General features: G+C 32.3%; 1 protein-coding gene across 1 annotated transcript; it reads right to left on the minus strand.

The window, feature by feature from the left end:
* Positions 1-20,982: 20,982 nt before the first annotated feature.
* Positions 20,983-28,644, minus strand: LOC111406328 (homeobox protein knotted-1-like 6). The gene is made up of 5 exons (XM_023035713.1): positions 28,088-28,644; positions 27,787-27,906; positions 27,550-27,661; positions 22,195-22,433; positions 20,983-21,434 (listed from the first exon to the last, which is right to left on the minus strand). The coding sequence occupies exons 1-5, from the start codon at positions 28,430-28,432 to the stop codon at positions 21,276-21,278; spliced, it is 975 nt and encodes a 324-aa protein (XP_022891481.1). The 5' UTR covers positions 28,433-28,644; the 3' UTR covers positions 20,983-21,275.
* Positions 28,645-72,089: the final 43,445 nt, after the last annotated feature.

Below are 72,089 nucleotides of genomic sequence, written 5' to 3' on the forward strand. Positions count from 1 at the left end.
GTGTATAAGTCCTGGCTTCAGTTCGAAATTGTTTGCAGCAATTGCTGGACGTGCGATGCCAGAATAGTTGTCTTTGACAACCGGCCTTATCTAGTCTCGAATAGCCCTTTGTTGGTTATCCTCATTGACTGCTCTAGCATCCTGTTCTTCCATTGCCTCTCGTTCGTTTCTTTTTATGCCTCTGAGAATGCGAAATGTGCGTTTTGGTTCAGGATCAACAGTTAGTAGGTCTAGATTTCTCACCCTTCACATAAACAACTGAAAAATAACCACAAGGGAGCTCTTAAAGATCGACACAAAAAGAATAAAATAAAAATAAAAATTACGATAGAAATAAAAATCTATAGTAAAATGAAAGCAAATTGGTAATAATATCAATTGAATTCAAATAAATCAATCCCCAGCAACGGCGCCAAAAACTTACCATGCGATTTATGCAACGTGATTTTTAAACCGCAAGTGTACGATGTCAAGTTTTGTAATATAGTAAAGAAGTTAGGATGTCGAACCCACAAGGATTGATATTCGAATCAATTAAGTACTATAATTATTTAAGCTTTCCCTTTATTTAGACAATCAAATTTTGAGTCAATATTTTTATGCTAAATTAAAATTAAATAGAATGAACGATGCAAGTAAACGAGGGCAAATTATAAAGTTTCTTATCAAATTATGAATGCCTAGGGAATGATTTCACCGTACTTTCGACAATATTTTTCAACCGTATAATTATTTCTATCAATCTTTCCAAAATTTATAGGCAAGAACGCTAAAGTGATTCTATTTCCCTCTCTTGAGCGTCAAATAAAATCTATTTTTATATATTAATTCCAATATCTCTATTCTGAATTAAAAATATCAAAATTATCAAGCACGTGGTTCTTAATTAAAACAAGCCTCAAAGATTTGCACTTTCTCTCGAAACCTACGAAATCTAGGTTATGTTGTCTTAGATCACACCTAAATTTGCCTCTCTCGAGCGCCAAAATTTAGAACATCAAATCAGTCAATTAGTGGCCAGTTAATTGAAAGCATTGCGCACAAACAACATAAATAAATAAGAAGAAAATATCAATTGAAATAATTATAACGGAATCCAAATATGTCTCAAGTAGGCTACATCATCCCTAGAATAATTGTTTAGTTCATAATTGAGAAAATTGACAGGAATAAATTAAAGAAAAAACATAGAGAAGAAAAAGAATAGAAAAACTCGTTTTTGTCGCTCGATTTCTTCTTCCATTGTTGCCAAATTCTCTCAATCAACTTCCTCTTCTTTAATTGTATTGACCAGCCATGGATCTGTCTCCAGATTTTGCAATTGGCCGGCTAAACTCCTCTTTCCAATCACGTGTTCTTGTCGGCTACTTCAATTTTTCTTGCTCGTTTCTCCCCTTTAATTAGGTCTTTTAGGTAGCATTTATAGTTTCCTCAAGTGTTGGACGATTTTGGGTTGGAATGGGTCGAGAAAGAAATCCAAAAATATCAAAATACATTTACCCGCATAGGCGGTGCCACGACGCTGCCCTTACTATAAAATTCAGATTCATTGGCGCCACGGCGCCCACTTCGTGTGGAAAAGGTAGTTTTTGCCTCTTTCAGTATTTTTGTCATAACTTTTTCATCCGATATCCGATTGAGATGATTCAAGATGCGTTGGAAAGGTAACTCAAAGCTATAACTCTTCTTCAAATATCATTTCCCAATTCAAATGTTTACTATGTCAGAAATAGGTCCCAATGTGAGAACAAAACTCCAGCGCGTAACTTTTCGGTTGGAAAATGATTCGTGATCAAATTTTGACTAAATTTGATCCCTTTGACACCTTCCTTCATCCAATTGACTCTTAGTGCTCTCGGATCTTCATCGTGAGTTTCGACAAGACTTTTGATTAATTGCATTTTAATCCTCGCCATTTTGGTCATTTCATCCAATTTCGTTAACTTTTGCCTATTTCCTTCCTTTGGCCTCTTTTAGCTCTTGTTTTCTCCACTTCCATCAATCTACAAACAACACCAAAATCACTTGTTAGCACTTCTAAAATACTCTCCAAGATAGCAAAATCATGAAATTAATGGCATAATATAATGAGTGTAAATCACTCATCAGATACCCTTTGACCTTTATTGATTGAGAGTTATTGATTTAAAGCTTGTTACAGGGGTACAAAAGAAAGTTTAAATGGGTGAGCTTGATCTTGAACTATGAATATCAAAATAAGAAAGTAAATGTGCAATTGTAGATGAATTGTGGTAAAGTAAATGTGCAATTGTGGATGAATTATGGTGGCTTAGTAACTAGTGGGTTTGAATTGTTTAGTATGAGTTTGATTGTTGAAGCACTCAAAGTTTGAAAGAATGATCACATGGATAGATCATTAACGTTATCGATTGGATTCAACCAAATTTGAGCGGTGAAAGAGAATAGTAAATTGAACGTCAACCTTAGATTATAAACTGGGAAGAAAATACAAGAAAATAAGTTTGGAGTTTGTTTGAAACTCGTGAGTGAAGAAATCATATATTTGATCATAAACCAATTTGTGAATGTTCAACGTTTGACTTGATTCTTCACACACATTCATTTTGCAATTGATAAGTGAGAATTTGACTTTTACATTGTAATTTTGAAACAATTCATAGATTTGATACAATGTTTTCAATCCTGAGTCAAAAGAGCAAACAATTTAACTAAAATTTGTCGAATGTGAGTCGATGTGTTTTAGTTTTGCTCGTGTGTTTCCTTCGTTTTTGTTACTTTTGTGTTTGCTTGAGGACTAACAAAATACTTTAGGGATATTGGATGAGTGTGTTTCACTTACGATAATAATACTATTTAGCCCCCGTTTGGTCTCCATTAATTTTCATTCTATTACATTTCATTTTTCTCTCTCTCCTATTTTCAATCACACAATCTTTCATAATATAGTATTATACGTAAATTGAAAACATTTTTCTTTCCTTTTCAACCACTTATTTAAAAAAAAAAAAACACTATTCCACCCATTAATTTTTCCACATAATGGGGGCCAAACACGGTCTTAAACTTGATGTTTAGATTGATCTTAAGAGTTTTAGAACATTTTGATGTGCATTTTCATGTTTTGTTGTAGGTTAGGTGACATAGTGATAAAAGACAGTTTGTGGAGCTTTAAAGAATTAAAGTGTGATGATGATATGATTTGAAGAGTGCACAGAATTTAAAATAAGCAAAGATGGCATGAAAAAAGAATCAAAGTAGAAAATTGTAAAAAAAGTAATAGCATAGGTAGCGACCAGGTGCCATTTAAACCATAAAGAGTAGAAAAATGACAGAGATCTGGCGTCTAGGTATTACCCAAATTTTAACTTTTAGCGCTTGGCCATTTTGCAATAAGGTGTGCCAGAGAAAGTTAGGTTTAATTGAACTTTTGAAAGCCCAATTCAACCTCAACTAATCTATAATTTCAAGAAGGCGTAAATACAACCTTTGAGGAGACTTTTTCAACTACACTTTGATGATATAAAAGCAAAAGATGAAGAAAGAGAGCGAGAGAAACATCAAGAAGAAGATTGATCAAATCTCCAGTTTTTTATCAAAGCTCCAAAACAGTTTTTCTCTCTTTCCTTCTTTATGTACTTGATTATGCATTCAAGATTTTCTTATTCTACAATCACGAACTAAATTGTTTGATGTAATCTAAACTTGACATTATCTTTTGGTTCTTTATAATTAATTCTTTGAGGTTTTTCATCAAGTTTATTTGTGTTATTTGGAGTTAATGCTTTCAATTAACTAGCCATTAATTGATTGATTTGATTGTTTAAGTTTTGGCCCTCGAGAGAGGAAACCTTATATGTGATATTAGAATATCACAATGTAAAACCCCAAACATCACATTACACATTTGGCTACTATGATTTATGCATTTCATGCTATTTACAATATCATTTGCAGCAATTTTCCTAATTGCTTTCTCTTAAAAGTGTGGGTTCGATTATTGAGGTTTTAAGATCTTTATATGGTATTAGTCTTCGACTCCCCGACCTAGGCGATTGATCTTACATTGAGCTTTCGTAGAAATTTAGGTTAATCTATATGTAGGATACTAATGTGTTAAACGATTGTGATCTTGAAAGTTTCAGTATCATTATCGGTAAAGTTTCTCGCTTTCAATTTGGTTAATCATGGTTACCCTAAACCATAAATTAGTATTTAACATATTTGGAACATGAGGCACGAAGTGAAATGGTCACTATACAATAATATAAGATTCATGTGACGTTATAAATATTGAGGTTAAAATTGTTGAAATCAGTCGAGAATCGAGCAACAATAGGTTAAGGAATCGAATGAGCAGTTAAGGACTTAACTAAATAAATTATTTTAGGATCCTAGAAAATCTAAACTAGGTTGTATACACACTAAGATAGGTCAGATATGCTTGATTTTCTACTGCAATGATGGGTGCAAATTCAGATTTCTATTACAAAACCACCTCATGCTTGATGCTACTTGTCATTTTATAGCCAAATTCTTCATTCCTAAGCCTTATGCACGACTCAAGCTCCTCAAATACTTTATATCTATCTCCTATATAAGATATTTACTCCTTCAACTCATCCTTAATTGATTCCAAGTGAAAAAGAAAGGAGAAGTGCCAAAAAGAAATAGAAAACAGAGCTGGAATTAGAAGTTTGGGCAGCTGAGTTAGTTCACTGTTTTGAGGTTAGTCTTTATTGTTTTTGAGGGTTTTATAACCTCTTGAACCTCTGTACTTAATTGAGATTTTTTTTGGGGCATTTTGATGATTTAATGAAGACAAAACAGGGGTAACTGGTTGCAAGAACTTGAGTTAACTCAATATGGACAGAATTAATAGTTGCTGGATTTTAGTAACACAACTTTGAATCTCATATTACACTTTGAAGGGAACATATATGTATCGCTTTGAATTTTCTCATATAAGGTATATAGGTATGGAAATAAGTTTTAATAGGTTAGAAATTGATTTGTGATATGATAAGTAAAGGAAACCAAAGGCAGTCACAGTAAGCTACCTAATTGAATGTGCTACAAAAAGGACATAACTTGAGGCTGAAAATCCTGTACTTATTGTGAATTCATGACATGGTTATATTCATATATATGTTATATAAGTGTGGTAGAAGATTGGGAATGAATGGATGTATTTAAGGATGTGAAAAGATAGATGAAATGGAACATGGCAGCAACTAAAACTCAAAAAACAGATTCTGTCCAATTTGGTAGTTTACATAACTTCAACCTTTACGTGTGTACTAATCATCTCTAAGTCTTGTAAAATTAATTTTGGTAAGTGTTACGTCGTTGGAGACAATTAGATGAAGGTGACATTTGTGATTAGACTAGGAAAATAATGGAATTTACGGGATTGTTGTGGGGTAAAATCGGTAACTTGAAGTAATAACATTATCAGAACTATTTTAGCATTGATGTTCATAGTAAGGATTCTTGTGTGTTAGGGTTATCGAATCGAGGATCGTGTTTAATATTAGATGGTGATACAAATTATTTTCTGACGTTAGGTGAAATGGCGACTTAACCTACATTTTGTGGAAAGATCACACATAAAGGCAAAGAGGTTAGTAAAAATTCATTTACAACTATAATGCAAAAACGTAGTATTCGCGAAATATTATCTATAAAATATTGTTGTAACATTTATATGACCTTAATAAGGAGATCGTGCATACCATGTTAGGGTTATGATGATTGAGCACGTGGCTTCAAAAATATATTGTTTGAGCATGCCATTCATGAGCATTTGCACGTGCATGCATAACATACACCTATCATTAGAAAGTTAACATGCACGACATGATTAGAAAAATTAATTTACATTATAAAATATTTTATTGATCACTACTAGAGCACCGAAGCATATGAGGTATGCTTATGTGACATGTTTTGGCATTGCAGGTGAGACTTCCCAGGTGATCGCATGGATAGATAAGGAATATGCCTTTGATGATCATATATATATATATATATAGGCTATTGGATTATGATTATTGATATTTAAATTGCGCAAAGCTTTCTCTGGTGCATAATAAGTGGGTCAAGGACCTAATGAAATGAAAAGATTTCAAATAAGATTATTTCGAGTTAACTTTGATGAATATTTGAATATTAGCATGATTTTTACTTATTGGGCGTTGGCTTATGTATTTTTTTACATTGTAGGTGAGCATGGAACTTCATAGAAGGCATGGATAACTATGAAACTCTTATAGGATTGGAAGAAGCAAAAGACCAACAAAAAATTGACATGTAAGGATCCCAAATTTGATGAATATAACAAGAGGATAAGGATCTCATTGCCCTTAATTAGCGTAAAACAAAGAAGTATAATGCATTTACAGAAATTGATAAGGATTACCATCATTGGGAGCATTGTGGAGATTATAGTGCTTCACAATACAGGATAAACAAAGAAAATCTTTTCAAGATGATACATATGTCGAAATTGATGAATACAACATGATTATGAGAGATTTCTTTGCTATAGGCAACGATAGAAGCACAAATAAGTTCTAATAATCCAAACAACATGCTTGTGGAGATCTCTTCGCTCTTCACCACTTTCAAATGAAGAGATGTAGTACAGTTTCCAAATTGATGAGAATGATAAAAATAATATGAGGGCCAAAAAAAGTTTGGATGATCCAAATAACATGCCTTTAGGAGATCTTCTCATCATCCAATCCAAGGAAATAACAACTAATGTAGAAGAGCATGAAGAAAATAAGGAATTATTCATGATGGAGCCAAATGAATCTATGGCATTCAATGATAATAAATTATTAAATCAATGAACAGATTGAAATATTCTAGTTATGTTTGAATCGGATGATTTAGGCAAGTCACATGATGTGAAAAATGGAAAAGTGTTTGGATGATGGTTGAAGTTTGGGTCAAGGTCAACTTTCACAAACTTAGAAAGACTTCCAAAGTCATATTCAAAGTACCACGAAGCACATGTACAAAGGTCATGCTAGGACTATAAGCAAGTGCTTATTAGAAGGTATCCAGGTTCTAACCTTTTATTTATTTTTTCTTTTAGTGATTTTATTGCATGTATTGAGTTAGGATTGTGTATTATTTTAAGCACATTTAATTTGTCAAATTTTTTATTTTAAATTTTTTTTTAGGGTAGTATTCCCAGCATCACAATTGTGCAATTTTTCCCTTATTCCACATATATACACTCAAATTATCTTCAACTCCGGTGTGATTGTATTTGTAATTTTTCCTCATTTTTCCTTTAAGGTATAAAGATTATATATTTCCACACGAGAAAATGAGACAAGAAGGAAGATCAAGTGATAATGTTGAGATATCATCATTTATACAAGAAGTATTGTTAATCCTTTTTAAGTATGAATCGGGCGCACTTTAAGGACAATGCGCGTTTTAAGTTTGAGGGTGTAACTTAGTTGTTTGTTTGTTTATGTGAGATGCAAAAAAAATAAAAATAAATAGAAAAAAGAAAAATATGAACAAATTAAAAAAATATGTTATTTTTTTATGTTGTTTGAGTTGGATAGCCTCGCCACTAATGAATATGATTATTAAAAATTATTTATCTCATGAATTATGAACACGTGATGCAACGTTTTGCAAATTTGATACTTATCCATATGCGATTTATATATTTTAAGCACAATAGTCTGATTGTCATATATTTTTTGGATTGGTTATGTTGATAGCATTACCTATGAACCTTTCTGAATTATCAAACAATTTAAATACTAGATAGAAGTTCAATAGAAATTATCTAATGTATTTATATTTTTGCTTGCTTGTTTCTATGTTTAGTGGATAGTCTTGCTCGATACAAACAAATATTTAATTTTAAGGTGTGATAATGTACTGATTTTGGCTTCATTCTTATTTATTTATTGCTAAATTGAGTGAATATCTACATAATTTGTGTATACATGATTAATCGTAGTTAAAACCCAATTTGGATGTAGTTGACATGAAATGATACATTTTGGAGATTAATTGAGGGTGATTTGAAACAAATTGAAGGTCATTCATTGGATTGTATGTGATCGGTTAAAAGAATTAATAGAGCATTTTGAAGAAAGTCATAAATTCCGAAAGTTAAATTCAACAATTAAAAAGTTGAGGGACTAAATCGTGAACTTTCGAAACTTACATTGAATTTATTATTTATGATTTTGGAATGAACCAGATTAAATTGTGAATATAACAAGACGAAGGTTAAAAACTGTACATTGAGAGGATTCAAGCTAACAAAAGGAGAAAATCAGAGATAAAAATGAAAAGGATTGCAAGCTTATGCCTTGTGATTCAAGACAAAAGCCCTACGATCGTATGTTTAGCAGATTGAATCAGAAAGCAAAATGAGTTTATTGTACGATGGCAAACTATCAATGTGCGATAGCATGAATAAAATGTCATATTCGATTTGTTTCCTATTTTAAATCAACCTCTTCTCTGAAAGCAATTAGTGCATGATTTTTGGCCTAATGTTGGGGCCTATAACTACATACCTTCATCCCAATTAAGAGAGGATTGGGATATTCAATATACAAAATCATTCATGCCAAAAAAAAGGCTCTCGGGATAGAAATTCTATATAACTTGTATAGAGTAGAGCGAAGAAGGAAGCTTTTGGCAATCTATTCCAAATTTCTTACAAACTTTCTAGATGTTTTTATTGTAAAACACATCAATACCTACTTTCACAAATCCATTACTTGGATTGAAAAAAAAAAAAGAAAAAAAGAAAAATCAAAGGAGATTGATCGATTAGCATATCGTTTCATCCAACATGGCATATCCCATAAGCACATCGTTTCATCCAACATGGCAAGTTCTTTAAAGTACTTTGCAAGGACCTTCTCGTTCCATAGAAGAGGACCATCTCCCACAAGCTTGATGTCCTCATCCCACTTGTCAATTACATAATCTCCAATTGTCAATTGCTTGTCTTCGACACATCAAATATTTTCGAAATCTCAAAAGTTTCAAACTTGTGTAAGTTATTGTACGAGAACAAACGTTTTCCATTACAATGCACCGCATAACAATTTTCACAACTTGGACATCCTCCAAACATATCTTGATTGTCCATATAGAGATTTGTCATTACAAGAATTTTGTTACTTTACCAAAGTTAGAATCTTGCAAATAACTGAAAGTACAAGGAGAGAATACAAATACAAGGTAGATTAACAATACAGGGGTTAGCCAAAAGATACAAAAATAAAAGCAATTAAAAATAAATAAATAAATTGTTAATACTAAAATTAACTAAAGTGGTAATCAAAGTAAAAACATTCCCGACAACGGCGTCAAAAATTTGTTCGCTAAAATACTACACCACAATTGCATGGGTTACAATTGCATGGGTTGCGTTCAAGTAATAAAATAGACCTTTTGAGTTCGGATTGTCGATCCCTCGAGAAATGTATACTTTAGATTACACAACTCTAATTAATTTAATTCTAACAATAAAAAGAAACACACACAATAAAGATTATGATTTTGAAAAATAACTAAAAATCTACAAAATATGAAAATCTTGGAAATTTTCGAAAGCAAACATAGTTGAGATTCATGGTTTCGCTTAACCGTCGTCTATTCAATTTTTCCACAAGTCAATTAACAAATTACCCATTTACGATTTTAGACCGAATTTTCCAAATTTAGTCCATTACCTCTCTCAAGTGAAACTAACCCTAATTAATTGGTTTAACCTACTATATCTCTATGTCGATTAAAACCAAATAATTGCATTAAATATTTGTGAAAATATCTAGGGTTAGGGATATATCTCTATTCTTTAAAAAAACCAAGGTTTTTTACTATTTGGTCTAAAGTGTTCAATCTTCTCTCAAATGATATACAATTCACGAAACACAATTATTTATTGGCCACATAAATGAAAATACAATAAATAACAATAATAAAAACATAAGAAAATAAGTAACTTAACATATTAAGGAGCAAATATTAAAATTAATTAAAGCTTGGTTAAACTATTACCACTAATATTAACATAATAAACTAGCCCATATTGTATAAATGATAAAAATGAGAATATTTTACACAATACATTGCAAACATGGCAAAATAATTAAGAAAATACAAAATTATAGGTACAACTCAATTTGAAGTTTAACTTTTATTTTCCCAAAAATTTCTCCACCTCTTTGAATGACTCTCCTTTGTGCTCTTCATTTCACTTTCCCAATGCTAAGAAAAATTAAAGGAAGAAAAAGGAAATAAAGAAGAAAGAAAGAAAAAGAAAACAAAAAGAAAAAAACAAACAAACAAAAAAAAAAAAAAAAAAAAAAAAAAAAAAAAAAAAAAAAAAAAAAAAAAAAAAAAAAAAAAAAAAAAAAAAAAAAAAAAAAAAAGAAGAAGCAGAAAAAGGGCTAGAAGAATGAATGAACTCCCCTACCCCTTCTTTTTTTTGAGTATTAAACCCTAGGGAAATTGTAGCCTTGGTCCTCGAAATTTTGGAAAGTGAGCAAAATAGTCCCAAACCCTTTTTTGAATTAAAGGTGGCGCACCCAAGCTTTGTTCTACAGCCAAAAGAAAATGGAATTTTTGTCATTTTGCTGCTAAGTCCTTGAGATAATTGCATGTCGGATCCCTTAACTTTGATCTTGTACAATTTGGTCATTGAATTTTGACTTTTCTTTCAATTACACCCTTCAAAAGTGGCAATCCCAAGTCCTTGAACTTTTGGCACTTATGTATTTTGGTCCCCAAGTTCACAATTTTGTACACTTTTGGTCCATTTTCACTTCCTTTTACCTTGTTCTCTTTATTTGGGTGATTTTAACCTACAAAAGTAAATATTACACAATTGTGAGTAGAATTTCATTCATTTAATCAATAAATAACATATTTATATATTAAATAAGTGTGTAAAAAGTACAGTTATCATTCCTTTTTATTGAGGTCACCAAAGAGAGCCTTTAAATTTAGTGGAAGAATCTCCATTCTTGAAAGTTCTCTATTCTATGCCTGTCCACCTCCTTTAAATTCTCAAGCCTCCAATATGTATGCTCATGAGCTAGAGAGACTTTTTCCTGCCTTCTTGTTAGGAGATTTTTCTTAAGGTAAACAAACTCATTGGGCTTCTTGGAGGAAAAATTGCTATCCTACAGATTTTGGGGGGAAGGGAGTTTTTGGGTCCAGATTTCTTGAGAATATGAGTGCTATTTTTCTGTTGAAAGTCATGGTGGATGTTTGCGTACATCAAATTCTAAACGACTCGAAGTCAATAGAATCTGGCCATCCCTTTGTCCACATGTATAATATGTGCACATTAGGGACACATGTTAAAATGAAATCAAGTCAAATAGAGTATTAGGCATGGGATGACAAATTGACAGAGTTTTGTCCATGACAGATTCAACATACTTCGATTGAGAGCTTATGAGAGGTATTTATAGAGTTCAAGGATCAAAAAGTCTCCATATCCTAGTTAGGCTCTCTCTGCACTGCCCAGAAGTTAATGCTAGACAGGCCAACTGTCACATCATTTATCCAAAGTGGGTAGTTTCATGGATGTCACTTCCGCTTGAGCCATCAATGGCCCTTTCTTTAATAGCAACTATCAAGAAACGGTAGCCCACTTCATCGTACCTTTTTCCATCCAATCATTCGTTTTTTCCTTATTGAGGTGATAGGACCCTCGGATTGATGGCTTGACATACGCCATATTTTGAAACTTTCTTGATACTTAGCTTTTTTTTAATTACATTTTGTATAACAAAGTATCTTTGGCTTAATACCCAATTCTAGTCAACATGCTTATTTGCTTTCCTTCTGGGTCAAATGCTCATGCTTGTGCACCTACCCTTGGCTTATTCTCACTACAACAAAAAATCCCTTTTGCAACAACTAAAATACAACATTCATTGATTGAATGTAGCTATAGGAGTCTATGGCAACATTCTAATAAGTGAATATTGCAATTGGTTAACTTTATTGAGCTTTAACAACAATTTTTAAATGAATGTTGCCAATTTCAATTTTTACAACGTTCATTGAATGTTGTGAATAGTTCCACTTTTCGAAACATTCTGTGAACATTGCGAAAAGTCACAAAAGTTCCCCTAACAGGAAAAATGTTGCAAAAAGTCAAATGAACGTTGCAAAAAGTGAAACTTTTAGCAATGGTCAATGAACGTCGAACGTTGTTAAAAATTACCCGACCTAAACAAAAAGAAAAACTCAGCAAAATCAAATCAGCCCTAATTTTTCCTTCTTTTCTCGTCTTCGCCTCTCACTTGTCTCACTTCGTCTCTTTAGATACTCTTTTTCCCCTTAATGGTAGACCAACGGTGGCTTGCAAGCCTCCCACCCAGGACAGCCACAGCAAGGTCGAAGGCTGAGGCATCGCATTCGCAAGCCTATAATCTGCGCCGTTGGGTTTTCCAAGTCGCCCATGAACTCCGATACTTGACTGCATAAATCTAACCCCAATTTCTCCTTTCCCAGAGAAATTTACAGTAAAAGTTCTAGTTCAAATGAAGCCATGGCTGGGAGGGATTTGCTTTTGTTTGTGACAGTAACTGTAATTTCTTTATCACTAATGGCGCCAATGGCCCGTGGAAATTCCTAAGGCGACGTGCTTTATGTACTTCGTCGAATCCTGTCCGACTCGGATAACGTGCTTCAGGGCCGGGATCAAAATCTTATTAACCCTTGCACTTGGTTTCACGTTACCTGCAACCAAGGTAGCTAAATCACTTGTGTGTACGTACATATATACATACATAAATACATATGCGTGTGTGTGTGTATCTTTATATGTATATATTGTGGGTATGTGTGAATTTTATTTGTTATTTTTTTAGTATAATAATTGGTTAAATTTTGTATGGTCAGGTGTTGAATTAATTGCTTTCTTGAAATTTAAAGCAAGGCTATAATTTTTAGATTTCTAATTGTTTCTAGTTCAATTGTCATTTCTATGCATATGAAGGGTCTTTCTGAGAAATTTGGAGTTAAATCTTTTTCCCAGTTGGAGCGCAACTTCAAATGCTGGTGAATCTTTAATCCACTATTCCAGTTAGTATTTGGCGATATCTGATCAAAAGTTTGGCTAGCTGTAGAATTTTGATTTTAAGATTCACATAAATGATGATATTAGAGGGGTTCACATATAAAGCTGTGAGCAAGAAAAAGGGGAAGAATTTGATGTTATCATGTTAATTTCAATTCTACTTGTATCAAGTAAGCATGTGTTGTTGCCACTGTGGGATTTATGTGTTAGTTTTGCAAATTTTTTCATAATTAAAGTTTAGTTTTGAGTTGTGTTCGCGACTCACTGTAGCATTGAGAACTTTGACAGGTTCATTGAGAATCCATAAGAGACATTTTTCATTTTCTTTATCTAAATATAAATTTTTTATGAAGAAATCCTACAAGTTTTTCACTTAGTTACTAGAATCTCTCAATTCTGTTATCTAGAAACTAAAATTAAAAAATATGAACAACTATTAAACAAGGAGAAATTATTTTCATTTTATGCAGTAAATTATGTTATATGCTCATATTTGTAATAAATGTTGTTGAGAAGAACTGTCTGATCTTAAATAGGCTAGCTCCGTCTCTGGATCCATTATTAACTATTCAAGACTTCGAGCGAACTCGTGAGCAAGTTGCTTCATTGGGTAATCTTGTGGGAGAAGTGACAAGACATCAGAAATTCAAATGCAAAGATAACCATATGGCTCTGTTGGGGCAAGAGCTGGCCACAGGTTATTGCTCAGGGTAATAGTGTAGAAATTGCAGAAGCTATATTTCGATATACTGCTCCAGATGAGGTATATTTTGTCTAATGCAAAAGTTAAACTTATGTTTGTTCACTAGAATTATGATATCCTTTTATGGACAGGTCATGATTTTTCCATCAACCTGTGGAGCTTGTGCTACTAACTGTGATTGTTGAATGTTTGTTATAAGCATCCTTTTTAATATCTTTTCTACCATGAGATGCAAATGAGCTTCCAGCCATTTTTATTTAATTTTTGAAATCTTCAATGCATATGACTCATTTTCATATCAGTTAATCTCTGAGGCAGGTGGTATAAATGTTCCTGCAAGTTATTTGACTCTATTCACTTGTTGAGTAAGAATGAATAGTGATTACGCCAAAAGAATAATGCTGTAGTTGTAGTATAGCCTTGGGGTGTCATATCTAGAAGAAGATGGGAAAATAATTAAAATGATCAAAAGCTAGGGTTTTCGTTGTGATTGTGAAAACGTAGTTTACCAAATTGAAATGAGGTTTAACTATCAATGTGTGAAGTAGTGAAGCGCTGGAATTCACTCTTTCAGATTAGATCAATCACATCAAGCATTCATGCATTTTACTCAACTAGAGGTTCTCATCCCAACTCTATAGTAGGAGGATTTAACAATAAGGATCAATTAATTTTCAATTGTAATTCTATACTCTAGACTTTTTATACCATATTTCCACACTTGTTTATTGGACTAAAATTAAGAATCGACCCTATACGTAAAGCATAAACCAGTAAATAATCCACCAATAATATTGTATGAAATTGAAATTCAACACTTAGTTTAATTCCACAATAAAAGAAACATGATTAAATCTATGAGAAATCTTGTAAAGGTTAAATCAACTTCATAAATAAAATCATGAAAAGAAAGTCTAAACTAGAATTATTTGACAATAAGCACTAAATTACATGAATGAAAAATATGAAATCACCGAATTCAATGAGTTTATCTCTTGCTTCACCAAAGATTTCTAGCCTTTCATGGAGTTTCGTCACCTAAGATGAGAGAGAATTGATGTGGAGAGGAAGAAGAATGGCGTTCTCCCATGAATTAGGGCTTAAAATTATGTAAAAACCGCGTTTCCATAAGTGGTTGCATCAAATTAGGAAATTGAATATTCGGGTACCAGAATGAACCATGATTAAGCATGGTTACAATGGTGCATACGCACAGTAGACCTGTTCAGGCTTCAATAGTGGATTTTTGTAGCCTCATGTACGCAAGGCCTACAAGCCTATGCGTACGCATAGTATAAATATTTCTCCACTGGATAGAGTTTAGTATTTTTCCATAACTTTTACTTTCGATGTCCGATTGAGGTTATTTATGTTGCGTTGAAAAGAAAACTCAAAGGGCTACAATTTTTCTTCAGATGTCATCTTCTACTCAAAGGGCTACAACTTTTCTTCAGATGTCATCTTCTAATTCGATCGTATGTCATGTCAGAAAGGGGTCCCAATATGAGGCTAAAAATCGATGTGTATTTTCTTCGATTGGGAATTGATGTGTGATCATACTTTGATGATATTTCATCTCTTTGACCTCTTTCCTCACCTGCTTGACATCTAACACTTTTGAATCTTCATCACAAGGTTAAACACAAGTTTGGAGAATTTGCATTTTAGTCCCTGAACTTTCATTTTCTTCTATTTTGGTCCATTTCAACTCTTTTCTCCCAAATTTCACATTTTCTACCAAAATGCAACCTGAATCATAACATAAGTATAAGGAGTGCATTTTGACATCAAATAATCATATGAATGCAACAATTAAGAGGGAAAATCATATTTTACGCTTTTATCAAATAGATTGGGAAATCTTGTGAATTCTCTTAGCTCAGGCTAGGGTGAGGATATATTAGTGATTTACTCTCTTTGCCATAGTTGAGCTGTTGTATGGATGAAAGAAGTCCTTTTGTAAGATTTGTGGCACTTTACATAGTGTATTTATTTGAATAGTAGCAAGGTACTTTTCTTCTTTACCTTTTAATTTGAGCATTCAAATAATGTGAAGGACATTTGAGGGTGAGGATAAAGGTCTTATATGTAAATCTATTATTGACTTCTTTTTGGGGATAAAGATACTATGAAAAGTGACAGATGAATGATGACAACATCTTGATATATGATTTGATCTTTTAAAGAATTACCTCAATTTGTGTTTTGTATTCAAGGAAAAGTTGATCATATTGTCTCAACTTTTCATTTGGTTTATCTCAATTTGTTTAATCTTTGACACGCTCATTTGGTTTTGAGAACTAATATATGTATATATTTTTTACTTATCAAATAAAGTAACTAGGCATAAGAGGAAAATGATATATGTAATATCTTATATATGACTATCATAACTTTTAGTATTATTTCACTAGAATTCCAATCAGTGTTTGACTTGACTTGATATGTCTTAGGTTGTCATAGCTCATTATTAACAGAACATCTTTTGAAATATTATGCCTTCCTGATGTTTTGGGACTTACTGAAACTTATAAAATCATTGTCTCTCTTCCTAACAAATTAATGTTCTAATTCAGTATTTACTTTAATGCTTTATGTTTTCTTTATTTCCCCTGTATCCGTGCCTCGTCTTTTGTTTTTTTGTTTTTTTTTTTTTGATGATTATGGATCCTAAAAATAAAAATGTTACTTTGGTGTGATATAGTAAAATGGCCCTTATCAACTGTTGAATTTATGTCTATATTTCCATTTAACACTCTTTTATCTTGAGTCTTTGAAGAAAATAAATAATTTGGAAGGCTTGGGCAGAGAAAAATTGGCAAGGATCTTACAATTAATAGAGACTAGCTTCCTGCCAAAATGGTGTGATAACTCTTCCTCTTGTCTTTATACCTAATACATGTGTGTAACTGTGCATGTTTATATGTTGATGCCTACATGTTGCATTCCTATAGATGCTTGTATGTTTTTATGCAATTTCATGTCTGCTTTATTTATATTCTCTGTCATGCTTTTGGGACTTTTTACCTACATTTGACCTTTGTAGTTTGAAGCATACTCCTACAGTAAGAAGGAGGCAGAGGAACAAGGTGAGCGTGAAAGGCTACGGATGTCACAAGATCATACAGATGTAGCTAATAATGAAAGAGTGGATAAGTGTTTAGGCTTTTAAGTTGCATGAACTACATATAAAAATCAATATTTTGTCTTTTATATTTTGTTCACTATTAGTTTGTTACCTAATTTGACAATTACAAACATGTCTATTTTAACATGGATTTGTCCAAAAATTTTCGCTATTATTCAGCAACTTCAAATTCCTGTTTTTAACATTCATAAAATGATGACAAATTTATTACTCATTTTTATTGCATAAATAGATTTAACGACTAATGTAAAATGATTTTTATATATGTGAAGTAATATATATAAATATAAAAATGCATGCAATAATTTTTTTTTTTTAAATAGATAGAAAACTACCACGTGCAATGAATGTTGCTAAAAAGTCAATGGCATCACACGTTGAAGTTGCTAAAAAGTCAATGGCAACACACTAAAAGTTGCTAAAATTATCAATGGAAATATACAGTGAATGTCGTTAAAACATCAACAACAACATTTAATGTATATTTTAAAACATCAACGACAACATGCAATGAATGTTGCTAAAACATTAACGGCAATGCACAATGAACGTTGCAGTATCAAAAAACCCTACGGCAACACCACATCCTACAACATGCACCTGAATGTTGCAAAAGGGTTTTGGCAACGTTTTTTCACTGTTACAAAAGGCAATTTTTGGTGTTGTGGCTCCTAGGTATAGTGAGGTTTGTAGTTCTATCAATTTTGAGTATTTTGATTAAGGGTTCTCCAAGCGATCATCTAAGTGGGTTTGTTAAGCACGAGCTTAAGGGCATAGGACTAGGCCTTGGTTTGTCCTTGGCCCAGGCCACTTGCCATTGACTTTTATACTTAGTTTTGCCAAGTGTTGGATATAAATTATAGTCTTCCTATACTTAGTTTTGCCAAGTGTTGGATATAAATTATAGTCTTCCATCTTTTCCGTGTTGGCGATCAACCTCTCGGAAGGAATGGGGTAGGCCTAATAGCCTAATCCAGGTAAAGGCTCTAAAGTCCCGTCATTTCATTGTATAATTCTTTTCATATTAAAGAAAGATGGGGGTATCCAAACTCGACAAAATTTTGAAGGTGATGCTTAAAAATCGATGCCCATGCTGGAGTGGCTTTAGCCAAAAAGATAAACATGAAATCATCCAATTCGTTAATTTCAATTGTTTTGTGAAGCCTAAGTGAAATACTATAGAAAATCCCTATTAGTTATAAATTAATCCTTATGTGTATCTACAACAAAAATGGCCTTTTGTAACGTTCAAAAAACGTTGTTGAAACCTTTGCAACGTTCGGCCATATGTCATAAATCTGGATGTTGTTGTAAAGTAGAAGGATACGGCAATGATTAAAATGCAAAAAACCCTTTAGCAATATTTTCCAGTCGTTGCTAATAGCTTTTTCGCAACGTTTTTAAAATGTTGCAAAATATATTTTTAGCAACACTTTAAACATGTTGCCGAAACTTGTGTTAATGTTTTCGCAACCGTCTGTAAATGTTGTTATTAACCTTTTTGTAACATTTTTTCAACGTTGCCTTTATCCTATGTGCAACGTTTTTTCCAATGTTGTCTTTACTTTTATTTTCATGTTTCCAAATGCTATCACTATTTTGCAACATTTTTCAAACGTTATTTTTAACTTATTTGCTACTTTTTTTGAATGTTGTTGTTTTTCTAATTAATTAGCAATGTCTTTTAACTTTTGTTTTAAATTACTTTACTTGCTATTTTCTACAATGTTTACTAAATGTTGTGAAAAGATTTTCTTTTTGCAACGTTTAATAAATGCTGCAAAAAGTTACATGTTTTGAAAAACTATATTTTAAGTATTCGCAATAGTTACTGAACATTGTTGTAGAATGAAATTTTAACAATGGCTAATAAACGTTGCGAAAAATAAAACTTTTCGCAACACTCAATAAACGTCGCACAAAGGCTATATTAGTAACATGCTTTTAAAAAATGTTGTCAAGTCTCAATTATATTTACAAATGGCAACATTCATTTACATTTTTGTTGCAATAGTGACCTTTAGCAACATTCAAATAACAAATGTTGCATTTTATGCGTTGCAAAATGACATCTTTGTTATAGTGTGCAAGCGATTATGTAAACTCAAAGATTGGAATGTTTTATCAAAAAAGAAATTAATTCTTTATGTAACTATAGAAATTAGCAAGTAATATTGGTCCGCAACAGTGCACAAATACTCAGAAGAAGTACAAACAAATGTTTAGACGAATGATGAAGCTTTAAAATTCATTTCTACACTTTTTATTCAAGTGCAAAATCTGTTGTGCATGCGTATACACTAACAAATCCAGATTCTCACGCTTACATAAAATAACATGTGACTCACAATTACAACTTTCATGCAACCACATTTTGAGCCGTTATAGCCAAGCAGACAGACACTTTCTTTGTAAGTTGCTTAGACAGATTTGCTAGAGGGAACGTAGCACCAAAGTTAGAAAGTTCATCATCACACTCGGTATCCAAGGCGGCGCTTAATTTAATTTGCAATGTGACAATGTCACCGGCTGCAAGAGCCACTTGTCCCTCCTCTAGCATATCAATTACTGTCTGGAAAGACTCCTTGCATGTTCCTTGAAGGGATTTTTTGGCTGCAGGTGACAGATTAGCAACTGCTGGTGCAATCAACTCATTCCTTGATTGGAGTTCCTTAGCCACAGATACTGTTGAATTAATGGCATTTCCTATGGCATCATGCCAGTTGGTAGCGCCATTGATCATAGTATTGCAAAGGGCTCTTCTTCGCCGTGCAGTTCTGCAAAAAGGGCTGACCTGGATTCGAGTTGCTACGACACTTTGGACGAAAACAGATGCCATTATAGTCAGAAGAAGAAATGAGAAAGAGTTGAACTTTTTGGACGCCATGGTTTTGAATTATTTTCTTGCCTTTTTTTAGTTTCACCCTCAAAAGGTTCCTGTCTTTTTCACTTTCCTTCCTTTGGACGTCTTGAGCTTGTGGATTAGAGAGGAATGATTCTTTCCCTTGGAACTATCATATTTGTGTCATCTTTGGACCCTATTTTCTTGCTTTAAACGTTCATTGTTGTTCTCTTGAGACCACAAAGATTGGAAGTTCTCCATACTAAAGAAAAACTTCTATTATTTTTTGACATAGAAAATTCTCTCATTGGTGACCATATATATATATATATATATATATATATATATATTATTATTATTATTATTATTATTTATTTTTATTTTTTATTTTTTGGCGCGCCAAGATGGTAACTAATGATCCAGAAAGAGGGAGAGAGCAAGTACTGGTGTAAATGAACCAATATTTATGTCATGAACAATTATCAAGCTCCAACATGAGAATTGTAAATTAGATTTCCAGAGATACAACAAATTCAAAATTAATCTAATTATATTAGTGTAAGGATGAGTTTAGTCCATTCTAAAGGGGCAGTTTTGTCTTACACTTTATTTATTTATTTAATTTTTTTTTCTCCTTTGAATTTTATATCTTAAAATTAAAAGATTCCAATTTATAAAATTTTAAGTATCTTTTCAAAATAATTACATCTTTTAACATAAATAAATATGAACCATATATTTAATGATATAAACTGTACTCGATCAAAAGATTATGACTTTTCATAATATACCTTTTCGAGTAGTTATACTCGATACGAAACAACATGACTCTTTGATATACACCCTTCACATTTGAAGAGTCCCGACTCAATGCATCAATTAAAAACTTTACCAATTCACACATAAAAATTATATTGTCAATTCCAATAAAAGGGATTAAATCATTTAACAATTTTCTACGTACAAATCAACTCTCTCAAGCACTGCACCTTAATAATTTACAGAGATGAATTAAAACAAGTGACGAGAGAGATCTTGAGTAGCAGTGAAGAGTAGAGTTCTGGTTCTGAACGGTGAACCCTAACAAATGTCAAGGGACGCATTTTATACACGCTTTTCATCTTGGTTGTAAAATTATTCAACTTTTTTCCTTTTTCTTTTTTTTTCTGGAGTGGTTGTGCGCGCTTGTTGAATTCAAAGAATTTCATGATCATGGTAAATTAAGTGAATTACTTATTTACAAATTCTCTTAACATAGGACACTGAAATATGCAAATAGGGTCGAAAAAGCTTTCGAAGCAGATCAAAGCACCACTCGTCAAAAGAGTCGAGCCTCAATTGAAATTCATCAAGAAGATACTGAAAATCCTTTTTCCCAAGTATTAATGATGCAAATGCATAACATTTCTATCAGTTATTTGGTGATAAATTTATTCAGGAATATACATGAGCCAAACATCAGAATCCACATATATTTTCAGTTAAATGAGAACATGTTTGCTCAATCTTCAGTGAAGAAATGCCCAGAAAGACTGTTCATCACGGCCAAATGCATCTTTTCTGAAGGTTTCCAGTGCCGCTTCCTTTGATTTATAAACCAGTTGTTGATTTGCTTCTGGTCTAAACCCGTTGATTCTGCCAATGAAATTTTATCTGCCTCCTGGATATGATTTTGAACGCGTAATAAAATATTAAGGGTAAAATAGTTCACATTGCAAACTTAAAAATGAAAACAATAATCAACAATTTGGGTTAGTCCTCTTAACCCCCAAGTTTCAATATAGTATTAGAACCCAAAATCTCAAACAAACAATTCAAGTTCAAGATGGGGTATAATTCTCATATCGTTTAAAATATGAAAACAATAAACAATACACTATTACTCTTCAAGATGGAACTCAAGTCTAAATACATAGAAAAAAAGAGAAATCAACAATATCACAATACAAAGGAAAAATGAATTTACCTACCCACAACCTTGTGTTCCTCGCTTGTAAGAATTAGGCCGAATAATTATTTTCTTGTTTATTTTATACCTTGCATATAATTTAATAAACTTGATAATTTGCCCCCATTTTCATGAATTAATCGAGCAGTTATACATTTTATCCATTGATAGTGACACTTTTAACATCTGCACGAACATTATTCAACAAGCATGGCGACCAATATCACATATGGTGTAGGACTCTCGCTTTACGAGTTATTTTTTGTCATTAGAAAACCGCATAACAACATGAGTAGTTCTATGTTTAATACATTAAACTAGATAGGACGAGACAACTCATTTGCAAGGTTTTGTTGAATGCCTTAATCTTGTTCAGTCCTATCCAAATATGCCCTAAAAGTATTATTTGCGTTTCGCCAAAGAGTAAGAATCGGATTGGTGGATGCAAATGCAAGATTGAAAAAATACTCACGGTTGGATAGGGCCATTTATAGTGAAAATTCCACCATTCAAGTAATGTTTGCCTTGCCCCTTTAGGTAGCTTTCCTTTCTTCTTCTTCTTTGAAAATTCTAGCCTTAGGCTACTTATTTGATTACCGTACCTTTGTAAGAGCTTATCCTTGAGCTCCCGGTCTTCACTTTTCGCCTGTGTATCTTGTATTTCTATCTTTTCCCCTTTATACTCCTCGTCCAAGAATAGACCACCATCATCTGGCCAAAGAATTGAAAAAGATAAATTCTTAACCAATATGCATGGCATATTTTATTAGACATACATGGGAGGGCCCGGCTTAACCTCCAGCAAAATATGAAAAAATAATGAAAGAGCTAAAAATATTACATTTCATTCACTTTATTCATAAAATGTATTTGATTCCAGGAGGAGCACGAACTCCTCTTCTAGTTTATTTGAACGAGGTTTGAATTATCATTCCATGCATTTTAAATTATGAAAGTTGTATTATTGTTGAACTGCCATGCACAGATCATAATCCATCAAAAATATTAACACTTAACACGAAGTTTGTAATTAAGTGAAGATAAAATTTAAGCTTAGGACACTTAACGTACCATAACTACTTGCCTACTAGCAGCCACGTTGAGTCACTGTATCAGCAATTATATTATAATATTTTTTTATTTGGCAGATTTATTTTATTATTATTATTATTATTATTATTATTATTATTATTATTATTATTATTATTATTATTATTATTTATTTTTTTTGTAATTTTAATTATCGATTTTATGGGTCAGTCATATATTGTCAGTTCTTAGAAAACTATGCCTTGCCCGGGCAGACTTTAAGATAAATCTTATCAAAGTGACAGCACAAGAAATTTAATTGTTTGGAACTCCATAACCTCTATGGACCCACTGAGTTTCTTTATCTCAAGGCCCAGTGAAGTGCTTGATGATTTTGGTCAATTCATCGTTCCTACCAAAAAAGAATAATATGGGATACGTGGGGTATCAAATAAGTTATTTACTTTCACATATTTGGCTTTTTACTGAAAAAGTTCATACTTCTCGTACTATGAAAGGAAGTGGAAAGAAGTTACTTATTTTGACATTGAAGTATGGCTTACATGCTAGTTAATACTTACATTTTGATTGAAAATAAGTCCAATTTGATCGATAAAAACAAATGGAAGATAAACAAAAAGATACAAGTATAAATCATATGGATGAGGTTACAAAATTGATTTACAATTGAATTTTTTTTTTTTTTTTTGAGAGAACAAATGATTAAATGATACTAAAAGCTTCCAATCTTCCACCCCGACTATATGAAGAGAAAAATTAAGCGTAGATCTTATTCATTATGGCCCTATTTGAGTCGCATTTATTGAAAAATAAAATACATTCTTAAACACTAATTTGACATTATTTCAACCACGCATTATTCAATAAAATGGTATTACACACAAATCCAAAAAACTTACTTATTTTTTAACCATGTTCTCCATCAATCTACTATTCCAAAATACATTTTTTCAAAATAATGCGGCTCAAACACACTATATTGTCAACAGCACACCAAATACGTCTTCGTTAACTAAATCAATGTATAGATTATTCAAACGAACAAAAGTTTGAGAAACCGACTCTAAAATATAATGAAGCTAAGAAAACAAAAATATAATAATTACAAAAAAACTTGAAAACGCATTTAGTAACATGCTTTATCCACATCATCCGGCACAAAGACCCATCACAGAGAAAAAAAAGGTTTATCAATAAACTCAGTGCGTTCGCAGGAAGAAAATGTGTGTGTTTTGATAACCAAAGTGGGTCAACCTCTAGCGTGAAGCCCGGGCGTCCATATGAACCACCCTTCCTATCCGGCCTACCCAATAATGTCGAGGGTACCCTACTTTTTCTGCCCTGCCATATGCCCCCACTAAGTACTCCTCGTCACTTCTTTGTACGCTTCTCTCAACTCTTCATTTCACTAATTCTACAAATCCCTTTCCATTCACTCGTAGAATGTTCTACATGTGTCGCGTCGCGACACGACTCAACTGTAGTGAAAATTAATTCTTTGGAGTTAAAAGTTTGTCATCGGTTAAGTTTTTCAGATTGAATGGTCCACGAATTTTGACAAGTGATGACCCTTCATCAGTGACGACTCAAACTCTAGACAAGTAAAAAAAAAAAAAAGGTAAAGTGGGTACTTCAGTAAGATCATTATTCTTGAAATTGTCGCTTTGGAGATTTTGCCTAAGGGTCCTACTCTAAGACACGTCCCATCCCATAAAAAGGGAAAAAGAAAATGAAAAGAAGCACTTCAAATTGTATGCAATACAACTAGATCAACTTAGAGTTCCCAGTTACATTTAAATAGCACAGTCAGAATAAGATGCTTGAATCGTGAACTTGTGCACAAAACTATAATCAATATCAAGAATTATGAAAACCCTCGTCAAATCGGAGATACTTGATCATATTTGTAAGTTAAAAGTACTTCAACAACATAATTAACTTTTTCTATCGAGCTATGACACATCGAAGAGTCAAGAAACTCAGGGAAAAAAATAATAATAATAATAATAAAAAATAAATAAATAAAAAATAGGATTAAGTGTCATGTTCCTGAGCTTGTAACTGCAAAAAATACCTAACCCCTGTTTGTTTCCATTCTTTTTCCATTAAAATGAAAAATATGACCATTATGCATCACATCAAGCCACCAAATTTGAATTTTTATCTCTTGTGCAGGACCCATAACGACTATATTTTTCATTCTCAATTTTACAAAAATGAGAAACAAACACAACTCTAGTTGCATTAACAAACTTCCAATAACCCATTCCGAGATGATAATCAGCCATTCTAGTCCATAGGCACAGGTATTTCATGTTTATTACAGTTTCATTAACAGCAGAAAATTCGACTACTCTAATGGGTTTCGAGCACTTGACTAATATCGTATCAAAAAATATTTCTAGTTGCAGTTCTCATTCACATGCATTGTTTGATGCTTGAAAACAATACCTGCCTGAGCGAAACTTGTGCAGAAAACAGTGATCATATCCCTGTGAAATTCGAAACTCTGTAACACAATTATCCTAGAGGTTTGTATAAACATGATTCAATAACACAAGGAAAAATTTGGCTAATGGACTTGGCATTGCTTCAAGAGCTTGCTAGTAAATCCTAGTTTCCTCAAAGATTTTAGCTTCTTCAGAGTACATACAAGGTATCATGCAATAAATAAAGCAATATTAGGGTCATTTCATGTTGAATTCAACATCTCACAACTCTCACCAAATCCTTAGAACTATAGTCTTACAATAAGAATCCCTCCGAAGATTTCTCCTCAACAGTCGATTGAAGAGCAAAAATATTGCAAATTAATGAATATTAAGACGACATTTCTGATACATGTTGTAACCACAAGATCGTAAAGCTTCTAAAATAAATCGACTGTTAGAAGACCACCAAAGTAGAACCACAGCCTAGACCCAAATTAGGCAACCTTCACGCGGACATGTACATCAACATTCAAGTGAATATCTACATTTGCACATAAAATTTAAAATGCTCAAGGTGACAAGTTAAAGCATAAAGATTGCGGGGGACAAAAACTGGGCACATGAGGCTGGCTGAGAAGTTAACTTGTACTTTAAAACAGAAGGAATTGATTATAGTTGTCAAACATTACGAGCCTTAATTATACCTTAATCGACAACCCTTTTCCTTGATAATTCAACTATAATCCTCAACAGATTAGCAGTGTACTTATAAGGCTGTTGCCACATATTTCTTAATGCCAAATGCATGACCCTCGTGATAGACAAAAATGGCAGTTTTCTTTCAGAGGAAGAAGCATAAAACAGTGCAACTTTTACACGGTTCATTAAGATCAAAAGATCAAACCAAATGAAGATTTGCATAAGCACCCAAATTAAATATATCTACTAAATGTACTTAGCAGAATAGCAGTCTTAAAAGTACAGATTGTCGACACTATTTAACTATAAAAACGATGCCAGACTAGAAAATTAAGGAGATCATAAAGATAAAAGAAAACAGCAAATTAGATGTAAAACATGCAAAGCCTAGCGCATGCACAAGATCAAGAATGTCACGTGAGACCAGTCAGATGCAATCTTCTCTTTTTATTTTATTATAAATTATAACTGCCCAAGTAACTTTTCTTACAAGAAGACATAGCTGTAACTGCCAAAAGATTGGAAACTAGACATATTCCAATGTTTATTTCATATATATCTTGCAACCACACTTACCCAATACATGCTTCATTGGAAATTGGAACTCCTTTAAGAGTAATCAGACATCATTTTTACATCACATTCCAAGAAATAGATAAGCTCCATTACTTCAAAACTGGAAGATTATATTTATTATTATAATTAGTGGACAAGTGGTCGAATATGAACATACCATTAAGCACAACATAGAGATATTCATCAACGAGTCCTTAATATGAAAAATGATGAAAAAATTTATAGGAGAAGTGTTAAAATTGACTATAGTGTGATCATTAAAATTAAAAAAGAACATCCATCTATGATCATTCAAATGCATTATGATTTTTGACTATCATAAATCATTTTGGCCAAAGCTTTGGTCGAGATAGTTCAAAATGAAACCGAAATTGTTTTAAGAGACTTGCATATTTCTCCCACGCTTGGATGGAATATATCAAATTTTGGATAATTAAAATGTCTTCTTTGGCATAGTATTCGCGTAAAATTTGGTACGATAAAAGAGTGAGCACAGGAAATAGGATTAAAATAGAACACAAACCTAAAGGACAAGAGGCCATTAGCTAAGCACACAACGAAACTATTTTGGAAATATCACAGAAAATATTATATAATTATTACCAAAGATATAACTTGTGATCCTAAGAATATCATGGAATTATTTCTATATTTTTAACTGCAGTGAACCAACCCCTACATCAACATGAAGCTAAACTGAACAAAGGGAAAGGTTTCACCACTGTTGCAAGGAAGACTTCCTTGACTTTTGGTTCTAAGGAACTCTTTCCAATACTAATAGGAAGGACCCTCAGAATAATAGCCAAACAATAAACTTCAGATTCACAATTTTAATCAGAGTAAAAATTGTAAGAAATAACCAGTCCGTAACTCAAGAAGTAGGGTCTCTTTCAATCTTAGGGTTTTTGGTGACTTATTATTTCACAGTGCAAGGATTTTGATTGTAAAACTTGCACCGAAGTTCTCTGCCAATTGCTCAAGAACATGAAGAAGAAGAAGAAGAAGAAGAAGAAGACACTATAAACTGAAGCACTGTGTTTGTGTGGAGTAAACTGAAGTAAGGGACAAACCTTTGCAAAGATTGCCAAGTTGCGTTTCAATCTCGTTAAGGAATGAAGTTGCTTCATCAAAAGGCCTTGATAGATCCGACTTGTACTTAACCAATATTTCACAATACGTTTCCTAGAGAAAGAGGAATACAATACTTCATACAAATTCTTGAATGGGAAACCAAAAGTTCAAGAGAGAAATTAAGGCCAGAAAATAAAAAAGAAAAGTATATAAAACTGCCGGTGAGAGCGATTGACCATAAATTCGTCGAGCTCAGGATCGACTCCAAGGCATGTAGAAGATTCGTTTCTATTACATAAGTCGTTTTCTCGCTTGATTTCATCCAGCAGACATGCTATTTCTACTGGTGCTCCAACCTGAAATTGAAAAAATTATACGCTGAATTCGTGTTGATGATCAAGAATAACTTAAAACTCCCATTTGAGGAGGAAGTTTTAGGTTAATATATGATCATAAGCAATAGCTCGTACTAGAAAAGAAAACACAGAATCAAAGAAAAAGAAAAGACTTAAGAGTGACAGTTCTGAAGGCTTAAACCTTTTGGCAATCAATATAAGCATCAAGTAACTTGAGGTACGAAGGATGAGAAGCAATTTTAGCCTTGATTAAGCTCAAACCCTGTTCATCTTCAACATCTCCAGGACATGTTTCCCTTTGAATATTAACGGACGCCACATCTGACACCAAAGAACCATGGAACACACTTCCACCAAAATCCTCGGATCCAAACACTTCTGTATGATGATATTGATGATCAACTGAAGAAGAAATAAGGCCATAGTAGTGCTGATGGTACTCCGCCGGTATTATCAGATTATCCGGTGACATCAACGCCTTGTCTGCGTAGTCACACGTCGAATGAAGGCCGTATATTTCGTCCATATGACCCTCTAAAATCACAAGAACTATAAAAAAGGTAACACTTTTTCTTCTCTAACCCGACAACATTAAATTTATAAGGTAGTTTATATTACGTATGTGCTGGATTTTTAGGAGAGTATGATGAATTGAGAGAGATGGTAGCGGGGGTGGGGGTGGGGGTGGCGGTGAGAAGAGATGCTCAATTCTTGAGAGTAAGGCCCATTGTTTCCATTATTAATTACTCGGGTACTTCCATCGTTTTGTTTTTTGAATTTTTAGTAGTAGTCCTAGTATTCCTCATCTTTAGATCATATTCTAATATTTTCTAAACAGCATTTACATTATAGTCCCATTTTGATTAGGATTAAATCTTAAATTAATATCACCAATTAATTTTAATCATGTATTTAATGAACTCAATGTAGAAACTCTTAACTCTATAAAAATTAGAAATTTTAGAAATTGATGATCTAAATTCCTTCATTTCCAAGATTTCTATATCAAATCACCAAGAAAATTAATAATACAGAGCATATCTTTAATTCTTTGAAATTAAATTTTTATTACGAGATCTTGATTCCGCCATTCCAGATTTTGAATCTTAAAACTTGAACTGAAATCTTTTCGTCTTTGACTTTTTCACTTTTAATTTTGAATTTTGCCTCATTTGATTTTTTAATTCTTATTCTTAATTTTGTTTCTTGGTCCATAGACTTGATTTTTTAATTCCTTCTTCTTGATTTTTGACTGCGGATATTGGATCTTCCTTCTTTAACATGCTTTCTCTTGTATTCTTATATTGATGGGATGACACAAAGAATGAAAAGTTGCATATTATTAGAGACCATAACCCCGTATATGTATTCATAAGTTTTTCGTCTATCATGAAATACAATTCTAAAAGAATATGGTCTCTACACATATAATTCAGCCCGCACTTTATTTACATGTCCTAAAACCAATAATTTAATTATTTTATTAGATCACTTTAATTTTGGGCTTAACTTTAAGATAGCCTCGTGTATAATTAATTACATATGTAGGCCCATATTACAAATTCTAATTTCCTCATACAATCTCCCACTTGGACAACATATGTTACCGAATAGTGTATAACTTTATGGAGTCATAACTTTTGCTATCATACCCAAAAACATCTCTGAACAATCTCATCAATCAATTATGTCAATATATGATTAAGCGGTCTTCGTTATAAATATCATTACTAAACCCCCATTAGTCACATAAATCAACACGATCAAATAAATAGATCAAGTGTGAATATGTAGCATGATAATTTCATGCAATCTGATCAAAAATTGCATATTTTCAACTAGTCCTACCTTATTTTTTAATGAGATCAACTATAAATTTTAATCAGAGTGAAATTGAACTAAATACTTTATTTCTGAAATAAATCAAATATCCATGGATTTTGTGTCTAAAATAGACGATATCAGAATAAAAACTCCCACTGAATTGGTATATCGTCAAAAGATTCAACACCTATATAAGCAGTATGCTCATGAAGGACCTTGGGTGATAGCCTCCTTGTAAGTGGATCCGCAGTTATAGAATTTGTCCTAATATATTCGATAGACACTTGAATAATCTGAATTCTTTCATTGACAAATAAAAACTAAATATCTATGAACTCTAACATCATCAAACTCCTGTTGCGATACAATATTACTATTGTCACAAAATAACTAAAATGGTCTTTCAAATCCATCCAAAATTTGCAACCCATTAACAAAAATTTGCAGTATTCCGTGATCAAAATTAAAATATTCAATGATCTCCAATTGGTCTGATTTTATTGGATGTGATCATGTAATCCTAATTCTCTATAAATACTAACTTAATTGCCTGCTCTCTAAATATCCATCTTAGAGTTACGAAAATATCCGTCTAGCACTCAAACAATAAATATCATATCCAAACATATGCAAATCTTAGCATACATTAAACTCCTAACTGTTGAAACACGTAAAATTTTCTATATTTCCTTTCTTTAAGTTTACCATTGGGGCATTAATTGAAACTAAATTTATCTCCCTTAAAATAGGGTATCACCTAGTTTATATTCATACATCCAAAATCTTTTAAAAGCTTTATCGATATTGATAATCCAAATATACCTCGAGAACAATCCCAATGTATTTGTATATCTGACACAAAAGAGGCGACACCAAGATCTTTCATTTCAAATTTTCATGACTGAAATCTCTTAATTTCGTGTAATAGGCTTATAATATTATAGGCAAATAGTATATCATTGACATACAATACCTGAAAAATACGCTTACTCACATTGAACTTGAGGAATACACAATTATCAACTATGAGCATGTTTGATCCCCATTTAGCCCTTGTTTGATTCCTATTTTGGAGGAAATAATGCATTTTAAATAGTAGATTGATGAAAAATGTGTGGTTAAAAATTAAAGAAAAATTTTGGAGCTATGTGTAATATTATTTATGCTACTATTGACGGGAAATATACTTAATCTCGTAGATAGATTTATTTTATTTGTAAACTATCAGATGTAGCTCGAGATCAAAACGTGTCATAAATGTCATAATAATTCCAAAATACTCTTTTGTAGAAACCGAAGAGAATGTCTCTTTAAAATCAACGCCTTCATTTTGAGTAAAGTCATTTATAACAAGACAAGTTTTATATCTCTCCACATCACCCTTTCGAATCCATGTTAATTTTAAATATTCATTTACAACCAAGGGGCTTCTCAGCTCTCACACCTTTAGACAATCAGATGAGTTCACAAACATCATTACTTTATCTCTTTATTTATGTTATCAATCAACTCTTGAGAATTATTTCTTTAGGTACCTTGATGAAAATTGATTGATCATATCTTCTTTTACAATCCAATGTCATACTTATTTTCTTGAAAAGAGACAATAAAATTATCCGAATTGTCTCTCTTTTCTTTATTGAATTTTCTTCATAGCATTTGTTCTAGAGGTTGTTGAGTTTATTTTTCTGAAACAATCTTTTGATTGTGTATGGGAGGTTTTGTAACATTGTCTTGATTCGAAATTGTTTCTTGAACAAGATTTGGAGTGAGAATTTGTGTCTGGTCCTGATCATTGTCAATTGCAACAGACAAAATTCTTAACCTTAAAGCCTTATCTTCTCCCCACAAACTCTATATTCTCAAAAAATCGAACATTTTTCATTTCAAGAATTGGCCTAATAGTGGGATCTTTAAAACTTGTAACTCCTTAACAATTGTTTTACTTGTAACTTTATAGATAGATTCGGTGTAGTGTGGGACGATTCCACATTCCTTGATGAATTTAGCAAAAGCCCCATAAAAGTTATTCTTCTGATCTATCATATCTATTATAGTATTCACCACTATGACAAGATTTGACTTATTTAATATTTTTACTAAGTTGATTTTCAACCTTAGTCTCGTATGCCTTGAACATGTTTAGTATTTGAGATTTCTTATCGATGAGATATAGGTAACCATAGTGAGAAAAAATTCGTTTATGAGTTGTGGACCATTATAAGAAGCCAAAGGAAAACACTTATGTCATTACAAAGTGGAATTTTCATTGATGAATTTATATTTAATATCATGTGAATTCACATGCATTGTTTCTTTATAAGAGGCAATTGTATTAAATAGATATAGTGTATCATAACCTGATAAAGAATTGGAACCCATAATATTTGAATTAAGAAAAAGAATACACTTACTATTTTCAATTAAACAAAAGTAACAGCATTTGTCTAATTTAGAAACAGAAACCAAATTTCGTCCAAAATAAGACGGTATTGCAAATGTCTCTTTTAAATTCAAATAATAATCAAACTTTAATAATAACCTAAAAGTCCTTATAGTCTCAATTTCAACTGATTTACCATCACCCCAAATAGATGAATATTTCAGCATCAATTGATTTGAGGTTGTTTAGACAACTTCGCATAGATACGCTTATTTGAATATTGACACCAAAATTTATCCACAAAATGTATTTAGTTACTGAAACTAAATTAACCTCCAAACGAACCGAAATGATAAATGCATTTAACTTTACACATCAAGCGTGGTATTTGATACAATTTCTTTTTATGTATACCAAATTTTCACAAAAATAATAGCCAGATGATTAATCATTTTTCGGGTTTTGTTGTTTCTTTTTGACTAAATCAAATGTAACTATCTTATTCTTTAACTTGTTCTTAAAAGTACCTGTCAAGTGAGTACTTTCAGTTTCCTCTTACTTTAGACTTTTTTCATCTTACACACAAATAAGCTCATTAAAAGTCCACTTCTCCTATAATGGATCTTAAATTAATCGAATTATGCCCACATGCAAGTTAATAGACAGCTCAAAATTATAAAATTCTTATCATGTATGAATTCCGTGTTATTAATTCACAATTAATCTTCTAGACTTAATGAATTTTGACTTAATGAATCTTGATCACATGAATGTAGAGTTATTATAGATGAATTTATTTCTATTCATATTCTAATAATTTTAATGGGTTTTTATATTTATGTATTAGCTAATTCTTATATACCAAACGTAGTATAAAAATGTTGTTCATTTGTAATATTTCATTTTCAAAAAAAAATTGAATAACAGGAGTTGAGTTTCGAGAGTACAATTTTTTCTCTTAAAATTCTATCTTAAGCCCCTGTTTGATCCCCATTTTTGGGGTAAAATGTGTTATGTAATAGTGATTTTTGGAGAATGTGTGGTTAAAAAGTAAGAATTTTTTTTTGAAATGCATATATAATTATTTTATGAGAAAATGTATAGTTAAAAATGAGATTTGAAAAGATGCATTGTTGAAAAAATGGGGCTCAAACAGGAGCTAAATTTTATTTTCTTTAGTTCGTTTGAAACTCCTCAAATCCTCCCATCAAATTTTTTATAAAATATTATTTTTACAACACTTATTAAGTATTTTAGAATAATGTGCAGTACACGATCAATTCTGACTAGTCTAGACAAATTGGACCAACCCAAAAATAAAAAGGTAAAGCATACTGACCTATAAACTTGGTTCAAGATATCGATATTCCACAATACTCTTTACTCGAACCAAAGTCATCCTAATTCTATGGAAAGTCGACTTATGAAGTACTACACAATAATTATTGGGAACCAAATTATTGAGACACAGTATTTAATTTGAACCCAATTCAAAGATTAAAAATTCTCGCTCTACACCTCTAATTTGAACCCAATTCAAAGATTAAAAAATCTCGCTCTACACCTCCAAACTTTTCCTACTTTTTTTACCCCTCTACTCACAATACTTGCATTAACGATAAAATTTGACAATTCCACAAATGACAATTTATTTTCAAATGAATAGTATGGGAAACAGATTATATTGACATGCACAGAAGCTTTCTAAGGCACACAATTTCAAGTTTGACAATTGCCCCCTTAAATGGTTAGAAATGGAAGCAACTTCCTTGTGTGATAAAAACTGAGTTTGAATTCATGCCTACTCAATTTTATCCAATTCTCGAAATAAAATTTTATAATTATTATCTAAACTTACGGCAAAATATTTTCTCTCCACTTGCAAATTATAGTTCTACCATCTTTTCCATCTCCCCGATAAAGATCATTCCTTCTCTCACCTTACACAGAATGACACTTTTGATACATCTCCAATATATGCATCCACAGAGGCCTAGCAATATAGGTACATCTACAGTGTTCGTAGGCTCACTTGCAATGCATAACGAAACAAGAAAGGTTGGGGTGGGGATAGAGTTGTTGCAAGAAAAAAGTAGCATGATGAATATTAAAATTGTACAAAATAATCATGTTAAGAGCATGTTTGGGCCCGATTTTTTCATCCAAAAAATTAATTTTTTATTGTTATTTCACTATTCCAACCGTCATATTTGACTTCTTCTCTCACGGGTGGACCCCACTTTTCTCTTAACGGTCAAAAAATCAATTCTCAAAATCACTTCCAAACAGGCTCTAAATATCGAATTAATAAAAATTATTCAAAGATTTAGAAGTATAATAAAAGTCCTAACAAGAATATCTAATATATTTCCTACAGCTTAAGCAATTTTCTCTATTATTCTCTATCTATTACTTCTAACTAGAAAATAAATATGGGATTACTAGGTAATTAAATCTGAAAGAGTGAAAGAGAAGGGGGTTTAGCATATGCCAATTTTTAATTTTTTTTTAAAATTGAATTAAAGAATTAAATACAGTTATTTCAAACGAGTTAGGAGAAGTTGTAACATAAAGTTATTCTACTTGAGATTATTTAAATATATTAAGTGATCTGCATGAATACAGCATGATATGCTGTCAAGGAAAAATTCTCTTTAGCATAAAATTAGAATAAGAAAAATACACTTCTTGAATTAGTGGGAAAAATTCCCTTCCCCATAACACTATAGCTTTAATAGGTATATCAAACGGCCTACTTGTAGAAAATCAAGTGTTTATTTTGTTTCTAATTAATTTCTGAAAATGAATTCACTGCTATTTCTCTTGGGTCCTTTTTGATGATGATGACCTGCTCCTTAAAAAAGTGGTGTGTTAAATTATAAATGTAAATTAATGAACTTATTTCTCTTATTAATGCTTACAAGACATGAGGCAAGCTCCCGGAGTGACGCTTAAGAGTTAACTCGCTAGATTCACCGATGAGATAACCTACTGCGAAAAAGTCATAGATAAAGAGGCCCTTTTAGCGTCTGAAAATGAACACCTTATTTTGGCGAGATGTGCAGAGTAAGAACCCAACCACTTGTGATGAACTGGTGGAGTTAATGAGGGTGTAGATTATCACTAAAAATATGATTGACCACAAGAACTGTGCAGCACAGAGATTTCCACCGCCTTAGAGGCAAGTAGGGCGAGAACCCACAGCACACATTGTTACCCAGAAGTGGACCTAGGCTAAACACACTGTGGCACCCACATCTAGACAAGCTCTAGCTTTTGCTACATTGAACGCAGTACCAATATAGGCATATGAGAATGCCGATCTAAGTGCAAATGTCGAAGTGGGACCGTCAAAGAAAACAATGTCCAGAGGTCGATGCAAGAGAAGATCCAGAAATTAGCCCGGAGAAGAGGGGCAAATTATTGCACTTTCCATCGCTTCTACAACCATGACACTAGTGAATGCGGAGACGTCCCACGGTCCTTGAGAGGAGGCCAGAATCTTGAGAACCCTGACGGTCTACCTCACCCAACAGAGATGTGAGACGTCAGAGGGACCACGCACCTCTAAGAAGAAGGAAAAAAAGAGAATAGGGCTTAAGAAGAGCCCAGACAAAGGAGGGATCAAGCTGTTGCCATCAAGGGCAAGCCGATTTGTGAAATTGACACAATCATCGGAGGCTATTATGTGGGGGCAATACTTGGAAGGCGGAACGAACTATACAAGAGAAGCAAAAGATCCCCCCATAATGTCAGATAATACCACGCCTTTGTCTTATCATCCCTCGCAGTCACCTTGGGGATGTAAAGGGTCTGAAAAACGGAGAAAGGCATCTCAACCCCATATAATTCCTCCCACCACAACATTTATGACCTCACCATCTGACTCCAAGAGTTTAGGTTAAGTTGGGTCGTGGCTAAATCGTAAGACCTAAGTACATAATGGAAGAAGGGGTGAATGGGTAACCTTAGCCCTGCCCTAAGGATGGCTTTGTTCAAAGCCACGCACCTTGGCTGCTGGTAGCATGCTTCTCATTTGGGTTAGGCACTATCAAACCCACACTATCCGGGATCCTATACTCCATTTAGAGCCTTATCAGGTCAGCAAATGTTATTTTTGACAGGTAATCTGCAGCCCCTAATGCACCTAAGTGTCCGCAGGGCTATCTGGCCTTTTCCAGATATTTTCTCCCCTTATTATTGTCCCCAACACTTCGACTGAACTAAGCAAAATTGGTTCATCTACCTAATTGTCTCAACCTCACTACGAATAACCCTAATTCTTTCCAAAGCCATTTCTAAAGCAAAATGAAGGCGAAAACACTTTGAAATTACTTACAAAAATGGATGGGAAACGCTTGAGATCGCCGAAAAACTTAAGACATGTTGATGATAGTCACCGAAGAAAGTAGCAATGCACAAAAAGGTTGCCAAAAATTTGTAGAAGGTTTCAGAGCAAGACAAAGTGAAGATTTGCCACAAAGTAAAAGCATTTAAATGAGAAAACAACACCTTTTATCAGAGACTTGGACAATGTCCACCAATGAGTTAAAAAACAATTGATCTGGACCGTTAATCACATTCCAAATCTAAACCTTTGAAACCAAATGTCAGATTTAATTAACGTCTACGATCTAGCAGTGACTTTCACGAACCTCCAAGATGCGTCGCTTCGAGCTTCAACAGCTGTTTGCTATAATTAGCAGGAGAAGCCTTTTCTAAAGAATAGGCATCACATCCAACTGTTCATCTTGCTGTCTATTTCGTACTGCCACACGCATTCCAATCTGCTACTTAAAATTTCGACCATCTCTCATGCGTCATCCACTGTAGGTCAACGTCTCGGTTGAGATGAGCTCAACTGCTTAAAAGCTCCGGCCATCTCCCACAAGTTGTCCCATATGGGTTAGTGCCTTGGTTGAGATGAGCTCAACTACTTAAAAGCTTCGACTATCCCCCACGCGTCGTCCCATGTGGGTTAACACTTCGATTGAGATGAGCTCAACTACTTAAAAGATCCTGCCATCTCCCACGCATTGCCCCTTATGGGTCAGTGCCTCATTTGAGATGAGCTCAACTGCTTAAAAGTTTCGGCCATCTCCCAGGCGTCGCCCCCTGTGGGTCAACACCTCGGTTGAGATAAGCTCAACTACTTAAAAACTTCGGCCATCTTCCATGCGTCGTCTATTGTAGGTCAACGCATCAATTAAGATGAGCTTATCTACTTAAAAGCTTCTGCTAACTCCCGTGAATCGTCCCCTGTGGGTCACCACCTTGGTTGAGAGTAGCTAATCAGTTTATCAAAGTTTCTACTAACTTCCGTGCTTTAGTTTCTGCTAACTTCCGTGCTTTATCTCTTGTAGGTCAATGCCTCGATTGAGAGCAATGGCAACCATGTACCCATAACCGGTCTTAAAGTCAACGAGTGATATAAATATTTTTCCTTGAATTTGGGGAGACCATTGTTACGTCCAGCATCTCGGCACGTGGCTCAAATGCCAGTCGAAGTGTGTAAGAGAGGGGAAGAATCAGAGTTATATCACTTAGTCCGAAGCGCGAGGTTGGCCAAGGTGCGATATCACTTAAGCAATGTAGTTCGAAGTTTGTTTATCTCGAGGTGTCACTTTCAAAGCGTGGGGTTGGGCAAGGCGTTATGTGACAAAGAAGAGGAGAAACACCTCTTCGTCTCTAGTTTTATAAATGGATCTTTTGATCAGGATTCTTTTTGTATCTTTAAGGATTGATTTATGTGACATCCCTACCATATGTTAAATCATAATCCGAAGAATCGATTACCTTCCCACCTAGGAAGCGACTGATGGATGCCTACGAGCAGACGTCTCACACCATAAAATGAGCACACGTTTCTCACATCTAACAGTACCATTTGCTTATTAGTATCAAGAACTTGGCCATAAACAAAGGTGAGCATTCCATAATCAAGCTATCACATTTTATCCTTCCCCTTGAGATTGCGCATCCTGGCACCTCCGGCTGACTTGATTATTGGAGTGTATGTAGTCGTCACCACCACCGCTAGTACGGACCATATACTCTTGACCGTTTGTTACTGATTGTAGGGAGGAACACATGTAGTAGCTCTCAGTTGGCCACGTATAGGGTCCAATTCACAGGGTCATCACTATTGCTTAAGGTAAACACATAAACTAAAAAGCCCTAGCACCTACAGTTTAGAGCCTCTATAGCTGTTCAATTCAATCAAGAATCTTAGCGCTTTGAGTTTGAAATTTCATCAACAAACAAAGTATCCCAACAAAACCCATTTCCAATTAAGTGGTGGAATCGACCATAAGAGGAAGATTTTGAACCCTGAAGAAATGGAGAAGTAGAGCAAAGAGCATTGGCTACTAACTAGAAAGTGGGAAGGACACTACTGTAATTGAATTTTATTCACCGAAGCTTGTTTCTTTGGTTCTCGACACTTTGAGTTTGAAATTTGGGATTGTATTCTAATGCAAAAATATCAGTAAAATGGACCCTTGCACTTTTGATGTAGTGAAAAAGAAGTTGTTATTGGAATTGGGTGTGAATAGAGTGTCTTTCGTTGTTCAGGCTTTTCAAGAATAAATAGTAACGGATTTCGGTGAACTATTTGCTTGTTCTGCAAACAAAAGTTCCTTGACACGATCACGATTGTCAAGATTGTATAGCTTAGCATGGACGTCCATGGAAACAGTAAATTCGAGAGCACACTTCTTAAAGAAAAGCGAATATTCATTGGCGGAGGTAAATCAAGTAAGTGTGCTTGAAGGAAGTACGTTTAGGGTTAGCAAACGGTTCGGTTCAAGATCGGTTCGATCAAAATCATCATCGAACCATCAATTTTTTGGTTATATCATAACCGTACCATAACCACGAAAGTTGGTTCACTTCGGATGGTTAATAACTACGAAAGTAAAATATTTTTTTATAGATCCAGCCATGAAATTGAAAAAAAAAAATTATGGAAAAAAAAGTCAATGATAATAAAAACACAATACTAAGCTAATTTAGCAAATAATATTTGAAATAAAAACGTAAACAATATTTTAATTCCTAAATGCAAAATTCGAATTTAACAAACAATTTTCATATATGTTTAATATTTGTGTAGTAGGGTGTAGGGTTACTGAGTTAGGTTAGTTGGATTTAGCGGGTTGATAATATGCCAGATTTTTAGGTTGGACAGAATCATAGAAAGAATAATGGAAAGCCCAATTGTCCTATTAATTTATTTTAATGTGTAATTGGTTCAGGACGGGGCGACGGCGTAAATACCATACCCGTCCTGCCCCGAACCGAAGCATTAAAATAAAATACCATATCTATCATATTGTGCCATTGATTCAACTTTTTTTGGCTCCATTTACTTTGGTCAACCGCGATTTTCGATTTTGATAGTTCGAATTGTCATCTCTAAGTGCATTGTATCTGTTTGTCAGGAGTGGTGCCAGCGCCGAGTGGTTACATTAGGTGTTGATGCTGGTGGGAAAGTGGAGTGGGGTTTATGAAGGAGGCAACCTTATTTTTTAATTTTCTTTGATTTATTATTATTATTATCGTCGTCATCATCATCATCATCTAATGGTTAAATGGACTTTAGATGATATTTTTCAAAGGTTTGGGGACCTCAAATGGTACAAATTGAATGTTAGTGTAAAGTTTGATAAAAATTCAAAAGTTTGAGATCATTACTACAATTTTTTCCTTCTTTTAATGACCCAAATACTAGGAAATAAATTTATTTTTTTAAATATTATTATATTAATTGAGAATTTATAAATTTGTTGTTTGTAGTATAACAAATATTCAAAGCTAATAAATATTGCCCCCGTTTGGCTCCCATTCTTTTTCTCTATTTTATTTTGAACCATACAATTTTCTATAAAATAATATTACACGCAAATAAAAAAATTTTCATTTTTTTTTAAACACATATTTTTCAAAAAAAACTATTCAAATTATTAAAATTTGAAAAAAATGGAGGTCAAATGGTGGCATTGTTGTATATAAAAATTTACTCTGTCGATGTACATATGGTCTATATATAACTTTTTTTATATAATTTAATTTGGTGTGTGGTGGATATTAAAATTATATTATTATTATGTTCTGATAAAAATTGATAAAATATATGATTAAAAATTTTGAATTTCATAAAATTTATGATTAAAATTAATTATTAATTTTAATTTTAATTTCATCTAAACCAAATGGAGCAAAAATAATTTGGGGTTTCCAACAGTCCTTTGGGGTTAACTGAAGGGCTAAAAAGCCCAGGCTAAGAAACATAAAATTGGCTATTCTGAAAAGTTTGCTGGACTGCCCGAGCGAACATGATTGATTGATTTGATTTGATGTTCTTGGCAGCTAAGGTTGTCTATTTTTAGTCTACACTGTTGGATCATTCTCTACTCCATATCCAACCTTTGATCGGTTTATTCATATAAAATTCTACCATGAACCATCACCAGACATGGAATCCAAGAGACAATATACCATTGAATATTATTTGCAACGAGATTTCAAAAGGAAAAATATTATTATGTCTAGTACTTTTTCTCAATATTTATCAAAAATTTATATTGACCTTTTTCATTTATTTTTGGAGTAGTAAAATCTTGAACGAATTCAATCCATCTAAATTTAAAACGTGAATCAAATTTCAGGATTAGCGTTTTCAAATTAGCTTTCGTATTATGAAGCATGTACTTAGACACATGTCTCACATGCTATTTTGATGAAATTTTTTGAATGATTTCGACCTTTGTATTTATTGTTAAATTTTACATAATTTAAAAAGAAAATAATAATCAACACATAAAGATTTTGACATTTTCTTAATAAAGTTGACTTTGTAATATGGAATATAAAAACTCATTAGGATTTATAAGCTGAAGAAGCATTTGTCTAAAATCTGGGACGATCAATTGGATTTCAATGAGATTACCCTTTTTAGACAAACTATTATCGTGCGGAGCACATTAAGATTGACTTTCACCTGGTTTGAATACGAAATGATAGAAGAAACCTAGGCTTCTACTTTGAAGCTCTATCTTTTGTGCTATTTATTTTACTTCGCTCTCACATGTTCAGAATTTTGAGGTGGATCGAAAGGCTTCTCGTAGTCTATTTCTAGGACAATCTAACTTTATATTAGTTAACATGAGCCGTGATATGTGTAAATTGGCATACTCTCCTCACAAGAGGGAGGTCGAACTTTTTTTTTTTTTTTTTTTTTTTTTTTAATAAATTGGACTTAGCCCCTCCTCATGTGAGGAGAGTGTCAATCATCCGTGTACATATAGCAAATTTCTAGTCAATATACAGAATTAGGGTTACTCTTCCAACTTTTGTTAACAAAACTATTCTTTTAAAAATGAACTCCAAGTCTCAATACTAGTATTATACAAGCCAGGGAAGTTAAAGGGTGGAACAAATTCCTTTTTAAAGATTGGGGATAAAAATGTGACACGGACAATAATTAAGGATCCCAACTACTATTTTTCTAACTTTAATTTAAAGTAGCTTATTTAAATATACTTTTATATGTTAATTTTACTCTTACTTACAAATAAACGTTATTTGGTAATTTTAAATGGACGTTACTTTTAATATAAGTCATTTATTTTAATTTTGACTAACAAAAAATTTATTAAATTTTAATGCATGTTTACATATATTGTTGAATTTTCAAATTTTAAACGGAGAACCTCAAATTAAATAGAGAATCTTACATGTTTTTTTCAAATAGCACTAGTTGAATTTATACTTTCCTAATTGAAACTGCATAAAGAATTATTTCTATACAACATATCAAATGTGTTATTAATTGCATGTTTATCTATAATTATTTACATGTAGTTTAAGAAAAACTAACGGGTTATTATTATTATTATTATTTTTTTTTTTTTTGTTTTACATGTATAAATTTAAACTCTTATCTCATTGTTAAAATGTGTATATCTTAACGATAAGAAAACAACTATGACTAAATATTTAATTCTTTTATATTAAAGTTTCACGTATTTCTTATGAAATTGTATATTGAACTGATTAATAATTTGAGCAATATGAGATTAGATATGAAATCTTTCAGAATAGAGGCACCATTACCATCTTTGTATTTGATGGCTAGAGAATATGTCGATGACACTTTTGACTACGAGGAAGCCATGAAAATGACTAGGAGGTAAAGAAATGCTGCACTCAATGAATTATCACGAAGAGTATGATTACGTGCTTGTTTGAGAGAATTTAAATTATAATCACTTTTGGTCAAAATACTTTTTATTCACATATTTTACAAGACTGAAAACTACATCCTTATTTCATCCACACGGTCCGAGAGATCTATAAATTAAATATAACTTAAAACTCTCCTAAACAAGCGCATATGTCTCTTTAGTGTAGATCTTTATCTTATGTTTTTTCTTTTGCACTTATAGTTGAAGGTTAGATCGAGCTACCTCCTAGATCTATACTATGAGTCCATTTGGTACGGATAAAAATTTGATTTTAATCTAAGTTAAAATCAAAGTAAAAAATCAATATTAACCACATTTTTCATGGATCCCATAACTTTTCGACCACATATTTCAAAAATTTCTATCACAACCTATTAAAAAAATCTAATTTTAATCCTCATCGAAGACCCCCTATCTTTAATTTCAATATTAATAAAACAAGATACTTATAGTGATATAATAAAATAGATTTTTATTGCAATGAGGTGAGTATGAGACGGGTCAACCATTTCCATCCTTGACCGATCAGGCATTTTTGTTATCTTGCCCCATATCCATATCCAGTTAAAGCGGGGCGGGGAGGGACAAGTCTCCTGCCCCATTTATTTTTTTATTTTTTGCTTTCATTTTTTATGTTCTTAGTTAGTAAATAGTATTACTTTTTTACTAATTTGTTAAAAATAACTTATGTTCTCTTTAAAAAGGATAATAAATCTATTATTTTTGTTTGGTAAAAATTTAAATTTGAAATTAATATTAAACGAGTCAGGGACTATGTTTTCCGTACCTTTCCTATACCTGCTTCGAGGCAATGACTCTCGTCCCATTCTCATCTTATATGCTAGGCGGGTATTACCCACCCCATTCGGGATGGGGCTCCACGGGCATCAGGGTGAACGAAATTTTTTGTCATCCCTAGTTAGAAATATTCTGAGCTCTTTTCAATAAGTTTGACCTTTGAAATCAACCCAAACTCAAATGCTTACTATTAGTTTATGCGTACAATTTTCCTCTACTATGCAATTTTCATGCACCTCAAATCTCAATACGTACCTAATTTTACTTTTCACCAGCATCTGTAATACTTTTATCGATGAAACTTTGATCATTAGATATAATTTTCATACAGTATATATCGTTCCTATTTGGTTCAATAAAAAAAATGATTAAATTCATACATCTCATAGAACTCAAAATCTTTCAATCACACGTTTTGTCAACTTTTGTCAAAATATTTAAATCAAACAGGGCAATTATTTGTTTATGAGTTTATCTCGCAGTTGGTAGGTTCCTTACTATCTTTAGAAAGGATATCCTTTAAACTCACGAAGTTGGAATTGTATAAAATAAATCTACTCATGTACCTGATCTCTGGTTTGGAGCTTTCAACTTTATCTTCCTGTGTGGAGAGGCTCTGTTCTTAGAGTCGATAGCATGCAGTGGATTAATTGTCAGGGCACCTTCTGCCATTTTTGGTTTACTATAACATGCAGAGGGATTAATTGTCATTCATTTGGAGTAGAATAATATTTGGGGTTGATTTGCGGTGGTTTCCATGGATGTATTTATAGATGTTCTTATAGGAAAGTCAAAATCCTGTGTCGACTTTAGTTGGTGCGGAGATTAGATTCTAAAACTTTCTAAGCATTAAATTTGTTTTATTCCACAGAAAAGTGCAAACAATCGTTTGCAACGTGTTAAATTAATTTTGAATGGTTAAAACATAAATTATAAGCGACAAATTTGAACTCGCAACGATGTTAATTTGGTGTTATGTTATTTTATTCTATAAATATAAGCCAGTAAAACGTAATAGATTTCTTTATTTTAATTTCATTTCAGGGGATAACGAAAAATTTTATATCCTAAGTTAACTTTAAAGTTTTTGTTTAATTTAACTAAAAAAGTTAATAAAAAATCAAGTTAAAGTCAAAAATTAATTTTAGTCACATATTTTTTGAGACATAATTTTTATCAACTTATCAAAATTTACTAAATTTGATTTTTAACAAACTCAAAGAATCTTGATACTTGATTTAGGAGTAATGAATGATGCTATTTTTGTGTTTTTGACCTCTCGTTCAGTATTTTTTTTTTTTTTTTTTTAAATCTCGATTTTGTGTTGTATGTTTGTCTTCTTCAGCCTTTGTTTGGGGTGGATAAAAATTAAAATCTTAGTAAATTTTAATAAAAGTTGATGAAATATATGTTTAAAAAGTTTATAAAAATTATGGATCCTATTAAACGTAAAATTAAAAATGAGTTTGAAAAAAATAATAATAATAAGTTTTTAAAAAAATGAGGGTAAAACATTAATTAAATGACGACTTAAAATGTATATAGAGGACATGTGTCTTGTGTAAATGACATTCTACTAAAAGACCTTATACTTTTGAAGCCCTTGTTTGGAGGGGATTAAAATCAATTTTTTAGTAAATTTTAATATAAGTTGATGAAATATGTGGTTGAAAAGTTGTAGGATCTATAAAATATGTTGTTAAAATTAATTGCTGACTTTGAATTAGATTAAAATACCAAATAGAGGATAAACTGAACAGTTTTGAGATGATATGCTGTTTTTATTTCAGGCATCCCCATTATCTTGATGTTCTGTTGATTTCATAAAGATGATTTCTAGTCAACCATTATGCCATCCTCAAGTATTAAGTTAATTATAAGTTGCAAATTTGTATCTCAATGACATCTTGAAGCTAGAGTTTGGCTTCCAACTTAACAATTTTTCCTCTTTATTTATTTATTTATTATTATTATTATTATTATTTTTTGGGTGTTGAATGTAATTAGACTTTTAACTATCTCATTGTCTTATTAGTCATCATTTTTGTTGCGACATCTATCATTCCCTTTGGCTTATTGGGTTCTTGAGGAGAATCGTTGAAGATAGATGATAATAATCACAATTGAGGAGATAATAAAATTTAATTAAAGGCATGTTTCCCACCCAGAAAAAAGAAATCAAGAGGTGAAAAACTTGCCGGAAACACGTATCAATTATTGTGGAAATGTGGCTAAAATTGGGGTTAGTCAAACAGACAGCCCTATAAAGGAGGAAAAAAAAGTTATTATCATGTTATAAGTCACAAATAAATTTGACACTTTGTGCATAAAGCTTTTTCGCAGGTTTATTATTCATTGTCTATTTAAATAAAATCTTATTCTGAACATAAAAGTTGATTAAAATTGAAAAAAAAAATCGATTTGCACAAGAAATACATCCGAAAGTAATGCTAGAGCATTATGTATCGCTGAATGGTGCACTCACTCTTCATAATTTAGGGATACAAATATTTGAGTTTCAATGTTACAAAAGTGATGAGCTACTTTCATTCCGCCCAAGCAAGATGCAAATGAACAAAATGAATCCTTAAAAATATATTAATACGCAATTTGTCAAGTTGATTGTAAAAATTCTTTTTTATTAAGGCTATCTTGGTATATTTTCGATTAGGCGCCTTTGACAAAAATTAATTTTGAAACATTATATAAATTTTTTTTCCATTTAAAACTTGGAAAGGATAGAAAAAGTTAAAAAAAGAGATCAACATTTGGTGTAGATTTCAAGTTACATTAGAAAGAATATAAAAATAAAAATAATAAACTATATATAACGGCAATTTAAATCAAATACTCAGATGACTAACTGGTCAAGTTGGTCGAGCAAGTCTCTTTTGTTAAAGATATATTTGAAAATTGAAATTTTAAACTTCATTAGCCAATAAAAAGACACTTTTTGACCAAAATTTTAAAATAATATGTTCGGCTAAATTTAACCATTGTTTGAATCTAATTCTTCTAAAAATTTATTTTCAATAAAATAATATTGCACGCAAATTCTAAACTTTTCTAATTTTTAACCACACATTCTCCATCAATCTACTATTTAAAATGTATTATTTTTTCAAAAATGGGAATCAATGAGGGCTTAAAAGTAAATTAAGAAGTAAATTTCTATTTCCGTGTGTGTGTGTTATTTTTTACTCATACAAAAGTTGCTATTTTTAAAATATGCACTTATTTATTTTCAATTTTGACCATCCACAAAAAAATATTAGTTATTCTACAACATGTTTCTCGACTTATGAGTAAAACTTTTAAACTTAGCCAAAGATGCCTTAGTAAGTTGATACTAATTGGTCATGATCAATGGATACCCTTAGACAACAAATAATGCCTGTCGAGTAATGTTTGGTCAGATTTAATTAATAATTGACTTTCAAAAAATTGCCTCTTATCAAGATATTCTGGGCAGTTTTTTTACTCTTTGACTTTCTAATGCATAAAACACAATTATCATTGCGCCACGTTGACAGACAAACCTTAAAAATATGAGTAGAGTATTATCATTATTAAAAGAGCCCGACCAAAACAATGTTCTAATTAAGTCTTAATTAATAATGATTATGTGTTATATTTACATAGGCTTAAACCATGTAAAGATATTGTGAAGATTTGACCATCCCGTAGACAAACTTTTTGGTAGATTTATGCAACTTTTAACTAATGACTTTATTTGCTTTATTTAGGAGAAAATATTGATAGTTGAAGGCAGTCATTTTAACATAATACTTGAAGGACACGTTTGATAGATTAGATGAATAATAAAGAACATATTAAATTAAAAAAGTGATTGAAATTTTGTGAATGTTTGGTTTTACGTCTATTTCAACAAGGCTCCGGATCTTATCAAGTGGCAACCGCACAGCGCCCTCGGCCCACACTCCACATCATTTTGCAGTGACAAATTGATCGAGCCCCTATTGACCGAACCCCATAAAGGATTGAGCCCCCCGGGATGAGGTAAGGTTGGAAAAGGCATTTCAGGGAAGATTTTCATACAAGATTTCTTAGCAAGTGAATAATGTGACAACATACTGCATAAGCTGCTCTAATCAATCAATGAGTCAATCCTTGTATTACATATCAAACCTAGGGATGTAAGTGGTCATAGCATTAAATGAATTGATGTCTATGACAAGAAGTCACAACCACTAAGATAAGGCCACATGTCCATCAAACAATTCTTACTCACTTTCATCTACTATAAAAGCTCACAATTTGTGTCATTTCAAGGTAATGCAAGTTTAGTCTCTTATACTATAGTTTAGACATACCACTACTTTACTCTCCAAAAGCAACCATCTTCTTATTAAAAGCTTACGTTGAAAGCCCTCTCATATTTATATATCGTCTCCACCAATTGATTTGACTGTCGGAGTACGCGCGACCGACTCTATCCCCACTAGAGAAGAACTTGTGTGAGTTCTGACTAACATTTTGTTCTAGTGTTCAGGAGTATGGCTTCCGTGGATGTGAGTGATTTTGGGGTTTGTTGACCATGTTGGAGGTATATTTTTTGAGGTTAACATTTGATATTGTACATCAAATATGCTCTTAAAAAATTGTAGGATGCGATATTGGCTAAGAGATAGGAAATACTAATTTTCTAAAAGGGAAGGGGGAGATGGCATAACTAGCAAGTGATCTTACGAGTTAATACAACTAAAATACATATTTTTTATTAGAGTACTTAAAAGAATGATATAAAAAAAATTTAAAAAAAAAAAAAAGGAAGAAGAAGAAGAAAGAGAGAGAGAGAGCGGGATAATAATATTAAATAAATATGAAGTACCTAACCTCTTTTTGGTAAGATAAATATGGGATTCCCTTGAACTTTAATATAAATTAAACTTTTGATTCACTCGTAATATTAATAGTTTGAGAGAATATGTTTCGACTTACTTTTAAGTAATTCTTTTGTTAATTTGTATTTTAAAATTAATTTTTTGAGATTTTTTATAGAAAAACTTAATTAAATCTTTACTTGCTTTTTAAATAAAGTACTTTCACTCTTTTTAAGCTTAATTAATCATGTCACGTGTAATTTTTTCTCTGTATCATCACATTTTATCTAAGTTAGCTTCAATTGGAAAAATTAAAAATCTCACCAAACACGTTGAGATAGTGCTAATATACAAGGTGTAAAGCGTGCTATAAAGATCAATTATTAAAGAGATTCTTCATTAAAATTCATGCGACGCTAATTAATTGCCTATCATCAATATTATTTATTTGCAAGTTGAGGTCACATTAACAATAGGATTAATGGACTGTTTTCGGTCAAAAGATATAAAGATTCTACTAAGCACTGGCCATTTTTGGAGAAAGTGATCTTTTTCTACGACATTCCAAGGGACACAAATAGAAGTGCTGTCAAATGGAGCGTGTAGATAAAATAAAGAAATATAAGTTTTTAATGGAGAAAGTGATATGTTTTTAATACAATGGACTGAATGAATATAATAATTAAAAGATTATGTGACTTAAGGTTAACCACCTAGAGAGTTGAGATGAAAAATAGATATTTTTGTATGGTCCTTCTTGACTAATGATCAGTTTTTGATTGTACGTCTTTTTCTCATTTTGATTGTACTTGTCATCGTTGTTGAGGCGGCTTATCTACAATGACGAGTCGAGTAATGATCAATTTTTGATTATGTCTTTTTCTCATTTTTGATTGAAATTGTCATTGTTGTTGAGATGGCATGTCTACAATGGCGAGCCGAGGACCAAGCCTCCTCGCTCGGCTCGTGCTCTAGCTTGTCCCCAAATGAGCCTGAGTAGTCCATAGCCCTAGCCTTGACGAGCTACTTGGCTCGATTGTCACCTCTACTCCCTAAAGACTAATTTTTGTCCGAACGGCACAATTCATATTGCAACATGTAGGTCCCCATTTGCTATTGTATATACAAAAAGTCCTTACCATGTGGTAGATTTAGTGAAGTTGACCAAGGGAAATAATAGTTTGTGATAAGTAAAACAGAAGTTGGAGAAGACTAATGCAAAGTACGAGGCAACAGCAAATTCACATCGGTGGGATAAACAATTTCAAGAAAGAGACTCAGTGATGATTTTTTTTTTTTTGATAAATGAGAGATTTCCTATTGGTACCTACAACAAGTTGAAATCAAAAAAGTATGGGCCTTTGAAAGTGTTTATGTGGATTTACAACAATGCCTATATTATTGATTTACAAATTTCTATAGGTATTTCTCGAACGTTCAATGTAGCAGATTTGTATGAGTTCCATAAAGATAATGAGCCTTTGTATTCAGATTATAACTAAGAGTCGAGTTTTTCGGAGGTTAAAGGAACTGACGTATAACGTATTATTGAATAGATGAAAGAAGAACTAGATCAAAATTTGGGAAAAAAGTAATGTTGGAGAAAGAACAATCGAATTGCGGTTTGAGTTCATAATACCATTTCTAAAAGTGGACGACGAGATGAGTAATACTCATTGCTCTGCCACGATGTATGCTGGATTTTAGTCATTCAAGTTCATTTAGGACTCAAAAACTACTTTTTAAAATTTAACATTTTTCTGTCATTTAATTTATTTTGAATTCTTTTCAATTTTAGTTTGTTTAAACTTTTTTTTTCATTTATATTAGTCATCTTAAACTAGGTTTTCATGTAAACCATATAAATATGGGGTTATTTCATTGTTTTGTTCATATTTTCATTAATAAAATTTCGTAAGATTATATTCATTCATAATTTGGTGGATTCCAAATTTTGGGTTTTTAAGATTTTCGATTGAATTCCTTATTTCGAGATGCTTCATATTTTGATGCAATAAAGAGTTTAAATGATTTCTGACCATATATCCTCCCCCTCCCCCCTCAACAAAATAAAAATAAAAATAAATAAATAAATAAATAATCTGAATTAAAAGAAATTGTTTGGAACACTAATTTCTTTCTTTTGTTTGAATATTTTCTAAGAACCAGGTGTTATTATTAGAGTACTTAAAGAATGATATACAATGGAGAGAGAAAGATAATAATATTAGATAAATTTGAAGTACCTAACCTTTTTTTAGGAAGATAAATAAGGGGTTTCAATGAACTTTAATATAGATCAAATTTTCAATTCACTCATGATATTTCGAGCTTGAGAATATATGTTTGGAACTTAAGTGATTATTTTGTCCTTTTGTATTTAAAAAATAATTTCTTGTGATTTGTAATATAAAAACTTACTTTTTAATATAAATTTTACATTTTTTTTTTTAACATATAGCACTCTATTTTTTAAGCTTAGTCAGTTATACCATGTATAAGATTTTCTCACTTCTTGTCACAGTTTATCTATGCTAGCTTCAATTGATATTGCTAACAAGGTGTAAAGCGTGCCTATAAAGATATATTATTGAAGAGATTATTCATCATAATTCACGTGAGTCTAATTATCAATAATCATATTTATTTACTGGCACCTTAAGGTCCCATTAACCTTAGGAAAGGACTGTTTTTGGTCAAAAGATACAAAGATTCTTCTATGCACCGACCTTTTTTGGAGATAGTGATCTTTATCCATGCCATTCCAAGGGACAGAAAGAGAAGTGCACTCAAATGGAGTGTTTTGATAAATTAAAGAAACATAAGTTAAGTTAATATGCTTTTAATCAGTATTCTAAAAGGCGTAATGCATGGCGATGCGTTGATACCAAGCTAAGGGCAAATTAGACAAGACAAATGTGTAACAAAGCGTTTAAAAACATTTTTTTATTTTAATATTATTTTAAAATTTTAATCAATAAAAAAATAATTTAGTAATTATATGTTTTAACTTAAAAGAATTGTAAAAAATAAAAGTTAAAAAAAATGAAAAAAAACCTAATAATGTGTGCCTTATGCGCACCTAGCCACACATTGGCAAATTAGCTAGGCCTCACATCAGTTGACCGTCAAATAAGGCGCCAAGCACTTTGCTTAGCGCTATTGGCGCTCTATTTAGAACACTACTTTTAATACGTTGGACTAAATATAATAATTGGAAAAAATTATGTGACAAAGGCTAACCACCTGAAGAGTTGAGATGAAAAAAATGGATGATTCTTGTTTTTGTCCCTCTTGACTAATGATTGGTTTTTGATTGTTTGCCACTTTCTCATTTTGTTAGACTTGTCATCGTTGTTGACAATGGATAATCCTTCTTGCTTAGAGCCTATAATATTGTCCGTTTTCTGCCGTTTGCTACATTACATTCTTTATTTAATCCATTAACGTAATTCAATTACATATAGACTAGAGGAGGAGCCACGAATTTAATCTCATGAGGCTTAACACAAAAAGGGAGCAGAATACAGGTCTATAATGATCAAATCTTGCAAGACTAACAAAAAACCGAGCGAATGTTGATCACAGAAGAGAAACGATGCCTATATCCTCTTATGAATTGAATAAAACAAAACAATAGCCTCCAATTTTAAACAAGGCCTAATTCGTTACAAGTTCCATATGATTTTTTGACTTATTCGGTATCAAATTTTGAAGATGATGAGAAGTAGTCAAGAGATGCTACAAAAATTGGAGAAGTCATATTTATAAGCGACACTTTTTTTAATGGTTGAGATTGTGACACGTGGTAGATTTTTGGCCACTAGATTAGGCTTCTGGATTCTTCTGCTGGCTTAACCTTTTTGATCATGATCATCTGAATGGCATGTTGGTTTTGTTTTGTTAGGTTTAATGTCTCAAAATTGGGATGGAATCTTGGAAGATCACGTTTTACTTGAATTTGAAAAGAAATCAAATTACATCTAAGATTTTTTTCTTTTATGTGGTTTAACCTAATTCTAGGTGTTTTTTTTTTTTTAGGACTCCATTAAATTTATGGACGTGGCCTATAAATTAGAGACTCATTTGTCAGTTTTAAATGAAGCATTATTGCTGTCCTGTATTATTCTCTCCATATTGTCGGGTTTAATAAAATTCATCGTTCCTCTACTTAATTTCTCTTTTCTACTTTACTTTAATCTTGTTTTCGTTGTGCGATCTTAAATATTTTATTAGTCATTAAATCTCAATCTTGCATCACCTCGGGGATCAACAAGTGGTATCAGAGCACGGATTGCAAGTTCTTCGTGATTTGGTTGAGATTTTTCAAGGATGAATTCGTTGAAGTATGAAATTTCGCTGCTGGATCGCAATACAAGATTTTCGCTGTGGCAAGTAAAGGTGAGGGTTATGTTGACGCAGATGAATCTTGACGATACTTTGCTGGGTCTTGAGAGAATGTTAGCAAATTTGTCTATGGAGGAGAAACAATGGAGGGATTGAAAGGCTCTAGCGAAGATTCATCTTCACTTATGCAACAATATTCTGCAGGTTGTCTTGAAGGAGAAAACGACGGCTGCTTTGTGGCACAAGCTGGAGCAGTTGTGCATGACAAAGATTCTGACGAGCAAATTGACTCTAAAGCAGAATTTGTATTTCTATCGCATGGTGGAAGGAGGGTCACTGCAGGACCATCTTGCTGTGTTCAAGGAGATTGTTGCAAATTTGGAGATGTTGGAGGTAAAAATGATGAAGAGGATCTGACCTTGATCCTGTTGTTTTCACTACCCAATTCTTTTTGGTCGTTTTGTGATACTTTATTGTATAGTCGTGACACGCTGACTATTGAGGAGGTATATGACGCCTTGCTCTAAAAGGAGAAGATGGAGCTATTGGTTGGAGATCCTACATCTAAGGGTGGGCATGCTGTGGTTACTCATGGTGATCGAAGAAGGGGTAGCTCGAAGGTGAGATATAGCAATGTGTATTATTATTACTGCAAGAGAAAATGACATATTAAGAAAGATCGAGACAAGTTGCAGAGTAAATGTGATTTACATGCAAATCATGCGGGGCAATCAGGTAACGAGACTAACATTGCTGAGAATTTTTCAGATGATGGAGATGTAATGTTGGCTGTATTTGATGGGGAATCCAAACCTGAGGAATGGATTCTGAATTCTACATGTTCGTATCATATGTGTCCCAATAGAGCTTTGTTTCACACATATGAGATGGTGAAGTAAGGTGGAGTTGTCATGGGAAACAACCAATCTTATTGGGTTGCAGGAATCGTTTAGGTCAAATTGAGGCTACAAGTTGAGACAGTGAGGACACTTGATCAGATTCATCATGTTCCAGACTTGATAAAGAATCTTATATCACTGAGTACTTTGGATGCAATAGGGTAAAAATTCTCTGGTGGAGGTGGAGTCTTGAAGGTCCGAAGGGATGTTCGGGTTATATTGGAGGGATGGAAGAAGTCTCAGTTGTACATCTTGAAGGGGAACGCAGAACCAGTTAAGAGATATTTGAACAAGTTCAATACTATGGTGGAAATTCAGTTTGTGCAGTACCTCTTTTGGCGAGCTCTGAGTTGGTTAAGAACATTGTTAGAGAGAGCATTGGTGATTCTGCTTTGCCACCAATTTCAACGGATACACTCTGTTCAGTTGCTAGGGTTGGACTCATAGAGCGTAGGTACGGTGGTGTCAATAATGTTTGGAATGCTTTATGAGACGTTAAAGGTGACAGTTCTATTAAGGGGCCTTCTGATTCAGTATGTGGTATGGTTTCTGCTATAGGATGTGCTTTGACCCTGTTTGGTCAACAATTATTCTTTGGTGAAATTTTGGGAACCCAGAATTTAGGTTCGAGTGTCGCTTGGGATGCCGTGTAGAGGACGATGGTTTGGTAATGGAGATTTTGGTTACTATGTTGAGGAGATTGGTCAGTTTATTTCAAAGCAGACGGATTTGAAATTTTGGAGTTTATTCTTGCACCGAAATTTTGAGTCAAGGTGGAGATTGTTAGATTTAATGCCTCAAAATTGGGTTGAAATCTTGGAAGATCACGTTTGACTTGAATTTGGAAAGAAATCAAATTACATCAAAAATTTTTCCCTTTTACGCGGTTTAACCTAATTCTAGTATATTTTCTTACCTTTTAGGATTCCATTAAATTTATGGACATGGCCTATAAATTAGAGACTCATTACCAGTTTTAGATGAAGCATTATTGTTGTCCTATATTATTCTCTCCATATTGCCGAGTTTAATAAAATTCATCGTTCCTCTACTTAGTTTCTTTTTTTCAACGTTACTTTAATATTGTTTTCATGGTGCGATCTTAAATATTTCATTATTGTCATTAAATTTCAATCTTGCATCGCCTTTGGGATCAACATGTTTTTTAGAGACTTTTATTCTCTATTTTCTCTTATCTCTCGAACACCTTATTCGAGAAACCCTAATTTTTGTGTGTTATACTTCGTATTTTTCTAATTTTCTGGTTTTACTTGGTTTTGATAGATTGAGAATTTGTTTTTCTATGATCTTTGTGATACAAAAAGCGCACACATTAGGTTTTCAATGTTCTTTGTGAATAGTAGCTTTAGGGTTTGTTTGGTTGTTTAGAGAATAATTTGAGTGACTAAAGATCTATAATCTTGGACATTTTTGTACCTTCATTGCTGTTGTGGCTTAGTTACTGTGCTATGAGCATTATTCACTTTTGTAGATGCTGAATAGGTGTTAGATGTTGAAAGTGGTCACCGATCGTCTGGGGATCAGGCTAAAAAAGTATTTTGTGTTCATTAACAATTGATTTCCAAACTTTTGTTGATCGTGTATATGCATTCTCATGATGTTCTACAATAAGTAGCAAAACCACGGTGATCTCTTTAAAGTATTTGTAAATCTCTATAAGCAATGGCCTAACCGCTGGAAGCGACTCAAATAATTGATGGCTTTAGACAAAACAACTTAAGGTGGTATTATTAAAATTATTAATAAAAAATAATTTGAATGAAAAAAATAAGGACAGCCAGAGTTATATATGGAACTTAGCAAAAACCTGTAATTGTTGACAATTCGAATGAATTAAACACAACAATACCATCGATGTCACAGACGGTCCTTTTTTGTTCCTCTTCCCCGAGGAAGAATCATTTATTCTTTATTCCCATTTTCTTATTCTTTTTAATATTATCACTAACTTAAGATTTCTTTTTATTTATTTATTTATTTATTTATTTATATTATTACAACTTTTATAGTGTTCCCGACAATATTATTCTTCATTAATATTTAAGTTTATATTTCAAATTACGTAATTAATTGAGGTTATTTCACCGAAAAATTAAATTTTATTGAAATACTTCTCATTTGTAATCATAATTATCTTTTTAATTTTTATTTAACTACTGATATAATTTTTAAATTTTTTCGTTTTGTATTACAATTCAATTTGCTAAGTAAATATATTGAGACGATTAAAAAAAAATACCGACTACAATATTGTTAATGTTATATTATTATTTTAAAGCTATTAGGTTATGTGCAAACTTTTTCATAGTTAATATTTAATTGTTTCGATTTTTGTTGACCTGAAAATTCATTAGAATCCGATTACCAATGGATCTCCAACAACGCCTCTTCCAAACTGTGTTATGTGAACACACGGGCATAAACTATTCGGGTCGAAGATCACCAAGCTAAGGAGAAAAGGAACAGGTGATCATTGACACTTCAATGGTCTAATCAACTGTTGATACAAAGTTATGGAGGATAGTGTGTTAGAGTGACAAACAAGCGGAATTTTGGCCAGAGTTCAGAGAGTAAAATCTAAAGCGTAACTTTTACCTTTACCCGTATGTTGTATTTATAGGTGAAGGATACTTGTGGACTAGATATTAGGCATGTAGTCCTAATCCATGTATCATACTATCGTTGGTTGCACGAGTCATAGAAAATTCTCCTTGATCTCCAAAAATTTTACACCGATTTTCTCATTCAAACACACAAGTGCTATCTCGGATGCATGGCAGTGCCATGCAAAGATCGTAGAAATAATAATGATGATGAGGATGAAGGTATATACATTGCACCTTCTCCTGTAAGGGTGGTAGACATGCATTCGAGACACACACCTCCACTGAAATATCACATGGCCCACCAATTATGCAAAACTTTATTGATTACTCATTATTTTAGTTAGGTAATTATTTTCGGATATCCATCATCAAAACATGGCAATTCAAGTACAAAGTATCCGTGAGACGATATTTTATTCACTCGTCTATCATTTATCTATGATACGGTAACTTGTGAGATTTTAAAGATCAAGGATTTTGTTCCCATGCATGGGACTATAGTACTTAGTTTTAGTTAATTATATCTTTAATTTGAATCTTTATTACTTTATTCTAGGTTTATCATATACAAATAATTTAGTGTCCCTTTTCTTTCTTTTCAAGATAGTTTATGCTAATTTCGAATAAGGTGATTTCGCTCTATTTGCTCCAAAAATCGAACAAACACTCATTTGAAATAAAAAGAATAGATAGAAGCACATCAAAAATAGCAAGAAGCAATAATGGCAGAAGATATAACACATCCAGGTGCCTCGGTAATCAATAAAAATGCAGAAAATTTGACTAATGTGATTGTTAATGAGAATGAGAGACTTATGGATGAATATATGATTCTACCAGTGGTCGGGAATCAGTCAAGTATTGCTTATCCAGCTTTCAAGCATGCAAATTTCCACTTGACGATAGAAGTAATCCGTATATTCCAAAATGCCTTGCAATTTTTTGGAAGACCAAACGATAATCTGAATACTGATATCATGAAATTCTTGGATGTGTATGGCACTATTTCAAATACCAAACAAATTAATGAATAAGAGTTTCTAAAATTTCAAATAAATATGATCATATTGTATTTAACATTTACAAAATAGTAAGCTATAGATAAAAATATGAGCAATTTCTAATAGTTAACCTCTTAAAATGGATGATGAATTCAATAGTAATGTCTTCTTGATGAAAGAATGAAAAAGATGCATAATAAGTTAGAGTTTGTTAATGGTAAGAAGACATGTTTTTATGTTAACTTTTCAAATACATTTTTCTTTTTACCAAAATTCATATTACCCTATACAAATAATCATATATTCAATTTTTATAATATACAAATTAAATCACCCATCATAACATTAATGCCATTCAAATCAAGTACTAAGTGTTCCTAAAAAGGTGTCACTACGGGTAATTTGGACCTTTCACAAAAAAAGGGTGATATTTTTGAGCATCTTTAGTAAAATTAAATTTTTTTGTGGATTTTCAAATTTAGTGACATTTATGAAAATTTTCCTTAAAAGTTTAGTCAAAGATGTATTGCTCAATTAGAAATTGATTGTGTGTGATATTTTAATAAAAAAGTGGGACAACATGATATATCATTTTTAATGAAAGTGTCATAAACTGCAAATTATTAAAAAAAAAAAAAAGGTATAAACACCATCACTCTTTATCAAAGCTTGTTAATCCTATAAAAATAATCTATTATTGAACATTTTCAATGCAATTTACAATTATCTTAACCTCATCAAATATGTCTTCATCTCCACCTCCATCAACATATCACATATGCCTTCATTTGATACTCAATCATTGTCTATATCATAATCTTCATCATCTCTGTCCATCTCAATTCCTGTGGTACTAATATATGGAAACAATTCAATAAAGTGATAGAAATTAAAAAAGTGACAAAAACTTAAAAATGTAATGAACATTAAAAAATGTGAATACTCAAAAAAGTGCCAGATGAATCAAAACATTAGAATAGATCCAATTAGAGATGACAATTTGAACCGTCAAAATCGAAAATCGCGGTTAACGGAACCTATGGTGCAATGGGGCGGATATGGTTTTTATTTTAATGAACTGGTTCGTGACAGTATGGGTATGGTATTTACTCCGTCGAACCGAAATCGAACCGATTATCCGCTAAAAAAAAAAAATAACCAATTGAATTGATTATTAGGATTTACATTACTTTTCTATCTAGCCCAAAACAAAATCTCCCCTCGCCCATTACATCTACATGACTCAGCCGGCCAACCCACTTACTATTACCCCATAATAATAGCATTAGTATGACAGTATATAAATGCAAACCCTGCTCTTCACAAATCACAAACTCATGCACGGCTCCTTTTATTGTTAATTTTTTTATATTGTATGTAAATTTTTTTACTTTTTCATCATATTCTAGAGCTTGTGCAACTTTTAGCGAGAAGGAAGCTGAAGAAGAGGTACACTTTTTTAATTTAAATCTTAGTTAAGACCATTCTAGAATAGGCAGTATCGTTGTATTCTCTACTTATATTTCTTATTTACTATATAGAAATCAACTTTGAGTGTTGATCTATGCTAGTAAGACTTTTGGGGAAGAATGAATCAAGTAACTTCGATGCACAACAATTAAGAATGAAGGAAAAATTTAGTATTAGTATATTTATAATATTGTTTGTTAAATTTGTATTTTACAATTGAAAATTGGGATAATGTTTGCATTTTCGTTTGGAATATTATTTTTTTTTCATTGACTTTTTTTCATAAATTGTTTTATATCAATTTGACAGATGAACCTATAAAAAATAATTTATTTTCGTAGTTATTAAAAGAATCGAACCGCACCGAACCGAACTGATTTACGTGGTTATGGTGCGATTATGGTATGGTCAAAAAATTGATGGTGCGATTATGATTTTGACCGAATCGACCCATAACCGAACTGTTGCCAACCCTAGATCCAATGTATGGTTGATTTTCTTTTAAATGTATTTTACCTCTATTAACTAACATATTAACTTGGATTTAGAAGACAAAAATTTAAAAAGTGACAAAAAAAGCTTAAAAAAGACACAAATACTAAAAAAAGTGACAAAAATAAATCAAAACATTAGAATAGGTCCAGAAGATAGTTGAATTTCTTTTGCATATTTTCTCTTTATATTTATATTTTTCTTCTCTCAACTAATATATTAACTTGGATTTGGAAGGAATTCAATAATGTGGCAAAAAAAGTGATAAATATTCAAAAGTGACAAATAATATTGAACACCAACTATAATTAAGATATTTTGACACCAATCTAAAAAAATATGGAAATGACTTTTGATCAGAATTAGACTTTTGGCACTAACAAAGTTTGTTGACAACTGGGACCTCTAAAAATAGTTTAGCTGCTCTTTTAATTACCTCAAATGAAATATTGTTTCGGCTTTCAAATTTGCACACATTCAATATTTCCATCAGATTAAACAATAACACTATCAAAAGAATTGTCGAAGTCTCCAAAAACTCTGCATGAATAATAATCACGAAGAACACCTTCCAGCAGATCCTTGTTGGCTAAAAATTTCAAGGACCTTCAAAAAAACCAGTCAAGTTAAAATCATTTAGACCACAATCATAGTTTCATAAGTTTTCATAATGGAGAAGACATACTTGAGCCTTTTATTGCATGAACTTCAAAATTTCAAGAGCTCTAATCATAGTTGTTTTAACTGTTCGCCTAAAACTCTTGATCATACATCATCTACAGAGAAAAGTGATGATAACTCAAAAAAGTGACTAATATTCCAAAAACTTGACAAAATCTTAAAAAAATGACATATTTTCATGTCAAAATGCTTAATAGATGAGGTATCATGCCCAACCATGACCAAAATACATCATGATATCTCCTTTTCCCAACATTGAACTATTGCTTCACTAACCTACTATAATTTTGGAGGGAAACAACATAAAAAATGGCTCTACTGTCTAATTGCTAAGGAATGGAGACAAGGACAACTATGTAGAAACTACACTGTTCACAAATAGTCATAACACTAGAAAAAGTGCATATGCATATGCTCTTTTTAGGAATAAAAAAATAAATAAAAATGGATTCCTCTAAAAGTACAAAGTACAACACCCAAGGTTAAATAATCACAAAACACAAATACAACTTCCTTTTTCACAAATAGCTATAACTGATGCAAAAGAGCATTGCATACACTCTTTTTATGGACACAAAGAAACAAATAATGAGCACAATATAAAAATGGTAAATAAAGAGAGAAAGGATGCAAATGATATAATTGTGGAGGTTCGATCTAAAGTGATGACCTGTGTCCTCCATTACCAAGCTCTCTGGCATGACCAAGGCCTTTTCACTATATTGATTGACTTATGGTCAATCCAACCCTTTACAATATTTTTGGTGACTTACAAACAATGAGCTCCGATCTTTATACAAAGTTGAGTATTACGGGACCTCAACACCACCCACAATTAAAACAAGAATAAATTTTAAAAATAAAATCTTCTCTCTTAATAAATGATATAGTCAAAAGAGGTAGGGTAACACTTTAATAGACAACAATGTATATAGCTCAAGTGTTGGAGTAGAAAAACATTTATGAGAAAAGTGATTTTCAATAATTTGATTCATTCAAAAAGTTTTTCAAGAAGTAAATGATTTGATCTTTTGAAGAATGAAAAATAAAGTAGCTACGGTCAATAAAGCCTCACTTCAATGCTCTTGAAAAGTTATTGATGAATGAAAAGTGAAGTGGTATTTATAACAGTGAAATCGCCAGAAATTTTGTTAATCTGGACGAGTGATCCGATCGTCCGGATCTGAACCGGACAGTACAAAAGTACCCGTTTTACGTCAAATTCAAAGCGGACAAATTTTTGACTGCTGAGGAATCTGAATGTTCGGTTGGTGATCCGGACTTCCGAATAGACAGAGTATCCCCAGACTCTTTCCTTTGTGATAATTTTGATCAATGTAGGCCTTTGAAGGATTTTCTTATTTAATTTCTCAAAGTAAGTGATTTTGTAACAGTTGGATCGTCGAGTTGAAATAGCTGCCTTTTGAAAAATAACTTTTATGTGACAGTTTTTGTAACGTGAACTTTTCTCGTGTATAAAAATTCTTTTTGAGTTATTGTTGATTCGATGCTAAGAACTAAAGCATTTCACTTTTACAAACGAGTTCAAAGCATCTACATCTAATGTCTTGGTATTTGACGTTTAACTTTTTCTTCAAAGCAATTTAACTTGAGTGCTCGATTTTTGTCTTTTATGTCCATCAATTGCCAATTTTGTTTCCATATCGATCTTCAATTTGTAAGTCTCGTGATCTCAATCTTCGTGTCTTCATTTTTATCGATTTTGCAATAATTGCTATAAACACTCGAATTCAATTTGTTAGATGTTTGTGATAATCAAAACGAGAAGTCAATTATAGGTCAACAGTTTTCTACTTTCTGATTATGGCAAAAAAGATAATCTGCAATATAACAAATTGATAAGGAATTGAACAAATTGACAAGGAATTTAAAATTTAAAATTTTGCATTTTATGCATATATTCCCCCTATCATTTTCACTTATATTCCCCCTCTTTACATACATGTGATAATTCATATGTTCTTCCTACCATGCATAATCATCTATCTATCTTCCTTTTGTCATAAGAAAAAATGTATGCGAGAGTAGAGATTGAAGAAAGTCGACCATAGCAATGAAATTAAGACATGGATCATTAAGCATTAGAATAATATTATTGAAATTAAATATATTTGAAGTACGACTAAAATATGTTTAATAGCAAAAGAAAACTAAGGTGTCGAAGGTGGCGGTCGTGAGAAGCGAGCGTAGAAATCGACAAAAAAGCGTTCTGTCGTGCCTGCACTCCACTTGACGGGCCTAGATATCATTCTGCTGTGCCTGAATCTGATGAAATATACCGTGGAGACTGTCCAAGAAGATGTGAGAGAATTGATGTGCCCAATCAGGATATTATAATGATCTTTGATAAATGTGAAGTCGCTACCCGAGAGACTAGGAACACTGGAGCCTGATATGTCGTGAGGAGGACTTGAAATAGGTGGTATATCATCTCCTTCCTCTTCTTCATCATCCTCAAAAGGTAGAGTCGAGGGACCCGAAGAAAGGTCGAATCCTTTTGTGTGCATCACCCATTGCCCATGTTCCTTAACAATCTTCATCCATTTAAGAGTTTGGATGTTGATAGTATTGGTAGGGCAAAGTTTAACACTAGTTTCGTCGAGTTAATTCCCCAAATTGTCTCTGAACTTTGCCAAAAGTTTTCAGGGGATCATCGAACTTCAAACTTTTCCTAAATAAATCATTGAACTTTGCAAAAAGTTTCAAGAAGATCACTAAATCTGTGATGTATGAGGTCACAATTTTTAAAATTCAATGATCCCTTAGGAAATTTTTGCAAAGTTCAATGATTGTTTTAGTAAAGTTTTGAAATTTAGTGGCCCCTTGAGAACTTTTGGCAAAGTTCAGTGACTATTTAGGGAAGTTTTGAAGTTCAGTGACCTCCTAGGAACTTTTGGCAAAGTTCAGTGACTATCTAGGTAATTAGCTCCTACTTTCGTCAAATAGTGTAACGTCGAAATGTTTAACAATTTTTGAGAAGCATCTTGTAGGGTAAAGTTTTAACGTGATGTAATGAATGAACAAGTGTCATAAGTCCTAGTTGGAAAATCAAGTTTTTGCTCGACGAGAAATGAATCAAGAATGAAGAGATTGAAGTTATTCACTTCGTCTCAATGACCTTTTCGTGGAAAATTGATATGTGGGATAATATTTTGTAAAATTTTGTATGGAAGGCTCAATTGATTAGCACTTAATTTGGTGATATTTTCAATGTTCTTCCTGGTGACTCGACGACATAATTCGGAAGGATCATAGCCGTCTAAAGTAGGATGAGCTTTATGAAGAAGATTTGTAAGTCACACAATTCGAGCTCAAGAATATCACAAATTAGTGCTTTCGTGATCGTGATGTGTACATTTTTTAACTTGACTTGTAATCTCATCGAAACAAGGTGTAACGTGTATTTTTTGATAAAATTTTTTCATTAGGCATAGGTATACGGGTTCTTCCGTAGTGGCGACCGATACCCATCCCATATTTTCAAAACTCTTCTAGATGAAATGCAGGTGCTTCATTAAAAAATCGACAAAATCAACATTTTTACCTATAAATATGGGTGATTTCTCAGACGGGTTCCCTGGCACCTCTAGCTTCAAATCCATTTCTTTGCCAGAAGAAGGTGGAGAAAAGCGCTTAGCGGTTTGTTTCATTTGTTTTCCTGCCCTTTTGGATCCCGTCATGATGTAAAATTAATCAAATGGAGAAAAAGATGCTAGGGTTCAAATTTTTGTGGTTTTTGAAATTTTATAGACAGAATTTTAAATTGTTGTTGAAGAGAGGATATAGAAGTAGTAGGTTTTTGGATCAGATGCACAATTGACGAGTTTAGTGGAAGAAATAAAGAATATAGAGAGGATCTAAGGAGATAAGGAGATAAGTACGCATTTTAAGCGAACTGGTTTCGTGCTGATCAAACGACCGGATTGACAGATCTCAAAATGATCCAAACATTTTGTTAAACTGGATGATGCTGTCCGGACTAGTCTTGACTCGTCCAGATGTCCCCCTTTTTTTAAATTATGCAAAGGTAATAGCATAAATCCATTTTAATTATGCACATTGAATTCGTCAATAATGCGCAAACCTCTTCTAATGTATAAGAATCGATCAAGGGCTAGCGGTTTGGTGGAGATATCGGCCAATTGATTTTTCTTGTCAATAAATTCTAATGTGATATCTCCCTTTTTTGCATGATCTCTAAGAAAATAATATCTAATTTCAATATGCTTTGTTTGAGAGTGCAAGACGAGAGTCTTGGACAAGTTAATGGTACTAGCGTTATTACACTAATGGGAATATGATCGTAAGATAAGTGATAATCACTAAGGGTTTGTTTCATCCACAGCACTTGTGCACAGCAACTTACGGTTGAGATATATTCGGCTTCAACGGTAGATAATGCTACGGAATTTTGTTCCTTACAAAACCACGATACTAGTACAAAACCTAGAAAATGATATGCACTACTAGTGCTTTTTCGATCAAATTTGCAACCGGCCCAATCGACATTCGAATAGCTAAGTAGATCAATGTGAGTTCCTTTTGGATACCAAAGTCGTAAAGTTCGAGTTTCATTGAGATATCTGAAGATTCTTTTTACCGTTTTCAAATGAGATTCCTTCGAATTTGATTGAAATCTAGCACATAAATATACACTAAACATAACATCGGGTCTACTTCTAGTTAAATAAAGAAGGGATCCAATCATACCTCAATTTTTAGTTATGTCAACGGGAGTACCTTGATCATCTTTGTCAAGCTTTATGGATGTACTCATCGGAGTGTTCATTGGCTTTAGGTCATCCATTTTGAACCTTTAGAGTATGTCTAATATGTACTTATTTTGATTTATGAATATTCCACCACTTGTTTGTTTAATTTGACGGCCAGTAAAGAACTTAAGTTCTTCCATTATATTCATTTCAATTTCCATACTCATGCATTTTGAAAATTCACAAGGACAAATATTAGTTGCACAAAAAATAATATTATCAAAATAAATTTGAATGATAAACATGTCTCCCTTACGAGTTTTAAAACATGTAGTATCCATTTTTCCAATCGAGAAGTCATTTGAGAGTAGAAGTGGGCTCAAACGTCCATACCAAGCTCTAGGAGCTTGTTTTAAATCATAAAGAATTTTTCTAAATTTAAAAATATAATTTGGATACTTGTGATCTTTAAAACTGGGGGTTGTCCAACAAAAAACATCTTCTTCAATAAATCTATTTAAAAAGGCTCTTTTAACGTCCATTTGATAAAGAGTGAAATTTTTATGACAAGTAAAGGGAAGAATCATGTGAATGGATTCTAACCTAGCAACTAGTGCATAAGTTTCCTAATAATCAATGCCTTCTTCTTGATTGTAACCTTGAGCCACTAATTTAGCCTTGTTACGTATCCCATTTTCATCTCTTTATTTCTAAAAACTCATTTTGTACGAATTACAGTTTAATCATTTGGTCCAGCAACTAACTTCCAAACATAATTTCTTTCAATATGATTTAGTTATTCTAGCATTGTTAGTATTCAAAATTAATCAAACTCGACCTCTTTGAAATTTTTAGTTTCGATTTACAAAATGAATGCACAACTACCAGATGATTTTTAAAAGGGGTTCTAGTGGTTATACTTTTGGATGGATTGCCTATTATTAGTTCCTTTGGATGAGATGGAACAAACTTCCATTCTTTTGGTAGTAAGGGATCACTTTTAACTTTGATTAATTTTTCTCCACTTTCTTAAAAGTTGGGCTCCTCCATTTATTCTTTGTTAGAAGCTTCCTTGTTTTGGTCTCGAATATCCATTTGTTCAAATGGAACTTCTAGACCTACATCATCATCAATACATTTATCACAATCAAAAGTGTTAGTCTCATCAAATGTGACATGCATGGATTCTTCAACTACTAGATTTCTTTTGTTGAACATGCTATGAGCTTTGCTCGACGATGAATATCCAAGAAAACTCCAACATCAGGTTTTGAATCAAACTTTCTCAAATTTTTCTTTTTGTTCAAAATAAAACATTTGCAACCGAAAAACTTAAAATAACTAATATTGGAAATTCTATTTTTCCAAAGTTTGCAAGGAGTTTTATTTTTCTTTCGACTAATCAAAACTCTATTGATAATATAGCAAGCGGCATTAATAACTTCGGCCAAAAAATATTTTGGTAGGTTATTTTCATTAAGCATGGTTCTAGCCATGTCCTGCAATGTACGATTCTTCCTTTCTACTACACAATTTTGTTTAGGAGTTCTATGAGTTGAGAAATTATGTTCATATCCATTTCAATTACAAAAATTATCAAAAGAAACATCATCAAAGTCTCAACCATTTTCACTTCTAATAAGCGTAATAGTATAACCTTTTTCATTTTGGCCTTTCTCACAAAATTGCTTAAAAGGTTTTAAGGTGTTCACGAAAATATTCTTTCGATTTAACACACTACAAGCGTACGGTTCGTAACAAGTAATAAAGTGGAAATTAGAGTTCCGAATATCATCTTACATAGATTGAGTAGTTTAATTTTATCTAACGTAGCCTTAACTGAAGCCAATTTATCCAAAATGAAATTTTCTCCCTAAGAAAATCCTAATTTAGAGAAAACCCTAATTATGCAATTGTAACGATTGGAATGAACTAAATATGCAAACGATGTTTTAACGAACTAAAATTCAAAGTAAATGGTTGGAATGCAAATTGACTTTATTCAATGAAAATTAAACGCACTAGGATCACGAATTCCCATGCAATGATCATCTTAAACCCTAGTTTCACAATATGACAACATGATTGAATTATTGCAGAATCAATGCTCCTAAATCTATCCAATACTCTCTCTCGAGTAGTGTTGAACCTATTCTCATATACTACCATCCTATGTCTCTATAACGGATGCATATATATAAGAAAGCATGTGATTTTATGAGCACTTAAAGATTCATGCAAAGTATAGGGGTATATCTCTATCCCTTATCGGACCCTACGATGATTTATATCTTGTCGAATTTATTTGCCTTCTCTCCAATGCAAGAAATAAATCATCACACATCACATAATTACATGCACTTAATTATGGAAGTCAATTAATGTATATAAATCATTCAAAAAATCAAATACATGTTTTAAAGTCGAATTACAAAACTAGAAATTTAAAGATCACATCACATGGTTCATCGATCTCGTAGTACACAAATATTTAGCCTAACATAAAAAAATAATAGAATACATATTTTCTTGAAGATAAAACATCACTGGGTTATGAATTCGCATAAAATCTCGATAATCTTCGTGAAATCCTTCGTTACTCTCGCTCAAAATCTTCTTCAAGATATGTTTTCTTGCCTCCTAATGTGTTCTACCCCGAAATCTGACGAGTCTAGATTTTTATGTTGCCAAAAAGTTTCAATCACCATGCCTACGACCGCATAGTCGCATGGAAGGATTACTATGTGGTCGCATAGTAGTACTTCTTTCAAAGATGTCCATTTTGGTCCTTAAACTTTCTTTTCTTCCATATTGATCTTGTTTCCTCATTCTTCTCATTACATCGACAATATTAACATCCAATGGTACTTTACTTGATCAAATCCTTGATTAATCCGTCTATTCATCTTTTCGATCATTGCATTTTAGTCCCTAGACTTTCGTTTTTCTTCATTTTGGTCCTTTTTCTTGTCTTTCTTCCTCTGGTCATCCCACATTATCCCCGAGTTGATACTTAGCTCGTTTGCATTCTCGATTTGCCTTTTAGTTCAACTTTTGGATATTTGCGCTCTGGTCCATGAACTTTTGCTTTGCTTCGTTTCGACCCTTTTTCAAATCTTTTCTCATGAATTTCAGCATGTCCATCAATATAACCTCTAATATACAAATCAAATGAAATTAAGCCACAATTTAAACACTTTTCTTGTAATTTAGTCACGTTTGTGAATTAAATAAGTACATAAAGATGCACTTATCATAAGGCTTAAAAATAAGACCCAAGTAAATTTGGCAAAAGTTTACAGCTAAGCTAGCGGTTCTTAATGGTCCAAAATGATCTATGTGGAGAAGTTGTAATAGTTTTGTAGTTGAAGAGTATAGTTTAGATTTGAAAGAATTCTTTACTTGTTTTACAAATTGACAAGCATCACAAATCCCATCTTTCTCAAATTTTAAATTTGGCAATCATTTTGTAAAGAAATTCTTGAATTATTTTTTTTAGAGAGGATTCATACTAACATGACCTAATCTCCTATGCCACAATCAAGTGTCCTCTTTCAAACTCCATAAACATTTTTCATTATTTTCAAATTCAATATTTATAATATAAAAATATTTACTATGACTTCCCATAAATACCACCTCTTTTGATATAGCATCCTTAATAAAAAACTTGGAAGAATTGAATTGAATGTTGTAACCTTTATCACATAATTGACTCAGCAAATTATGTTTGAGGTCATCGACTAATAAAACATTTTCAATAGAAGGGGATGAATGGTTACCAAAGTTTTCATTGCCAATAAATTTTCTTTTAGCATTATCTCCAAAACTGTCATGATCTCTATCACCTTTCTTGAAGTTCAACAAAAGAGATCAATTTTTTGCCATGTGTTTCGAGCATTCGCTATTTAAGAACCATTTGCTCTTTATTTCTTTGGAACCTACAAGAACGATTTAATTTTTTATTTCTGGTACCCATACAAATTTGGGTCCTTGGTAGTTAGTTTTAGTGGATTCTCGAATCCACTTATGTTAGCTTTCAAAGTGTAGCCTCTTTTTAGTTAAACAATTGAATGCAACATGTCTACCCTTATTACAAAAGCTACATGTAATGTTAGAAGTAAAAGAAGTTGAAGCTTTAACAAATATGTTTATAGTTGTTTCAAGAAAGGTTTGCATCCAATCCCTCATTTGTCAAAGTCACATTTTTTTTCACGAAGCATTAAATCAAAATTTTCTTCCCTTGAGTAAATTTATGAATAATTTTTGTCAAGTCCTTGATTTTTTTCTTTTAGGAAAACATTTTCTTTAATTAATAAATCATAATTAGCATTTTCTTTCTGATTTTCCAAAATTTTCTTTATTTCATTTTTCAACAAAGATTTTTTTTTAAGAATGGAATGACTTAAGGCAAGCTTTTCAAATTCTTCAAGCATTTCATTGTAGGAAGTAGATAATTCATCATATGAAGATTTTTTGATAGAATTTACCTCGTCTTCGATCGCCATGAAGCACATGTTGTCGATTTTATCTTAGCTATCGTTTTCATTGAGGTCATCATCATTACTTTCATCTCATATATCTTGCAGTGCCATTTTCTTGATATTTTTCTTTTTGTTTGGGCACTCATTTCTTTTGTGGCCGGATTTGTCACAATCGTAGCAAATAATTTTCTTGCTTCTTTCTTTACCTTTTTCTTCCTTCTTTTGGAATTTTTTATTGTTTCTAAGATCTCTCCATTTTTTTTACAAGAAGGACCATATCGTCGAGCTCTTCACCACTCATGTTGTCCCTTGTTGTTCTTCTTCAATTGTCGATTTTAGAATAATTTGGTGCTTAGGAGGCTCATTCGATTTTTCTTTGCTTTTTCTTGTCTTCTCCTTGACTTCGGCATTGTTGAGCTCATAAGTTATCAATGTTCCATATAGTTCTTCCAAAGGATATGTGTTAATATCTTTGTTATTCTCTATCAACATTCTCAATGTGCTCCAATCTTCCGATAGTGACCTAAGCATTTTACTCAAAAGCTCATCGTTAGTAAATTTACTATCAAAGCCTTGATGCCATTAACAACATTGGCAAAGCAAGTAATCATGTCAATAATGAGTTCATCTTTTTTCATGAAAAAATTTCAAATTCCTTAACTAAGAGATTGATTTTTGTTTCCTTAACCTTACTAGTGCTGACATCAGTAACTTCTAATGCATGCCAAATATCATATGCAGAATCACATGTACTAATGCGATTGAATTCATTTTCATCCAATTCACAATAAACTAGATTCCTAGCTCTAGCATTTAAGAATAATTTTCTCTTGTCATCTTCATCACATTTTTCTCTAGGTTTAGGAATAATTTGATCCAGTTGCCCGTCTATTTTAATGGTCTTGGTAGGCTTATAAGGACCATATTCAACAACTTCCCAAATATATAATTTATAGATTGTATATAAATTATCATCCTAGCTTTCCAATAATTATATGCGTGTCATCAAAGAAATGACGCTGATCAGTATAGTGCCCCTCTAGACTTTAGAGAGTGTGGTTAGCCATTGCTCAAGATTGTGAATTTTTTTTTTTTTTTTAATAAGCACCTTGCATTGATACCAATTGAAAGCTCAAGAATGACTAACCCAAGGGGGGTGAATTGGTTTTCAAATCTTTTTTTGAAAATTAATTCAATTTCTTTATCAATTTAATTGCTACTTAAACAATAAGACAAATATACACAAATACAAGGCCAAATAAAAACAAGTAATGAGCACAATATAAAAGCGGTAAATAAAGAGGGAAACGATGCAAATGATATAATTGTGGAGGTTCAATTCAAAACAATGATCTACGTCTTCCGTTATCAAGCTCTTCAGTACGGACAACGCCTTTTTAATTTATTGATTGACTTATGATACAATCCTTTACAATGTGTTTGGTGACATACAACAAGGAGCATCGATTCTTATACAATATTAACCTTTACGGGACCTCAATACGACCTACAATTAAAACAAGAATATATTTTACAAATGAAATCTTCTCTCTTAATAAATTATATAGTCAAAATTAAGTACCAAGAAAGAGGTAGGCTAACACTTTAATATATAGTAATGAATATAGCTCAAGTGTTAGAATAGAAAAACTTTTTATGAGAAAAATAATTTTCAATGATTTGATTCACACAAAAAGTTTTTCAAGAAGTAAATAATTTGATCTTTTGCATAAAGAAAAATAATGTAGTTGGGAGTTCATTGCTCTTGAAAAGTTATTGATGAATGAAGAGTTGATTTCGATGTCCGAATCTAAATCGGACAGTGCAAAAGTAACCATTATACGTCATATTCAAAACGGCCAATTTTTTTACTGTTGAGGAATTCAGACGTCCGATTGACAATCCGGAAGTCTAGATGGACAAACTGTCTCCAGACGCTTTCCATCATGATAATTTTGATCAATGTAGGATCTTAAAGGACTTTCTTATTTAATTTCTCAAAATAAGTGATTTTGTAACAATTGGATCGTTGAGTTGAAATACTTGCCTCCTTTTTGAAAAATAACTTTTGTGCGATTGTTTTTGTAAATTGAATTTTTCTTGTGCATAATAATTCTTTTTATGCTATGCTAAGAATTAAAGTGTTTCCCCTTTACAAACGAGTTCAAAGCATCTATGTTTCATGTCTCGGTATTTGACGTTTGACTTTTTCTTCAAGCCAATTTGACTTGAGTTCTTGATTTTTGTCTTTAAATCCATCAATTGCCAATTTTGTTTCCATATCGATCGTCAATTTGAAGTCTCTCGATCTCAATCTTCATGTCTTCATTTTTATCGATTTTGCAATAATCGCTATAAATACTCAAATTTAATTTATTAGAAATAAGCGTAATTTATTTGTGATAATCAAAACGAGAAATCAACCACATGTCAATAGGTTATGCATAGGATGGTAGCCTAAGTCTGGATAATCCAAATAACTTGACTTAAGAGGATCTTCTCATCATTCAACCTGTTGAAACAACTAAAGAAGAAGAGAATGGAAAGACCGAGGAAATAATTAAGAAAGAGCCAAATAAATCATCAGCATTAAGATGGAATTAACATGCAATCTTCCAACTTTATGGATTTTTTTATTGAAGCTGACAAAGCAATTGAAGTATTTATAGATGTGTTTGAATTGGGTAATTTAGGCTATTCATATGATGTGGGAAATGGCAAAGTAAGAGTTTGGAGAATAATCAAAGTTTGGTGCTGGGTCAACCTACTAAGCAGGATCTCAAATGTAATATTCAAAGTGCCATAAAACAGTTGTGTAAAAGTTTGTCTAGGACTATAAATAAGCACTTAATGGAAAACAATCCCCATTCTTTCCATCTTTATTTTAATAATTACATTGCATGTAATGACTTAAGATTTTATTTACTATTTAGGCACTCTTAGTTATTGTCAAATTTACGATTTTGAATAATTAAGGGTCGTATTAATAGGTTCACAATCATGTAAAATTTTGCCTCATCCCATATATCTACACTAAAATTATCTTTAACTCATGTCATTGTATTTGTAATTTCTTTCTCTTTTTTCTTTTAAGGTATGAAGATTATATTTTGTAAAATGAACAAATGAGTAAAGAAGAAAGATTGAAGACCAAGTGCTAATACGACATCATCGTATAAATGACACGTTTTCTAATCTTTATGAGCATATTTTGTGCAAAAATGATGTGCATTTTAAGTTTGGGGTGTAACTTAGTTATTTGTTTGTTTGTGTGATATGCATAAAAAAATTCAAAAATTGAAAAGAGTGAAAAAAAATTCAAAAATATTCTAGTCTTTTATGTATGCTTTGAG

Source organism: Olea europaea, chromosome 12, assembly GCF_002742605.1.
Source record: "Olea europaea var. sylvestris chromosome 12, O_europaea_v1, whole genome shotgun sequence".
NCBI lineage: Eukaryota > Viridiplantae > Streptophyta > Magnoliopsida > Lamiales > Oleaceae > Olea > Olea europaea.

What these genes read in the sequence shown, in the direction of transcription:
- LOC111406328 (XM_023035713.1), bottom strand. Translation starts at nt 28,432, where the DNA reads ATGGACGAAATATACGGCCTTCATTCGACGTGTGACTACGCAGACAAG. An exon ending in CTTATATTGATTGCCAAAAG is followed by an intron (nt 27,907 to 28,087) that starts GTTTAAGCCTTC and finishes TTTCAATTTCAG; the next exon opens with GTTGGAGCACCAGTAGAAAT. An exon ending in ACTTGGCAATCTTTGCAAAG is followed by an intron (nt 22,434 to 27,549) that starts GTTTGTCCCTTA and finishes TTCTTTGGCCAG; the next exon opens with ATGATGGTGGTCTATTCTTG.